Source organism: Mesocricetus auratus, unplaced genomic scaffold, assembly GCF_017639785.1.
Source record: "Mesocricetus auratus isolate SY011 unplaced genomic scaffold, BCM_Maur_2.0 Super-Scaffold_100003, whole genome shotgun sequence".
Taxonomy (NCBI): domain Eukaryota; kingdom Metazoa; phylum Chordata; class Mammalia; order Rodentia; family Cricetidae; genus Mesocricetus; species Mesocricetus auratus.
In genome coordinates, this window is record NW_024429188.1 from 53,095,102 (window position 1) to 53,167,190 (window position 72,089).

Below are 72,089 nucleotides of genomic sequence, written 5' to 3' on the forward strand. Positions count from 1 at the left end.
ATAGTTTGGTTGGGAATTGTGAAATGAGTTATTAATAAGTTAATAAGGCCAGACATTGGATTTGGATTTTAAATGGTGGAGTGACAAGATTGGTAATTATAATTGTGGAAGCAAAAACAATAATTGAAACATAAAAATAGAAGCCTAATCCTGAGCGTAAATATATACCATTGTTTACTCATTCATTCTGAGGTCTAGTTTCTATAGGCAATTTCACAAACACATAAGAATGATACAAAAGAAATAGCTGTGTGCTATTCAGCATAAAGTTAGGGCTTATTATGGATTTTCATAGTGATTTTTTACAGTACCATTATGTATGTATGACAATTACTCTCACATTAGAGTAGAAAAAACACAAAAGACAAGTTTGTACTTAAACTACAGTATATACTGTTAATCACATTGAAACCCACTTCTTTGTATACTAACTGAAAAAAATTAATGATAACTCAAAGGGAAAGTGTATACTTAAAATGACACACCTAAAGTGTTTTATTCTGGAATTTGGAGTTTTAAGGAGATGTCATTCACTGTACTTCTAGACATCACTTTATGATAACTGATTGAGTTTTATTGGAAATGTTCATTTGTTTTTGAAGGCAGAATTTCACTATGCAGATCTGGCTGGCCTAGAACTTGCAGGATCTACCAGTATAGACTAGGCTGGTCTTGAAATCACAGACATCAACCTGCTTCTGTCTCATGAGTGCTGGAATTAAAGGTGTAAACCACAATGCCTAATAAATGTTTATATTTTAAAAGTAATTTTATTTGATTCAAAAGTTATACAATTAGAATGTTATACTCGTGTTGCAATTTCTTTACAAAATCATAAAATTTCTTTCTTTTCTTTAATCTTTCTTTTTGAGACAGGATTTTTCTGTTTATCATCCTTGGTTGTACTTTTATGTAGACCAGTCTGGCCTCCAACTCACAGAGATCCGTCTGCCTTTGCCTCCTGAATGCTGGGATTAAAGGTGTGTGCCACCACCATACTCAGCTCCTAGAATTTCATTTAAAAATATATGTACAATGGGGGCTAGAGAGATGACTCAGGGGTTAAGAGCATGGACTGCTCTTACAGAGGACACCAATACCCACGTCTTGTAGCTCACAGCGTCTTGGAACATTGGCTCCAGGGGATCTTACACACTTATAAGGTCTCTTCAGGCGTCTGCACACTTGCACGCACAAATAAACGTCAAAAATAAAATCTTAAAAGTATAAAACAAAATATATGAACTAATAGTTTGTCATTTTAAATTTAAAATCTACTAAGTTAAAAAGTTTAAATGTCATTTTGCCACACTATTGAAAATGCTTATCTTAATATTTTATGTGGTAATAAATACTAGATATATGACAGGTATGTGACAGTATTCTTGGCCTCAGTTTTAGGAAGCATACACATCTGTGTAGAATAAATTTTTTCTTCACATTTTAATACTCAATTTATTTGAAAAATGTTTTTTTACATTGGTTGCATGGGATTAGATTGTTATTTGCATTTTATTTTTCCTTTTATTGAAAAGGAAATAGCTTTTATATATTCTTATTACAGGCCCCTCTCCCTCTACTTCTCCCAATTCCTCCCCTCCTATGTGGATCCACTCCATTTCTGTCTTTCATTAGAAAACAAACTGTGTTCTAAGGGCTAATAATAAAATAAAGTAAGATAAAACAAAAACTAACACAATGGAGTAGGACAAAACAAATGAACAGAATGAAAACAGCCAAAGAAATGGCACAAGAAACAGATTTAGAAGCAGAAACTCATTTGTTAGTATACTCAGGAATCCCATAAAAACACTAAAGTTGAAGCCATAACATATATGCAAAAGGACTTGCAGGGCAAAAAGACAGTTAAAAACTATAAATTAGTAAACAAATAAAAATAAAACAAGTTTAGAAATAAGAGGAAAAGTCTTTGACATGATATAATGGGACAAGGAACCTCCAAAGATGTCACCGAGTTTATTTTCTGTTGGTCATCTACTGCTGGGCATGCAGCCTGCCCTTAAAAGTAGTTTGTTCTCCCAGAGACTCCCTTGGGGGATATTAATCTGTCATTTGAAGGTGGTTGTTCAATTAGAGGTTGCTTCTGGGTTAGGGATAGTGGCATGTGTCCACTTTTCTTTTCAGCACTAGGATCCCATCTGATGAAGACCTGTGCAGGCCTAGTGCATGAAACATAATGCCTTGGTCTCTATGAGTTCCTAAGAGGCATAATCATATTGTTTAGAGGGCCTTGTTTTTGTTGTTATCTCCCTCCATTCTGGATCTTGCACTATTTCTGCCTCCTCCTCTGCAGGGTTGTCTGAGCTCTGAGGTGAGTTCATTGACAGAGATACCCCACTTAGGGCTGAGTGCTCTAAGGTCTGTCTCTGTCTCTGTCTCTGTCTCTGTCTGTCTGTCTGTCTGTCTGTCTGTCTGTCTGTCTGTCTGTCTGTCTGTCTCTCTCCTCTCTCTCTCCCTAATGTCTGGCTGTGGGTCTCCATATTTGTTTCCATCTGCTGCAGAAGGAAGCTTCTCTCAGGATGATTGAACACTGATCTGTGAGTACAAGAAAATGTCATTAAGAGTCATTCTACTGTGATGTAATTTTTACTTTTAGATCACTAGTATTACATATAATTAGCCATTCTGACGGGTATAAGATGAAATCTCAAAGCATTTTTGATTTGCATTTCCCTGGTTATTAATGTTGCTGAATATGTTTAAATTAATTTTTATTTAAATTAAAAACAATCTTATTTTCCATACCAATCCCAGTTCCCTCTCCCTCCCGTCCTACCACTTCCCCCACCATCTCCACATCCTCCCCACCATTCACTCCTCAGGGAGGATGAGGACTCCCATAGGGTATTATCAAAATTTGTCATATCATTTGGGGCAAGCCTGAGACCCTCCCTCCTCAGCATAAGAATAAATATTTAGAGTCTAGTTAGGGATTGTCTGGTTTACTAAAATAGTGGCTGTAGTTTCTGCTTCAAGATCCATGGCTTCACTAGCCCTGTGTAGCTGTCTAGGTTTCCAGTATCAGTCATGATTTCCCTTTTGTTGAATGGGTCTTAAGTCCATTTTGAGTCCGTTTGATTGGCAACAAGGTATGTGTGCCACTGTCGAACCCTTAGGTGATTGTGCCATGTTGGTGAAAAAATAGCAATTATTATTGGAAATTACATAAATAAAGAGACAAACCATTGTTTTAAAGTACAATGCTTAGGTGTGGGATGAAGAACTATAACGTTCAAAAGAGAAAAAGTGCACATTAAATTATATAAAACATGATTCTGAGGTTTGAAGTATCTATGAACTCTTGTTAATTGTCTATTATGCACTAAATTATAAAGAAAACTTCAGATCCAAAATGTAGTGATGATACATTTGATATTGTGTGACTAAAATTAGAATTATCAAGAACATTAATAGAGAATAAAAATGACATAGAATAATGAACATAAGTTAAAAATACTATGGTAAGTCATTTTTGTTACCATATTTCTATAATCCAGGCCACTCAGGAGGTTTTGACAAGGTATCACAGATTCTTGGCCAACCTAGGATATGTAGCGAGTTTGAGGCAATTGTAGGTAAGAAAATTCGAGACTCTGCCTCAAAAATAAACATGGAAAATAATGTTTTGTAATAGCTTAGTGGTAAAGTAGTTTTGGAATACATGCATGACTCTGGGTACAATTCAATCCCTGACTCTGAAAAGCAAAACAAAGAAACCAGACTCACAATAATATATCCAGTGCAAAAATATAAAATGTCTTTTTATTCTCAGTTTAATACATTTTTTGAGAATTTTTGTACAATGCATTTTAATCACATTCCCATCTCCTCCATTCCTCCCAGATACATTCTCCATTTCTTCCCCCCCCAACTTGTGTTCTCTTTCTTTTTTTAACCCATAAAATACAGTTTGTGAAGAGCATATCCTCCTTAGTTTGTGGCTTTCACTGCAGTGTGGTCAGTCTACTGAGGGTTACACCCTTAAAGAAAACTGACTCTTCTTCTCCCAGAAGCTAACAATTGTAATAGCTCCATGGCTACGGATGGGATTTCATACCAAACTCCAGTCTCCATGCTGAAATTTTGTTGCCCCTGAACTTCTGCAGGTTTTGTGTATTCTCTCACCACTGCTGCCACTTCATATTTACAACTGCCCTGTTTTACTTAGAAAACATTGTTTCCTTATAGACATACACTGCTGAAAATCTTATTAGTGTTGATGTTATATGGAAAAATTACCAAAATGAAACTGGGTCATGGTGGCATATGCCTTTCATCTTTAGTCCTAGCACTCAGAAGATAGAGACAGGGGATCTCTGTGAGCTTTTTTTTGCCCCACTGGCCTATAAAGTGAGTTACCGGTCTGCCTGATCTGTACAGAGAAATCCTGTCTCAAAAAACCATAAAACCCCCAAAAGCCCCCAAAAAGAATTACCAAAATGAATTTAAAAATTAAGTACATAAAATTATGAATATTTAGTGCACTTCTACCAAAGACAACTGGCTATACTTGATGTATTTTTTAAATGTCCAATGAGCCCATACTGTTACTTGTTTTCATAATTTACAAAACATTTTCTCGTGTTCTGCTTACTTGAACTTTATTTATTATTCTTCAGTTTCCTACACCTGACCACAGCCTTCCCTCCCTTCACTCCTCCCAGTCCACCCTCTACCTCAGATCCACTTACTCTGTTTCACTTCAGAAAGGAGCAGATCTCCCTAGGATATCAGCTGAACTCAGCATAACAAGATGCATTAAGACTATGCCCCAAGCCTCACATCAAGGCTGGGCGAAGCAACCCAGTAGTAGGAAAAGGGTTCCAAGATCAGGCAAAAGAGTCAGAGACACCTCCACTCCCACTGCTAGGAGTTCCAGAAACACCCCAAGGGAAGCATGTACACAGAGGAACTAGGGCAAACCATAGTGGCTCGGTGACAGCTGCTTCAGTCTCTGTGAGCACCTACGACACTTGCTTACTTGATTCTGTGGGCCATGTTCTCTAGGAGACCTTGACCCCTCTGCCTCCTATAATCCTTCCTCCCCCTCTTTCTAGGCGTTCCCTGAGCTCCACCTATTAATATTATTATTTTTTTGTGTTCCTAAAATACAGCAACTGGGGTATGTACTCTAAACTATCCTTTACTTCAATTGTGACCTTACTTTGAAGTGCTAAAATAAATGAGAGTTCTCTACAAAAAATATAATAAAAATTCCAGGTAAAATATTGGCAAATACAATTCAGTACATTAAAATCTGAGCATTATAATATTTAGGTAGAATTTAGTGCAAAGCTTATTTGAGTGTAATGTTAGCATACTGTTAGTTATATAAAATGACTCAATAAAATATCTGTTCCATTACAAATAAACCTAACAAATCAATTTGCTCTGCCTTTTCTTCCCCACAAGAAAATGAAATTGAGTTAAAATGCCTTCTAATCCGTAAGGAATGAACCAGTAAAGCTGTCTTAATTGACCTCTATTGAATAGTTATGGAGGTCAAAAGGACATGTAAGCCACTTGATTTTTTTAATTCCTCAATATATATTTTATTTAAATTAGAACCATGCATGCTTCACATGTCAATCCAAGCTCCCTCTCACACCCCTCCTCCCTTGTCCCTCCACCAGGCTCCCCTCCATCACCGCACCCAATCCCCATAACATTCCTCAGGGAGGGTGAGGCCCCCTTGGGTGGATCTCCAGAGTCTGTCATTTCATCCAGGGAAGGACCTAGGCCCTTCCCCATGTGTCCAGGCTGAGAGAGCATCCCTCTATGTGGAATGGCCTCCCAAAGTTCATTCGCACGCCATGGTAAACACTGATCTACTACCCAAGGCCCCAGAGATTTCTGAGGCCTCCTCACTGACACTACATTCCTGGAGTCTGGATCAATCCACTGTTGGCCTCTCAGCCATCAGTCTGGGGTTCAAGAGCTCCTGCTTGTCTGGTCAGCTGTCTTTGTGGGTTTCACCAGCATGGTCTTGACCGCTTTGCTCATCAATCCTCCATATCTGATACTGGGTTCCAGGAGTTCAGTTCAGTGTTTAGCTGTGGGTATCTGTCTCTGCTTTAATCAGTCACTGGATGAAGGTTCTAGGATGGCATATAAGGTAGTCATCAACCTTATCATCAAGGAGGGGCTATTAATGTAGTCTCTCTACTATTGCTTAGTTTGCCAGTTGGTGTCATCCTTGTAGATCTTGGAAATCTCACTAGTGTCAGCTCTTTCCTCAAACCTAAAATGACTCCATCTATTATGGTATCTCTCATCCTGCTCTCCTCTATTCTTATCTCGACTCAACCTTCCTGCTCCCCCATGTCTTCTTCTTCCCTCCGCTTACCCCTCTCTTTTTCCTGGTTCCTTCTCCCCTCCCCCCATGTTCCCAATGAGCTCAGGAGATCTAGCCTCATTCCACTTCTGTGGGGTATCATGCATATCTCTTGGGAACCTCCCTGTTTCCCAGACTCACAGGCACTGGGATTGTAGGCTGACACACCCCCTGATCCATATCTAAAATCTATATATGAGTGAGTACATACCATGTTTGTCGTTTTGTGACTGGGTTACCTCACTCAGGATGGTTTCTTCTAGTGACCTCCATTTGCTTGCACATTTCAAGATTCCATTGTTTTTTTTCCGCTGAGCAGTACTCCATTGTGTAAATGTACCACATTTTCTCTATCTGCTCTTCAGTTGTGTGACATCTAGGTTGCTTCCAGGATCTAGCTATTACATATAATGCTGCTATGAACATAGTGGAACAGACATCCTTGTTGTGTGATTGGGCATCTTTTGGGTATATGCCTAAGAGTGGAATTGATGGGTCTTGTGGTAGACTGAGTCCCATTTTCCTGAGGCATCTCCATACTGATTTCCAAAGAAGCCACTTGATTTTTAGTATTTGTTCAAAACAGAAAATTGCTCATAAGTTCAACTACATAGCTTCTAGAGTAACCTGACATTTAGATTTTTTCTAAGCACATGCTTGACCTATTAACAATAGAACACAATTTAGCAAGTATATGGTCTGTACTACTCATGCTTGACGAAGAAGAGATGTTTTCCATCTCTACAGACAGTGTGTGTTCAAAGACAAGAAAAATATGCATGCATAAACAGGTAAAATATAGATATTTTAAATAAAATGGGCCAAATTGCATTTTGGGGCATCTGGAAAAATTTTTAAATGAAGAATAACGATAAAGATATTCATAATACAATTAGTAGGGCACAAGGAAAGACAAGTTCTCATTTCACTGCTTTTTTTAAATTCAAGAACCATGAAGTATCTGAAAGAGAGGAATTTAGTCTTTGTTTTTCTTTGGAAAATCAAACTTACTTTAACCAAGAATTACTGAACTTCATTCTATGTAGTCTGAAAGCCACAGCAGTGAATCACCAGTTCCTGATACACAGTGTGGCAACATTTGGATTTGATATGTCTCTAAATATGCCATAGACACAGATTCCTTCCAACCACTGACTGAATCAGGATGTCCATGTACTCTTTGTGATGAATAACACATATACAAACTATAGCAGAGGCATGACATAATAGTGATAATTTCAAACATGATGTTATAGAGAAGAGGGAACAGCAAAGGGTGGGAAAAATCAGCTTTAGCTTTTACCATTCTGCTTTTGCCTGGTTTCAATCTCTTTCAGACACTGTTTCAATTCTCTAATCTGGTTGCACAGAAACTGCCATATTGGCTTCTCCTCTGCCGATAATCTCTGTCCTTTCAATTCTTTGTCTACTCTTTCAGATAATCAGAGAAATGAATTAGGGAAGTGTGGCTTTGGGGTAAAATAAACTGGTTTTTAAGACCTGCTCCTTCTACTTACTGGTTGTTTGATCATAGGTAAGTCATTTTTACCTCATTTAATGAAGATTTTCCAAGCCCCAATTTTCTTAAAAAAGAAAGACTGCCAATAGTTGTATGCTAATAGCATTGTGAATATTAAATAATGACAATAGACAGGCTCTATAAATTGCTATAGTAATAGTCTTAATTACTGATCATTCTGTAATGGAAGACACTTTTCCAAATTTTTAGAGCACTCAGAGAAATAAGACAATCTCTATATTTGAAATATTTCACTGAAATCTGGGCACATCTACTTTACATATACAATCTAACCCGATTTATGTCACATTACTACAGTGCTCTCTTTCAAGTATTTTTTGAATTAATAAACTCACATATGATGCGGTGTTTTTGCCTCATGGGAGCATTATAGAGTATCCATCAGAACATATGAACATTTAAAACAGAGTTCTAGAAGATTATATGGCAAACAGGAGGATGACTAATAGAAGGAATTTCAAGTGCCCCACCCTTGTGAAGTTCAGCTTTCTGTAGATCACATGTGGAAGTGGTTTTGTGTACTGACAATGTGTGGAAGACCAGTCTTGCTCATGCTTTACTGAAATGTAAAAATATGACTTGTTTTATTAAAAGTAATTTGGCAAAATGTTATTAAGAATTGAAAATATTCATACATTTTGAATTATCAGTGATATTTTGAGGACTCTTTTGTTGAGTTTTAAAATGCTGTGACAAAAGTGCATTTTGAGACCATTGAGATGGCTCAGTGGGTAAATACATTGACCACTAAGCATGATGACTTGAGTACAAGCCCCATCATTCACATGGGGCTTCTTTTCATGTTGTCCTCTGATCTGCACTATGGCTCATGTACATATACAATCGCACACAATATATAATAAAAGGTAAAAAGAAGAGTTCTCTTTGTCAGAAAATAATTGCAAAAAGAATAAATGGCCAAAGGTGGAGGAAGGGTGTTTAATAAATTGTACTATATCTACCTGTGTTTAATTACTTTTTCCTTGTTGTAATACAATATCATTGCCCAAAGCAACTTATAGAAGAAATTGTATTATAGCTTATGGTTCTAGAGACCTAGTATCCATATTGGTGGGGAAGTTATGGTGGCAGGTGACAAGAGAAGAAAACTTAGTGATCACAGGAAGCAGAAGGAACAGGAAAAAGGAGCAAAGCTATAAAACCCTCCACCTATTTTCATGTAAATAACCCCAATAAGCTCACTAATTCACAAAGCTAGATTTGATGGAATAGTTTCTTTGGCCTGTCATCAGTGTCCTAATGGGATGAATAGATGTTTGCTTTTGTCTTTCCAGGAAAAATTATGTAACAGATACAGATCTCAACAGAGGTACAAACCTTAGCATTGTAAATAAGGAAATATAATACTGTAGGAAAACATAGTTCATTCAAAAGTTGATAATTCTGTAATTCTTTAATAACTTAGTCCATTGAAGTTTGTGAAATGGCAAAAACAAATAATTTAAAAGACTAGCTTTAAAATGGATCTTTAAAAAGTGATTTGAAAAAGGATGCATCTGTCCAGCAATTGTAGGAAATAGATGCAGAGATCCATAGCCAAGCATTGGGCAGTGCTCTAGGAGTACTGCTGAAAAGAGGGAGGAAGGATTGTAGCAGCCAGGGAGGTCAAGGTTATCACAAGGAAACCCACAGAAACAACTAACTTGGGCTCGTAGAAGCTCACAGACTCTGGACTGGCAGTCAGGAAGCCTGCATGCGACAGTCATAGGCCCTCAACATATTTGTGACAGTTGTGTAACTTGGTCTATTTGTGGGACTCCTAGCAGTGGTGTCAGGACTTGTCTTAATGCTTGAGCTGGCTTTGGGGAAACTATTCCTCATACTGGGTTGCCTGGCCCAGCCTTAATACAAAGGGAGGAGGTTAGCCCTACCTCAACTTTATATACCAAACTTGGTTGATACCCTTGGAAGGACTGCCCATTTCTGAACAGAAATGGATGAGTAGTGGGGGGAGGGTCTGAGTGGAGGAGGGGGAATAGGAAGGGGAAACTGCAGTTAGGATGCAAAATTAAGGGGAAATTTTAATTAACAATAAAAAGGTTGCATCTGAGTGATTTGAGGAAGACACCAGATAGGAATTCCTTTTCTTTTCTCCACCCCCTCTCTGTATGTTTACTTGTTTCCATGCTTTATTTCTATCTCACTACTCATTGGTTTATGAGGGATAATTTTAAGTTGAACGTGAATAACTTTTGTTATTAGGAAGTAGTTATTTCCAAGTAGAGGAAAACAGTTTTAGTAGAGAAAGTAAGTTTCAAAAGAAAATGAGAAGTAATGCTAATAAAAGATTATACAGAAGAACATACTTGAAATTTCTTAATCACTTTTCTCTTTCTGACATTTAAAAGCTGTTTACCAGGAGTGTGCTGCTCGAAAGTCTAATCAGAGGAACTTATCAACAGAGTCTTTCAAGATGATCCTTTGTATCCTCTTCACACATGAGCAGATTGTAATTAGTAATTAGTTTCATTTTACCAATATCTGCATAATCTAACGTAATTTGTAAAGTGCCTTCATTTTTATGTTCTTGACAACTATTAAGAACTAAACCAATTTGCTTTTTTGTAGACATTTGACAGTGGTTAAATTAAATAACATCAGTAAAGTTGTATATCTGATGTAAAGTCTTTCCTCCTCCTCTTCCTCCATTTTTGCTAAATGTGAAAGCTTTTATTCACTTCCAAGTATTAGGCAAATCCTGAAGGATGCTGTATTTTATATGTTAAGATCTCCATATTCAAAAATAATAGAATGAGATTTTTCAGATTTATTTCTGTTGTCAGACACTGGATAATTTAACAATATCTTAAATATCCGAAAATTGGACAGCTAGGGAAACCAGTATCTATCTGCTTAGTCTATGAAGCTAGAATCTTGAAAAAGATAAAAAGATGAGTGTGTGTGTGGGGGGGGGGGGAACTGATGTTACAACTGTAGTTGAAACCTGAGAGCCTATTAAAAAAAAGCTTGTATATACATATATGAACTACACTAATTGGGCTCAGTGTGCTAAAAATATAATTATAACAGGAGGGGATGAAATTGGGATGGTGATATGAGTCCTGGGGACAATTGGAAAAGAGGGAGAGGTAAATACAATCAAGATATAATACATGAATGTGTGAAATTTTCAAAGGTTAAAAATTTAAAAGAACTCTGGATTGCCTCTTGTGTGAGTCTATGCACAATGGCTAAAGCACATAGACTCTAATGTCTATAAGCAAAGGTTGCAGCAGAAGCATTACACCTGTCATAAAAACTCCATCTTGAACATAATGGCAAACTTTGACTTTCTGTTTGTTGTATCATATAGTCTGGGGAGTTTTTTCCTGATAGTGCCTCTTACATTCAGGATTCATTTCCTTTATTCAGTTCACTAATCTGTATTCCAATGTCTTTGGAAACACCTTCACAGACAAAAACAGAAACATGAAATATTATTTTAGCTATGTAAAGATGTATTACATTTGTTTATGCTGCAGAATATTAATTTATCTGTGTAAAGCTGTGTTAAATTTTTATGCAGAATCTGTTTAATTATGTAAAGATGGATAATACTTGAACAGGAGAGTGATAGGTGGGGGTGGGTAGCAGAGAGAATAAGAAGGAGGAGAAATCTAAGCTTAAGATAGAAGAAGAATGAAAGAAGAAAACGAGGGAGGAAAAGGGAACATACCAACGGCCAGAAGCCAGGAAACCATTAGTCAGACATGGAGACAGCAGGAAAGTAAGATATACAGGAAGAAAGAAGAAAAGCAAGCAAGCAAGAAAGAAAGAAAGAAAGAAAGAAAGAAAGAGAGAAAGAAAGAGAGAAAGAAAGAAAGAAAGGTTAAAAAGTCCCAAGGAAAATGTAGAAAGAGACAAACAGATTAAAATGATAGTTAAGATAAGACCGAACATTCATAACTAATAAGAAGTCTTGATTTGAGATTTGGTTGATGGACCTGATAGAAAAAGCCTGTTACACATAAATGTGTTCTTAGCATTTTTTTCTAGTTGGTTCTTGATGTGGTCAAGTTGACATGGAAAATTGTCCATCATAATAGGAAAAGAAACAAACTGGCATCTTTAGAATGCTTCACTCTATCCACTTGATGGTTAAAATTCTTCTCTATTGAAATTCCTTTTTGGAGTTTTTAAATTTATTTTTATTTAAATTATAAACAAACTTGCTTCACATGTCAATCCCAGCTCCCTCGACCTCCCCTCCAACCCAACCCACACCAAACCCTTCCGCTCCCCAGGGAGGGTGAGGCCCTCCATAGGGGATCCCCAAAGTCTGTCATATGATCCAAGACAGGGTCTAGGCTCTCCCCCATGTGACGAGGCTAATAGAACATCTCTCCACGTGGAATGGACTCGCAAAGTTCATTTGTATGGCAGGGATAAACATTGATCAACTACCCAAGGCCCCATAGAGTGTCAAGGCCTCCTCACTGACACCCATATTCATGGGGTCTGGATCAGTCCCATCCTGGCCTCCCAGCCATCAGTCTGGGATCCATGAACTCCCTCTTGTTCAGGTCAGTGATTTCTGTGGGTTTCTTCAGCCATGCCCTGACTCCTTTACTCATCACTCCTATCTCTCTGCAACTGGGTTCCAGGAGTTCAGTTCAGTATCTAGCTGTGGGTGTCTGCCTCTGCTTCCATCAGCCACTGGATGAAGGCTCTCGGATGTCATATAAGGTAGTCATGAATCTCATTATCGGGGAAGGGCATTTAAGGTAACCTTTTCACTATTGCTTAAATTGCCAGTTGGTGTCATCTTTGTAGATCTCTGGAAATCTCCCTAGTGCCAGATGTCCCCTCACCTATAATGTCTCCCTCTATTATGGTGTCTCTTATCCTGCTTTCCTCTATTCTTCCCCCATATCAACCTTCCTGCTCTCCGATGTCCTCTTCTCCCCTCCTCTTCTCCCCTGTCTTTCTCTCAGCTTCCTGTACCCTCCCCCTATGCTCCCAATCTCTTCAGAATACCCTGTCCCCTTTTGCTGTCTTCAGGGTAAAATGCATGTCTCTCTTAAGGTCCTCCCTGTTTCCCAGATTTGCTGGCAGTGGGACTGTAGGCTGGCAATTCCCTGATTTATGTCTAAAATCTATATATGAGTGAGCACATACCATGATTGTCTTTTTGTGACTGGGTCATCTCACTCAGGGTGGTTTCTTCTATTGCCATCCATTTGATTGCAAATTTCAAGATCCCATTGTTTTTATTTCTGCTGAGTAGTACTCCACTGTGTAAATGTACCACATTTTCTCTATCAATTCTTCAGTTGAGGAGCATCTAGGTCGCTTCAAGGTTCTGCAATGCTGCTATAAACATTGTTAAAGAGATATCCTTGTTGTATGGATGTGCATCTTTTGGGTATATGCCTAAGAGCAGAATTGACGGGTCTTGTGGTAGACTGATTCCCATTTTCCTGAGGAATCTCCATACTGATATCCAAAGTGGCTGCATGAGTTGGCTCTCCCACCAGCAGTGGAGGAGTGTTCCTGCTGGAGTGTTCTCCTTTCTTCACATTCTCTCCAGCATAAACTGTCATTGGTGGTTTTGATTTTAGCCATTCTGACAGGAGTAAAATGGTATCTCAGAGTTGTTTTGATTTGAATTTCCTTGATGAATAGGGATATTGAGCACTTTCTTAAGTGCCTCTCAGCCATTTTAGACTCTTCTATTGAGAATTCTCTACTTAGTTCTGTACCCCACTTTTTAATTGGATTATTTGGTGTTTTGGAGACTAGCTTCTTGAGGTCTTTGTAAATTTTGGAGATTAGACCTCTGACAGATGTGGGGTTGGTGAAAATCTTTTCCCATTCTGTGGCCTGCAGTTTTGTCTTATTGACTGTTTTCTTTGCCTTACAGAAGCTTCTCAGTTTCATGAGGTCCCACTTATTAATTGTCGATATCAGTGTCTGTTATTGGTGTTATGTTCAGGAAGCAGTCTTCTGCACAAATTCGTTCAAATCCAGTGTGGCTGGATTTATGTTAAGGTCTTTGATCCATTTGGACTTAAGTTTTGTGCATGGCGATAGACATGGATCTAACTGCAGTCTTCTACATGCCAGTAGCCAGTTATGCCAGCACCATTTGTTGAAGATGTCTTCTTTTATCCATTATATAATTTCAGCTTATTTGTCAAAGATTAGGTGTTCATGGGTGTGTGGGTTAAAATCAGGACCTTCAATTCTATTCCACTGCTCAACCTGTCTTTTTTGTGCCAATACCAAGTTGTTCTCATTACTATATATCTGTAATATTGCTTGAAGTCAGGTATGGTGGTGCCCCCTGAAGTTCCATTATTGTACAGGATTATTTTGTGTATCCTCTATCTTTTGCTTTTTCATATAAATTTGAGATTGCTCTTTCAAGGTCTGTGAAGAACTATGCTTGGATTTTGATAGGGATTGCATTGAATCTGTATATTGATTTTAGAAATATTGCTATTTTTACTATCTTGATCCTACCTACCCAAGAGCATGGGAGATCTTTCCATTTTCTGGTATCTTCTTTAATTTCTTTGTTTAATGACTCAAAGTACTTGTCATACAGGTCTTTCACCTGTTTGGTTAGAATTACCTCATGATATTTTATATTGTTTATAATTATTGTAAAGGTTGATGTTTCTCTGATTTCTTTCTCAGCCCCTTTATTGCCTATATCTAGTAGGGCTACTGATTATTTTGCATTAATCTTGTATCCTGTCACTTTGCTGAAGGTGTTTATCAGCTGTAGGAGTTCCCTGGTAGAATTCTTCGGGTCACTTATGTAGGCTATCATATCATCTGCAAATAGTGGAAGTTTGACTTCTTCTTTTCCAACTTGTATCCCTGTCATCTCCTTTTGTTGTCTTATTGCTCTAGCAAGAACTTCAAGTACACTATTGAAGAGATCTGGAAAGAGTGAACAATTTGTTTTGTTCTTGATTTTAGAGGAATCACGTTGACTTTCTCTCTGTTTAGTTTGATGTTGGCTACATATTGCCTTTATTATGTTTAGGTATGTTCTTGTTATCCCTGATCTCTCCGAGACCTTTATCATGAAGGGGTGTTGAATTTTGTCAAAGGCCTTTTCAGCATTTAGTGAGATGATCATGTGGCTTTTCTTTTTCAGATTGTTTATATAGTGGATTGTGTTGATGGATTTTCATATGTTGAACCATCCCTGCATCCATGGGATGATTCCTACTTGATCATGGTGTATGATTTTTCTGGTGTGTTCTTGTATTTGATTTGCTAGTATTTTATTGAGTATTTTTGCATCAATGTTCATGAGGGAGATTGGTCTGTAGTTTTGTATCTTAGTTGTGTCTTGTGTGGTTTTGGTACCAAGGTAATTGTAGCCTCATAAAAAGAATTTTGCAATGATCTTTTTGCTTCTATTATGTGGAGCAATTTGAAGAGTATTGTCATTAGCTCTTCTTTGAATTTCTGGTAGATTTCTGCACAAAAATAATCTGGACTTGGCTTTTTTTAGGTTCAAAGATTTTTGATGACTGCTTCTATATCATTAGGGATCTATTTAAATTGCTTACCTGTTCTCAATTTAATATTTGTAAGTGATATCTATCAAGAAAATCATCCATTTCCTTTAAATTTTTGAAATTTGTGGAGTACAGGTTTTCAAAGTATGACCTGATGATTCTCTGGGTTTCGCCGGTGTCTGTTGTTATGTCCCCGTTTTCGTTCATGATTTTGTTACTTTGCATGTTCTCTCTCTGCCTTTTGGTTAGGTTAGATAAAGGTTTGTTTACTTTGCTGGTTTTCTCAAAGAACCAACTCTTTGTTTCATTGATTCTTTGCATTGTTTTCTTTGTTTCTACTTAATTGATTTCAGCTCTCAATTTGATTATTTCCTGGAATCTACTTCTCCTGGGTGAGTTTTCTTCTTTTTGTTCTAGAGCTTTCAGGTGCTGTGTTAATTCTCTTGTGTGGCTATTATCCAGTTTCTTCATGTGGGCACTTAGTGCTATGAACTTTCCTCTTAGAATTGCTTACACAGTGTCTCATAGATTTGGGTATGTTGTGCCTTCATTTTCATTGAATTCTAGGAAGTCTTTGATTTCTTTATTTCTTCCTTTACCCAGGAGTGATGCAATTGAGCATCGTTCAATTCCATGAGTTTGTAGGGTTTCTGCAATTTGTGCTGTTGTTCAATTTTAATTTTAAGCCATGGTGATTCAATAACATACACAGGTGTATTACACAAATGTTTTAAAAATTTCCATTAATGATCATACTGTAACTCTCTGTTTCAGGTTATGGATCTCAGTAGCCTACATGTGCATATGGGCAAAAATCAACCAGTCTCCACTAGGGAAGGACCCACTTCTTTTCAATATAGCTAAGGTTACTTTTAATCTTAAAAATACATTATTTTTATCATTTAAAAATCAACTAGTGGTATTAGGAACATAGTGGGTACTTCCTGGAAAATAGATTATCAAACACAGTTTATATAAGTCTAAGTAAAAATAAATGTATTTGTTGGGACAAAACAAATGAGGACAAGGAATTCAAATCTCTATCCCTCCACCACCCAGAAAAATCATTATGATTTACTTCTGTTACAGGAGTAGCCAATCACTTTTACAAATTGGAGTTAAGGTACACTTCATGAAACAGAACCCATACTTGACACTGACAAAGTGGCCAAAATTCTGAGACTAGATATGTCATGGCCATAAGGTAAAACCGAACTGTATTATTTTGATAAAAGAAGACAGCAATTTACAAGGAACTCAAGAATCAAGTATCCAAAATACCAAAGGAGCAAATTAAAAAGTGGAGTGCAGAACTAAATAGAAAATTCTCAATAGAGGAGTCTAAAATGGCTGAGAGACACTTAAGAAAGGCTCAACATCACTAGCCATCAGGGAAATGCAAATCAAAAAAACTCTGAGATATCATCTCACTTCTGTCAGAATGGCTAAAATCAAAAACACCAACGACTGTTTAAGCTGGTGAGGATATGGAGAAAGGGGAACACTCCTCCACTGCTGGTGGGAGTGCCAACTTGTTTAGCCACTTTGGATATCAGTATGGAGATTCTTCAGGAAAATTGGAATCAGTCTACCACAAGACCCATCAATTCTACTCTTAGGCATATGCCCAAAAGGGCACATTCATACAATAAGGACATCTGTTCAACTATGTTCACAGCAGAATTATTTGTAATAGCCAGAACCTTGAAACAACCTAGATGCCACTCAACTGTAGAATGGATAGAGAAAATGTGGCACATTTACTCATGGAGTACTATTCAGTGGGAAAAAATGCTATCTTGAAATTTGCAGGCAAATGGAGGGCACTAGAAGAAACCATCCTGAGTGAGGTAACCCAGTCACAAAAGGACAAACATGGTGTGTACTCACTCATGTATGGATTTTACACATGGACAAGGGGAGTACCAGCCTACAATCTCACTGCCAGAGAGTCAGGGAAACAGGAAAGACCCTAAGAGAGATATGCATGGTACCCCAGAGAAGGGGAATGAGGCAATATTTCCTGAGAAGATTGGGAGCATGGGAGGGAGATGAGAGGGAGTAAGGAAAAGGGAGGGGGAGAAGGGATGGGAGAGGAGGACTTCAGGGAGCAAGAAGATTGAGTTGGGGGAAGACTACAGGTGAGCAGGATGAGAGATACATAATAGACAGAGTCATTATAGGTTTGAGGAGAGTTCTGGCACTAGTGAAATTTCCAGAGATCTACAAAGATGACACCAACTGGCAAACTAAGCAATAGTGGAGAGACTAACTTAAATGCCCCTCCCTCATAATGAGTTTGAGGACTACCTTATATGCCATCCTAGAAACTTCATCCAGTGACTGATGGAAGCAGAGGCAGACACCCACAGCTAAACACTGAACTGAACTCCTGGAACCCAGTGACAGAGAGGGTGGAGTCATGAGCAAAGGGGTCAAGATCAGGCAGGTGAAACCCACAGGAACTGCTGATCTGAACAAGGGGGAGCTCTTGGACCCCATACTGATGGCTGGGAGACCAGCATGAAACTGATCCAGACCCCTTGAATGTGGGTGTCAATGAGGAGGCCTAGGTAATCTCTGGGGATTTGGGTAGTAGATCAGTATTTATCCCTGGCCTACAAATGGACTTTGGGTGCCCATCCTACAATGAGGTATGCTGTCTCAGCTTGGACTCTCCACCTAGGCCCTGCCCTTAACGAAATGACAGACTCTGGAAATCCCCCATGCAGGACCTCACCCTCCCTGGGGAGCTGAGTGGGGACTATGTGGGAGACTGGTGGAGCTGAGAGGTCAGGGGAGGAGAGGAGGGAGAGTGAGCTGGGATTGATGTGCAAAACAAGATTATTTCTTTTTTTCTTTTTTATTATTTATTTTTAAATTGAAATTTAAATTAGAAATTAGGTTGCTTCACAAGTCAGTTCCAGGTCCCTCTCCGTTTCCCTCCCCTCCTCCCACACCCACCAACCCCCCCAATATCCCCTTATTTCCCCAGAGAGGGTGAGGCCCTCCATGGGGGTGTCCATAATCTGTCATTTCATCTAGGGCAGGGTTAATTTAAGTAAAAAATTAAAAAAGAGCATAGCAATAAATGATTTTTGATGACATACTATGATAACCAGAGGTCAATTCCTCACTAGCCCTCACCAGAGTCTTCTTGCAGTAAAAGAGAACTAACACAGAGACACACAACTGGGCAACGTGCAGAGAGGGAGAGAATTTGAAGCACTCGGTCCCAAATGGGAGTCTTCATCAAAATCCTGTCCTCAAATCTCAGGAATCTATTCAGAAGAGGAGGCAGAGAGATTGTAAGAGCCAGAGGTGGTGGATGACTCCAAGGAAGCAGTCCTCCAGGCACAACAGATCTGAAGCACACAGGAATTCGCCTAGACTGTGGAAACATGCACAGATTCAAACCGGATGAAGTCCCGGCACAGAGAGGTGTTAATGGACACAAAGCCCCTCCCGTGTTTGAAATTGATGCCTGCTAACAAAACGACAATCACTTTTCTTTAGTGAAGTATCAGAACAAGCCGAATACTCACGATTCTACAGCCAACACGAGAGGAACTCCCTGTTTTGTTTTTGTGGACTTATTGTTTTATTTTGGCATTAAAAATTTTATTGGTATTTTGCCTGTTTAATTTTAATCTTTTGTGGTTTTTGTATTTGAATGAGGAAAGGGATAGAGAGAATACAGTTGGGTGGTTAGGTAGGCTCTGTCAGGAGTTGGGAGAGATCAAAATATATTGTAAAATAAACAAGAAAACAACATTCCCATGAAATAAATAGTGATGTAACCCTGGAAAGTCACATATTACTAATATAGGATGAAGAAGAAATATTTCATGTTGTTAAGCTGGTTGAAAAATTGATTTTTGGTAGGAATTGTAGACAGGTATGGAGAAATAGGGCATTCACATGATCTGTTCTGAGTACTAGGTAATGAAGCTGTATCTGCTACAGAAGCTATACCACTTGGCTAAGCTTAGAATAACCCTTTGCCATACTCTTATATCCATCCATCTCTGCATATGCAACATAAGAATATAAAGTGGTAATCACCACATCCCTGATGTTAACACTATAATTTATAGTCTCTCAAATAATGCAGTACTGTGATTGCTTCATTATTTTTCTAGACAATCCAATCTAATGCTTATTTATGGCTCTCACTGGAAGCAATGTGGAAGTTTTCTAACTACTAACTATATTGCAATTGCATATCCTGAAATAGAGAAATAACTACAGGGTTCATCAGGAACCCACTGAAAGGTGTACCTGGGATAACCCTTCATGGATCCTCTGACATATCTAAGACAATTCCTTTTCTATCTAAAAGACCATGCTAATTTGGGGGCTCTTACATAACCAATATCATTTCCTTTGTAGCAGGAAGCCATGGCATCAGTACTGTGAGACCACTACTCACATTGCATCTGTAATCAGTAAACAGACAGTGATTGGTACTGGCAATCAACCCATTTTCTCATTTTTCTACAGTCAATGGCCCCTGCCCAGGAATGGTGCAACCCACTTCGAGAATTGATCTACCCACTTCAGTGAATTTAAAGTAGAAAATTCTTCACAAGCATAACCAGGGATTTGCCTCCAAGGTGATTCTAGTTGTCATCAAGTTTATAATCAATATTAAACATCACGATACAAAGCTAGCTAGGTGCCCATCAATACTTCACTGGATAACAAAAACGTGGAATAGATAAACAACGGATTTTTTCATTAAATTCTGATAGTTACAGGTAAGTGAATAAAGATCATTATTTTAAGCACTGGAGCCCCGGATCAGAACGTTAAACATTGCATGTTTTCTTTCATATACAGAATCCTTAAAGGAAATTCACCATTTGGGAGAGGTAAGAGGACCAGTTGAGAGCAGTGGAGGGATGGAAGGCTAGGGAGCAAGCATGAGTGAAGTACACTCAAACCTGTGCATGAAAATGTCAGAATAAGACCTCTTAACTGAATAACAACTAAGAGATCTGGAAAAAGTGAAGAAATCAAATCTCAAAGATCCATAAATATAAACTAAAAATTATTCTTATATTGAAATAATATAAGAGAAATTGTTATGAAGGGACAGTTTCTCCTGATGGTTGTATGCCAATTGTCACAACAACTTCCTGCAATATTGGATTGTGAAGGTGATCATGGGGAAATTTTCATTGCACTTATTCTTTTATTTTTGCATGAATGTCTCTGTGTTCTCATATGCCATGGAGTATGTTTAGCAATGAGAGGACAACTTGCAGGAGTCAATTATGTGGGTCACAGAGACAGAACTCAGGCCTCCAAGCTAAGTGACTTTACTGGCTGAGCCATCTTACTGGTCTGAGTACTGTACAGAAGTTTTAAAAGTTTCAGTATTCAAACCTAGCATTGCATTTTATTTATTTTCCTTATTTTGTGTCTTACATTCACTAAACCAAGAATTATAGATGTATCCATTTGATATTGTACCAAATGGCTTGAAGTGTAAGCTTCAATTAATACTAAATTGTTTTTCTTTGTCACAAACAGGACTATATAAAGAATAAAGTACATCTCCCTTCTGTGTACAGTGTCTTGAGTTGTTGTTCAACTTTATATGTAATATGCTTTCTTCTTCCTGTCTTAGTCCTTTGATCTTGACTCATTTATGAAATTCCTGGAGATGACAAAGGTTTCTTGAAATCTTGCACTTCATTTTTTCGTGTCCATCTACAGAGAAGTTTACAATACTATTTAATATTAACACCTGATCATTAAGAGTCAGCAGAACTCTCACTGGTCCATTAATAATAAGTGGCTCTGATAGTTTCCAGGCTCAGCACAGACTAACATTCTTATTAGGAATTAGGGTTTGGCCCTCAAAGTAGAAACATTCCTACCAAAACCAAATCCTGACTAACAGTCATTCTAAACATCAGAATTGTCAAGATTTTGAAAACCAGGATCTTGGAGAGGTCCACAAAACTGCTGACATCTGTTTGGAGATTAAATGTGTGGAAACAGATCAAACCAAGTTAAGCCCTGTCATAAGAACCCGAAATTATCATTTCCCTTTTCAGCTTCCCTCTGGAGAAAATACTGAATAAATTTTTCTGAAAGACAAATAACATAAACACATATCTTTTGCTCGCTTGTTTGAAGAATCTGCTGGAGGATTATAAACAACAGAATAAGCTACATGAATTTACTCCCCTTCTCTCGTTAACTTTGGTCAACCTATGCTCCCCTTAGATCCCTGGAACAGCAGCCAGGTACAAACTTGAGTGTAGAAATGGAAATATCATTGTTTCTTTGTGGTCCATTTGCAGCCACTATATTCTCCTTAGGAAATAATAAAAGAAGTTTTTCATGGGCAGCATGAAGTCACTGGGGTACAGAACATGACTCTTGTCATGGTCACAGAGAAACAACATTGACATACCAGGGAGAGTTAGAAGAGCTTAAAGAATTTTGAGATATTTTAGCAAACCAAAATTGAACTCCTCAAAATGCAAAAAATACTAATTTTGTTTCAGCTTCCTGAGTATTAGTTTTCTCTGTCCTCTTTTCTGAGTGTGCTCATTTACTGTTTTCATATTCAAGATTTATCTTTCATTTATGCTAAAGTATGTGTTATTTATGAATTCATCAGTTATTGGGTTCTTATTTTAACAAGACATTGGGGTATATGCTAGGGATACAGACATGAACTGTGTATTTTTTCTACCTAAGGAGCCCACAGATCACAACCTAAACTTTTGCTACTCTAAGGCAAAGGCACTGACTTTTCTAAAATCAAAATCAGTTTTCAGTTGAGGATGTAGAACACCAGACGGGTATTTTGGGTAGTGTTAGGAAGTATTTGGAGGACACTAAGATCACTACCCCAAACACAGCTATTATTAAAATTAGAAACATGCTGTGTTAATGAATTATCCAGATCAGTGAGGCCATAAAACTTTAAAGTAGATGGGTTGTAATATATTAAACTCTACATTCCTTAAGTCGGGGGACATATTTTATTCATCTCTGAATATCCATTATTTTCCAGACTATATAGGTTCAGTAAACAGTGACTCCTGAGGTAGATAAATAGAAGATGGACTAACTCTACAGATCGTAGCATAACAAACCTGTCTCAAAAATAAAAGTGTTTAAGGATTTTGAAAGAGCACTTGATGTGGCTCTGTCGCACAATGGGTAGCACATTGGATTTCTAGTGACAAAAGAGTATCTGGAGACAACTTCACGTGGTGGATTATTTTCAGATGTATTGCATTTGTTTATGCTGTAGAACATTTGTTTAATGTGCAAAGAAAGATATGTGCATTCTTTTATGTTGCATTTGTTTAACTCTGTGAAGCTGTTTCTTTGCCTGTCTAAAACACCTGATAGTCTAATAAATAGCTGAATGTCCAAACAGCAAGGAAGAAGAAAGGACAGGAGGGGCTGACAGGCAGAGAGAATAAATAGGAGGAGAAGTCTGGGGGAAAGGTTGATGTACTAAAGAAAGGAGGAGAGGAGGACTCCAGGGTCCAGTCACACAGCTACATAATAAGCCACGGAGTAAGAAGTAAAGAAAGGTATAAAAAAATAGGAGACATATAGCTAGATGGAATAATTTAAGAAAAGCTGGCTAGAAGCAAGCCAATCTAAGGCCTGGCATTTATAAGAAATAATAAGCCTCAATGAGTTGAGAGTATTTATTTGGGAGCTGGGTGGTGGGCCCCCAAAGGAGAATAAAACCCCTACAACCTCTCAAGAGTGCTTCCTTTCTCTTTTGTTATTCTTGTTGGAGCCCAAAAAATTACAATATACCCCTCTCCAACATGCAATGAAGTAGTCTTTCAACAAAAAAGCAAAAGAGGCACTGCTTCAAGTATGTAACCAGAGACTAGACATGCTAAAGTGAGATTTTTCATAGAGCTGTTATATAGCAATAGTCAATATATGAATATTACTCTGTAGAATTTTGTTAATGACAATGTAACATATGAAAGTTAAATTGAAAAGAAACTGTTCTTCCTATGAGAGAGGCAGAATTATTTAGTAAATAGAGGTCCTTGATATAGTTTGAAATTCTTCTTAAGGTATTTATTGTTATGCTACCTTGGACAATTTATTGAGTAAAGTTTTTATGCTACAGATTAGGTGAAGAGTAATAATTATCTAAAGTTACTCTAATGTTTACATTCCATAATATATGTTTATGAAATTCTATTCTAAATTAAAATATTTTGAGATTTTCATACATGAGTATTGTATTTACTTCCAAGTTTATCTCTTCCTCCTCCAAGTTCTCCTATGCCATACCCCCCACTCACACTTAAATTTATTACCTCTTCATATATATATACATATATATGTGTGTGTGTGCGTGTGTGTGTGTGTACAAATTAAGCCCATTTAACATGTTTTGTGTATGCCTACAGAATTAACCCACATGGGACTAGATAACCAAATAATGGTCTCATTCCTGAAGACGACTGTTTCTTCCTCTCTCAGCAGCCATTGATTTCCTACAGCTCCTTATTTAGGAGTGGGACCTTATATAAAATTATTATCTTGTGTTTCTTCAAAAACTGAAATTTTAGTCTTTCAATTTAGCAGCTGCTTAAAAGTCTCTAACACATAATAGGTGTTCTGTAAAAGTATGCAATTAATCAGCATATTGCATGCATTAGTAGAAACAAATTCCTTTTAGGTAGTTTTCCAAGAAACAAAGACAACACAGACTGCAGCTTTTGATTTTAATATGACTTACAACCCAGGTAATATTAAATAAAACATTCTGAAATAAATTTATAAAATCCTAAATTAATTGCTTCATAGACATATATGAAAACTTTAGCATCTAATGCAAATCACATTGTAGTTTTCAAAATAAAATTAAAAGTATGTAAATATAAAGGCTTGTCCCTGAGCTAATTATTGTGCCAGTTTAAAAAAACAACTGGTGTTTCAACTAATCTGAAACTACTTTATCTAGATGTACTAACCCCCCTCCCTTCCCAATTTGCTTTGGAAAAACTTAGTTTACTGATACAATTGAGTGTGATCCTATCGTGAAAGAAATAAATTCAGTATTAATTCATGTCTAAGTGACTGGGGTTCAAACTCCTTCAGCTACCCCAATTGACTAGAGATTCTCAGAAACAGTAGAGACCTGACTGGGAGGTGGGCCACAGGAGAGTGCTACAGAGTTCAGAAGCACAGTGACCAAGGCTCTCATTGTCCCAAATGGGGGGACAGGTCCCACATGGCTCTGCCCAGTAGCCTGTCCTTTCCTGGTCCTCTGTGGTCATTGCCTCTGGTAGTGGGATGAAGATACATGGTCGCTCTTAGGTGAGTCTGTAGTCTTAATCTATGCATTCAGAGAAATATTTTTGTATGCTTTGTGTAATTTATAACAAGGCATTTTCTTTTCAACTTTGTTAACTGAGTGCTCTTCCCCTTCTCCAGGCATATTCAAAGCATGTGTTCACACTGTGTGTAAACATTCATGGGGACTTTTCCTCATGTGTTGTTGACTGTTCAAACATAACAGGTATTATGAAAATTAAACGTTAACTGACTGAAAAAAAACAATTACAAGTGTCTTGAAGCACACTGTAAACTATAAGGAGAATTCAGACAAGGCTCCCATAATTCATTTTCAAAGAAATGCTTGGCAGGGATTGAAGCAGATCAACTTGTTCTGGTTTGACTAAAAAAGTAAGGAAATCCAGGCCCATTTTTCTAGTCTATTATTTTCATAAATGTAATATAATGTCATGGATTTTGGATTTCTTTGTATCATGGTTCTTATTAGTTACTGATACCAAGAAGTAACCAATGTTGTTTAACAGAGAATTGAAAGCTTCCTCAGTTTCTTACAAATTACTTTTCAATCAGAGAAATTTGTGAACATAGGGCTGAGTAGGCTTGTATAAATGTGTACAGTGGTATAATTCATGTGAATCAGAAGAAAAATGACAGGATCTCTTACTAGCTCAGGACTTTCCTATTCAGATAGACTGGCTGATCTGAGATTCAAAGGGATCTTCTTGCCTTTGTCTCCCTGGAACTGGGATTACAAATCTATGCCACTGTGGCAGGGTTTTATCTCAGTTGTGAGGCCTCAACTGAGATCCTCATGTTTGTAAGGCAAGGAAGTATTTTTCAGATTAGGTTCTTTTCCTAGGCTCCATGGATTATCTTTAGGCTATTGAATAAATCATCTTTGAAATAGTTTTTGTTCTTTGTCTAACCTCAGATGTAGTGAATTTTCTTACTGATGATGTTCATTAAAATAAGAACAATAGCAACCATGTATCGAAAACATTCTTGAGACCAGAGACTATGATTTTTTGTTATTATTGCACCATTGAACAGAGTGCTTATGAATGGGTACTTGTTTAATAAATACTTGTTGAATAGATTAGTGGTGTCTTGGAGCCCTTTCCCTATGGCGGGGTGCCATACTCATCCTTAGTGCATTGGAGAGGACCTGGGACTTACCTCAACCTGTTGTACCAGACTATGTTGACTCCTCATGGGAGCCCTTACCTGTGAGGAGGAGTGGGCTAGAGGTGGACTAGGAGGAAGGTGAGGAAGGGTGGGAGTAGTTGAGGGTGTGGGAGGGAGAACAGTGATTGATATGTAAAATGAAAGCAAAAAAATAAAAAAAGCAGAGGACAACTCATGTTGGAGAGGGTGTGTAGTGGAGTAACACTTCTCCACTGCTGGTGGGAGTGTAACTTGCACAGACACTTTGAAAATCAATGTGGCACTTTCTCAGAAAATTGGGAACCAATCTACCTCAAGATTCAGTGATGCCACTCTTGGGCATATACCCAAAGAATACATAATCGTATCATAAGGACACTTGTCATACTGCCTTTGCTACTGTGGCTCTGTAGTATATGTTGAAATCAAGTGAAAGGATACATCCAATATTATTCTTTTGGCTGAAGGTTTCTGTGGGTATTCAGAGACATGTGTACCTTTATTTAAGTTTAAGGATTACTTTATTCAATTTCTGTGGGAAATGTCTTTGTCATTTTGATGGGTACTGTATTGAATGTGTCAACTACTTTCAGTAATACAGCCGTTTTCACAATGTTAAAATACAGATGGTATTTATATTTTGTAATGTCTTCTTCAATGTCTTTTTTCAGATTCCAAGTCATGTTACAGAGATATGACAATAAAACATCATGGTACTGGTATACAATCATACACATTGTCTAATGGAATAGAATAAGACACACATATAATTCAACACTCCTACAGCTGCCTTATTTTTGACAGAGGCCAACAATACATACTGGAGAAAAGACAGCATCTGTTAAACATATGTTAGTGGTCAAACTGGGTATTTACATGCAGAAGAATGAAATTCAACCTTCATTTTTCACCCCCTCAAAACTCAACTCTAAATGAATCAAAGATCCCAATCTAAGATCTGATATACTGAATTTTATAGAGGAGAAAGTAGAGAACACTTACATTCATTAGAACAGGAAAGTACTTTCTGACCAGGACTGTGATATCACAGTTATTAAGCTTAGCAATTAAAAAACAGGGCCTTGGGAAACTAAAAAAATTCTGTAAAGAAAAGGACATCATCATTCAAGTGAAGAGGCAATCCTACAGAATGAGGAAAATATTCATCAGCTATACATTTGGCAGAAGTTTAATTACTAGAATATTCAAAGAACTCAAAAAGCTAAACATATAAAAAATTTCTGAGTGAGGTCACCCAAACACCAAAAGACAAACACCACATTTTTCCTTCTTGTTTGTGAAAGTTAGCTTTTAATCTTCAGATATGTGTGTTTAATTTGGAATACCCATAGAGGTTAAGGAAATTACTAAAAGGCAATAATGTAGGATAAAAAGAAACAGAGAGCTCTAAAAAATGGAACCCATATGTCTGAGACACATTTAAAAAATGCTCAACATCTTTCATCATTAGTGAACTGCATATTAAAACTACTTTTAGATTTCATCTTACCCCATCTAGAGGGGCTAAGATTTAAAAAACGATAACAAATACTGTCATGTGTCTGGGTAAAGAGGAACATTAATTTCCTACTTGTGGGAGTAAAAACTGTCACAGTCACTATGAAAATCAGTATAGAGGTTCCTCACTCAAAAAGCTAAAAATCGACCTGTTACCCAATCTAGCTATACAACTCTTGTAAATACACCCAAAGGACTCTGTGTATTTTACTGTAGAGATGCCTGTGAATACAATATTCTATTCATGATAGTTAGGAAATGGAAGCAGCCTAAATTTCCCTCAGCTGATGAATGAATCATGACCATATGGTATATTTATGCAATGGAATGCTACTCGGTTGCTAAGAAAAAAATTATAAAGATCTCAGGTAATTGCATGAAACAGGGAACAATTATTCTGAATAAGGTAATCTAGACCACAAAAGACAAATGCAACATTTTTTTTCTTTGTGGAAGTTAGTGACTTAAAGGGTTAAGAGGAATAATGGAACAAGAATAGAGAAATAATTAAATATGTGTTGAAGAGAGGAGAGCAGAATAGAGGAAGGAATACTGGGAGGCATAAATAATACTAATGACCTTTTGAAAAAGTCATGTGAAAGAGTATTACTGTAGAATCTTCCTAAAAATATATATACACACATATAAATGCAATCATGCTACAATAGGGTAACAATGTCCTCACTATATTCTACAAGCTAAAAAATGAAAAGCCCAATGTTAGAAATAGGAACCTCCTTTGGAATATTGGCCACTGAGGTTCCATAGACTTCAAAACACTACAGACTATTGCCAGTGCTATTGGCTAACCTTTAGAACTTGATAGTAAGAGCCTATTAATCAAGACACTACATACCTGAATAATAGAATAAGAAGAATTCAAGCTTCTATTGACCTGGAAGCTGGAAAACTTTTGTAGTGTTGGTACGTGCTATGAAGGGTACCAAAGGAAAAAAGTAACCATCTACCTACACAGCTGTGAACTTGAAGAGCTACAATAATGATTGGCCTGACAAGACATGCCTACTGCTACCATAGTGCCATAAACATAATGGGAATAACCAAACAGGTTCTGGTTGTATTTAAGACGTATTTTACAGCATAAAGCCAATATCTTGCAAGTGTATTGTAGCCAGAAAACTATGACTAGACATATTACAAACCTTAGGGGAAAACCCCTAGTATTATTCCACTTAATAAACGCAATACTAAACAGACTCTTAATGATTTATTGTTATATCATTTAGTCTTCATTAGAGGCAGTTCTCTTTGCAGTACATGGCAGAAACCCAGAGACCCACAACGGGTCAAAGTGAATAGAATAAGAGACTGTGGAATGTTCAGCCTTAAATGGAACATCTCTATCATATCCTTTCCTCCAAAGGCTCACGGAGCATTGTTGAAGAGGGGACAGGACGGCTGTAATGCCCAGAGATAATAGATGGCTAAAGGGCAATAGTATTTTGTGGACAATTAGGGCAGATCTACATGTGAACATAAACTGTGACAGCACACACAAGACTTATGCAAATTTAAGTCCTATAAATTCCCAGTACAGAGAGGGATAGTGGGCATGAAGTCTCTTCCTTAGCTGAGGCGCTATTATAGTTACCAAGAAAGGGTGAGACAATTGTCTTTAAGAGTGTATATCCTAGCTAGGTGTGGTGGCACACACCTTTGATGTCAGCACTAGAAAGGCAGAATCATAATATATAAGTTCAAGGCCAGCTTGATCTACATAGTGAGTTCAAAGCCATATAATGTGATCCCGTCTCCAAAAAAAGTGTATCTCTTGGTAAATAGACTATGCACCAATGGAGGACCACACATTTAAGAATATATGAAGAGCACAAATTGGACTTTGTGGATTTCTGGAGAAACCCACAGAAACAGCTGACCTGAACAAGGGGGAGATCACTGACCCCAGACTGATATCTGGGAAACCAGCATAGGACTGTTCCAGACCAGCTGAACAAAGATGTTAGTTTGGATGTCTGGTTAATCTATGGGGCCTCTGGTAGTGGACCAGTATTTATCCCTAGTACACGAATGAACTTTGGGAGCCCACTTCACATAGAGGGATACTCTCTCAGCATAGACACATGGGGGAGGGTCTAGGCCCTGCTCCAAATGATATGACAGACTTTGGAGACCCCCCATGGAAGGCCTCACCCTCCCTGAGGGACAAAAGGTAGATGGGATAGGAGGTTGGTGGGGGGCAAGGGAGGAGGGGAAGGAGAGAGAAATGGGATTGACATGTAAAACATGCTTGTTTCTAATTTAAATAAAAATTAAACAAATAAAAATAGTAAACAAAGTTGAGTAGATATGGAAGAGAATCAGTCTGGAGTTGAGGGAGGGTGAATATAATCAAAATACATTGATTTTGCAAAGAGCTAATACAATTTTTTCATTGTTGATATTTCATATTTTCACAGTTCAGCCTACTCTGAGTTGTTTTATGTATTTTTAAGATACCATTAATGGAATTATTTTCCTAATTTCCTCCTTGGATCTCAGATTTTCTATAGGCAGATATACATACACATATATGTACATATAGAGATACATAGATGTAGATATGTTACGTGCAAGTGGAACAAAGACCAGGAGAAAAAAATGAATAGTAGATTGGGGGGAAGATGGTGGTAAAGATATGGCTAATATACATGACATGCTTATATGAAAATACATTTATGAAATCTATCAGTAGGTGTAATTAATATAGTCTAATAACATTTATATAGACTATTCATAAGTTTGAAGGACATTTAGGTTGTTTTCATTTGCTATCTGGCTGCAGCAATCCCACCAATAAGGGTGTCCCTTCTTCTTGCATAATGAAATTCTACTTAGCTGTAAAGAAAATTGCAATCATAAAGTTTGTAGGTAAATGAATTAAAAAAGGAACAATTTTACTGATTGAGGTAACCGGGCTCAAAAGACATCACATGGCCTCTCATATTTATGGATCCTAGCTCCAATTTTTTAAGTGTGAATATATTACTTTGAGTAACCTCACAAAGCAGGAAAGTATAAAAGCACCATGATGGAGTGGGGAGAGGACTTCTAGAGAGGATGGAATAGGTGCTATGAAGTAATAACTAGAAAAAATGGAAAAACCTTAAATGGGAAGAAGTGATGGATAATACAGTGGTAGAGGGAAGAGGAAAAGATAGATAATAATAAGAACTCAAGAAGCTAGTTTCCAAAACACCAAATAATCCTATTAAAAAGTGGGGTACAGAACTAAGTAGAGAATTCTCAATAGAGGAGTCTAAAATGACTGATAGACATTTAAGAAATTGCTCAACATCCTTAGCTATTAGGGAAATGCAAATCAAAACAACTCTGAGATACCATCTTACTCCTGTCAGATTGGCTAAAATAAAAAACACCAATGACAGTTTATGCTGGAGAGGATGTGGAGAAAGAGGAACACTCCTCCACTGCTGGTGGGAGTACCAACTCGTAGAGGCACTTTGGAAATCAGTATGAGGATTCCTCAGAAAAATGGGAATCAGTCTACCACAAGATCCAACAATTCCACTCTTAGGCATATACCCAAAAGATGCACATTCATACAACTAGGAAGTCTGTTCTACTATGTTCATAGCATCATTATTTGTAATAGCCAGAACCTGGAAGCAGTCTAGATGCCCCTCAACTGAAGAGTGGATAGAGAAAATGTGGTACATTTACACAATGGAGTACTACTCAGCAGAAAAAACAAAATGGAATCTTGAAATTTGCAGGCAAATGGATGACACTAGATTAAATCATCCTGAGTAAGGTAACACATTCACAAAAAGACAAATATGGTATCTACTCACTCATATATAGATTTTAGCCATGAAACAGGGGAGTGCCAGTCTACAATCCCAATGCCAGAGAGTCTGGGAAACAGGGAGGATCCTAAGAGAGATATACATGGTACCCCAGAGAAGGGGAATGGGACAGAATCTCCTGAGTGTATTGGAAGTATGGGTGGAGGGAATAGGGTGCTGGGAAAAAGAGAGGGGCAGAAGATGAAGGGAGAGGAGTGGAGGACATGGGGGAGCAGGAAGGTTGAGTTAAGGGAAGAATAGAGAGCAGAATGAGAAATACCATAATAGAGGGAGTCATTATAGGTTTGAGGAGAGATCTGAAACTAGGGAGATTTCCAGAGATCTACAAGAATGACACCAACTGGCAAACTATGTAATATTGGAGAGACGACCTTAAATGCCCTCCCTGGATAATGAGATTGACTACAACCTTGTATGCCATCATTGAGTCTTCATTCAGTGGCTGATGGAAGTAGAGGCAGACACCCACAGTTAAACACTGAACCTAATTCCTGGAACTCAGTTGCAGAGAGGGAGGAGTGATGAGCAAAGGGGTCAAGACCGGGCCGGTGAAACCAACAAGAACTGCTGACCTGAACAAGGGGGAGCTCATGGACCCCAGACTGACACCTGAGAAACCAGCATGGGACTGATCCAGACCCTCTAAATTTGGGTGTCAGTGAGGATGCCTTGGAAATATATGGGGCCTTGAATAGTGGATCAGTATTTATCCCTGGCATACAAATGGACTTTGGGAGCCCATTCCACATCAAGGGATACTCTCTCAGCCTGGACACATGGGGGAGGGACTAGGCCCTGCCCTGGATGATATGACAGACTATAAAGATTCCCCCATGGAGTTCCTCACCCATCTTGGGAAGAGGAGTGAGCACTGGTTGGGGGTTGGAAGGACTGGGGCGCCTAGGGTGTTAGAGGGCAGTGGAAGAGGGGAGGGTGAGGGAGCTGGAATTGACATGTGAAGCAAGCTTGTTTCTAATTTAAATAAAAAATAGCCATGTATAATAGTCTAATTTGCTTTGGGTGATGAAGAGATATAGAGCAGGCACACATTCATTGCTCTCTGTTTGCTGATTATGAATAAAATATAATCAGTTGCTTCTGACTTCTCTTCCTTGCCATAAAGCATTGCGCAATAAACTGTGAGCAAGGATAAAACAAAAGAAAGCCTTCTACCCTTAAGTAGCTTTTGTTGGGGCATTTTATCACAGCAATGGGAAAGAATCTACAACACCCATGTACTAATTATGGCTTTGCTAGGATTGCTTTTCCTGGTAATTTCTTCTTTTCTTTGTTTTCTTGAGGCTACACACCTCATAGTAATATCATGCTCATTTGTTTTTTTCCTGCTACAATATAAGAAGATAAAAAGCTACTATATGCAAAAAGAAAAGGTTCAGAATAAAAGAAGTTTCCAATTACCCATAAGCATTTTAGATACCGAAACTGTAAAATAGTAATATTAAGATCACTGGGGAGGACTTCCACTATCAAAGTTTTCCTTTTGATTCACTTAATGTTTTTTGATGAAAGTCTGTACACGACTACCAGTCAACCCTCTCAGTGGGGCCAAGACTTAGATTATGAAATCCTCCAAGTTTATATTTGAGATCCTTATTCCATTCTGAGACATTATGATTGTTTTAGACTTTTCCCAGTCATGCTTAAAGGTACTCTAACAATGTCTTTATAATATGATTTTAAGAACTTAATAAACTAAAGTTAGTATTATTAAAGATAAGTGTATGAAGATGCAATTCTTAACCCCGAAGAAGATCACAAATCACACATTTATTCATAATTTGGGATGACCTTACTGAGCACAGTCTTTTTGTGATCTCAAATCATTCCATTTGGGTGACCCAATAAAACTCGCAAAGATGATCATATTATTGCCATTCTTTAACTTCTAAAACAGACAACATGGCAAAACATAGCTACAATATAATTTGGAAATATTGACCTCGTATTGTCAGCCTGAAAATCATATGTGACTAAGACATATACATGCATACACATAGAAAAAAGAAAAAAAGGAAGGAGAAAGATGATGATAGAATAAGATGGGCGTGTGCAAAGCAGGAAGCTCAGAGCATTCTTGACACATTCTCTGTCAAAGTTCCATAGCAAAGACACATGACCTTTTATGTCTTTAGATGGAAACATTAGCCATTGTAGTCATGGGATGTAATGATATCTAGAAGCATAGTATCTTCTATAGTTGTAGCAGACTGTGGAGTATCTAGCTACCTAGTAGTCTTCCGAGTACCGGAAATGGATTTCCCTAAGAAGTAGATGCCAGAAGATTGCTGCAGAAAGAAGCTATGGTAAGGAATAAAATACAATGGAAAGAGAGTGGGGAATCAATATTTAAGTTGATACTTACTGCTGTCTGTAAAAAAATGATTAAGACGTTAATTACATAGCAATTGGTGAATAAAATTCTATCAGTTAAGATGGATTTTTGCATAGCACACACTTTAAATGTTCAGAATAGACTGAGGAAACTATGGTAATACGTGGCAAATTAAAGTCAGATACGCTGTTCCTGATTGAAGAAGTGTACAAATCATGGAAACTCTGAATTTATCAAAGCCAAAATTTGAATTTACTTTGCCCACAATATTCTCTGAGGCGAATGCTTCCCCAAACAACTGAGTTATGCCGACGAACAGTTCTACCTCCCATTAGAGGTAAACGATTTTGTTTTTTTTCCTGTTTTGCTGAATAAACTACGTTACTTCCTCTTCTAGCTGTACAAGCCTGCAGTTCACTACAGGATATCTGGGTAGAAAGGGTAAGGTTCTTGGCTTTCTCTTCATACATTCAAAAATAGAACTAAAAAGCCTCTGTGAATTGAAAACGACTGTGAATTTCTGCTGCTTCCACTGAAAACTTAATTCTGACTGCTAATATCTTACCTTTGGGGGGATATATTGTTATGAAGAATGGAGACTTCAGTGAGGTAATATCTATTTATAAGTTTAAGTGGTTAAAATGTTCGCTGAAACTGCTGCATGCTTTCTGAGAGGAAATGTGGCTGTCTAGATAGAAAGCTCCTTTCTCTACAATTTAACATGCCACTGACAAAAACCAGGGGTCCAGACTTGTGTTAAACATTGCTCCTAACAATTCTATGTTAAAATTGAGATTGTGGTTCATTAAATGCATTTTTGTTAGTGTGAGCCAAGGGGAGAAAATAAACTTACAATTTTAAACTCATGCTTTGTGTCAACCAAATTAAAGCAGAATTCAAATAGTAAATGCATCTAAGTGCCTTAATCTTTTCATAAGATGAGACTTGACATGTTTTCTCGGATTGGGACATTTTCCATGCATGCATTTTCCGGTGGGATGTGATGGCTTCAAATAGCACAAAAGGATTTTCATCAAGCCCTAGAAACTAGCACAGCTGTCGAGTCTCAATGGGGCTGATTCTCAGCTTACGGTGAGCATTTCTTTGGATGTATTTTTAATTTGAGAACATGGGAAGCATTTTCAGAAGGCGTTCCAAACATTTTGCTGTCTTTTTTAGGAGGAATTCCTTCTGTGGTTTTTTTTTTAAGCGTGTTCTTTTTAAAGTCTGCTAATTTCACACTTGGAATTTGATTCATCCATATGTAAAAGAATTTACAGTATGTAAAATTACATATGACTCTAGATAAGACTGTAAGCTGTAGTAAAATATGAGTAAAACCTGTTTATTAGGAAAATATAAATGAATCCTATTTACACCAACACCTTCCTTCTCCTGAAGGGAACAAATCATTGTATTTTGTTTATATTTAATTTCCCAAGAATGAAGTGTTTATAACAGTAAATTTCCTCTTCTCAGAAAAAAATCCCTATATTAATTATTTTTTCTGTAAAAATTTAGGATAAATGCTCTATTATGCTACTAGTTTTTTTCCAGTAACAAAATGAAACTAACAGCTGTAGACTACATGAGCATGACTCACAGGATGGCACTATGTGTAGATTATGGTTGCCAAGTGGCACCATACTGTCTGCTATTGAGAGAGCTCTGCCTAATCTCTCTAACCACAAGTATGGGTGTGGCTTTTTTCCTATAGCAAAGTTGTTCCAAAATGATTGATTCTCCAGCCAGTATATGAAATCCAGGCAGGCTAAGCAGCTGCACTGCTCTGGGAACCTCCAGAAGGGCTGAAATCAGCAGAACTCCCTGGACAGACCCTCCTTAGAAACAGTTCTGGTGGGGTTATGACAAAAGATATCCTCAGTAGACTTAAAACATTCTGGGTGGACTTTTTCCTACCAGTCAGTTTCCCCTTCACCCCACCCCACCCAGGAAGTTTAATAGGAAGAAAGATCGGTTATTCAGCCAACTTCTGAGACTAGATGAGGGAAGAAGGAAATTAATCATCTCTGTGTCCCTAGCAGCAGAGTTTAACATGAAGTTGGAGCTTAGTAGGGACTAGACACTTGCTGAATTGTGGAGCCCTAGGGGAAGGGAGAGGTTTCTGTTGGCTGACTCTGTGCTGATGTGTTAATTTTTGCAGCTGTGAATGTGTGTGTCCTAGAAGGCTGAGAAAGAAATTATTCACTAGGGCATGAGACATTTTCCACTTGGTCAAACTTATTGCTCAAGATTGGAAAAATAATACTTGTCTGAAAGTTCTAGTGGTATAAAATTATAATATACCATTATAATTAAACTTACAAATTGGCAACTGCCTAGGTACATGATTCTGAAGCTGGGAACGAAAACGAAACAACACTCTGACTGGATGATTCTTTTTGTCCAGCAAGTGTTTCTGTCTGCCTCTAACCAGAAATGTTACTATGAATAATCTAATCCAGGGCTTATTTATGGTCTCTCCAAGTTCTCCTTTCTTGAAACACAAGTGATTCTAATGATTGTGAAAGATTAAGCTGGTGAAAAATCAGCTAATAAGTTTTTAGGCTAGATCTTTAGGTCAACTGGTAGATTTTCACAAACCAGGAAGGCCAACACTTGGGAATGTACTAAGTAACTGAAAGGGGTAAGGGAGTCAAAAGGAGAGAGATTTTAGTGTAGTGTAACGAGAAGTTTCTTGACTTTGTGCATCCTGCCTACTTGTTAGCTAAGAGTGTAGTTAAGATCCAGAACTATGAAAGTGAACACTGCCAATCCTGAAATAAAAATTTCTTTTCTGTGTTTGGAAATTTAAATTTTGCATCTTCATCTTTATTACAGATATCTGGAATACTTAACTTTGATAATTTCCTTATCTTTTCAATAATCTATTTTCCTCAAAACCTTTTCTTTAATCAGCAAATAGTAGTGTATGTTTATGAGCTAAAGTATGATATTTTGATCACAGACTTATCTTTCTGTGGTAAAATGTTAAAGATGTGTTCTTCTAGAAATTTCGTTACACACATTTTTATTTACTATGATTGTCACGCAATGAAGTTCATTATCATAACATTCCTTTTTGTTTAACTATATAACTTTCTTTTTGTATTTCAAGACAGAGTTTCTCTATGTAGCCCAGAATGTCTTGGAACTTGTTCTGTAGAGTAGGCTGGCCTTGAACTCTGAGGTCTGCCTGCCTCTGTATTCTAAGTGCTGGATCAAAGGTGTGCATAGCCATGCCTGGCTAACTTTGCATATTTTAATTCCCATTTTCTTTTTCTCTATCCTTCCCCTCCCAGTCTCTGGAAGCCGTTTTTCTATTTTCTGTTTCTATGAAATCAAGTTTTAAATTTCGCATATAAGTGAGTTTATATTGCATTTTTAACATGGTGTACTTCACTTAGCATATTGTTTTTCAATTATATCCATTTGTTGCATGTAATATGCTTTTCAATGTTATACAATATTTCCTTGTGTATATATGCCACATTTTATTTGTTCATCTATTTATATACTTCCTGCTTTCTTATCCTGACTATTTGTGAATAGTCATGAATTAGCATAACACTGTCGATATCTTTTTACAACATACTGATCTCAGTTATCTGAGTATATATATTCAAGACAGCAGTTTTTTGAGGAAACTGAGTTCTGTTCTTTTAGTTTTTGGGTTTTTTGTTGTTTGTTTTTGGAGACAGGGTTTCTCTGTGGCTTTGGAAGCTGTCCTGGAATTAGCTCTTGTAGACTAGGCTGGTCTCGAACTCACAGAGATCCACATGCCTCTGCCTCCTGAGTGCTGGGATTAAAGGCGTGCACCATCACTGTCTGGCTGAATTCTGTTTTCAAAAGTGACTGTACTGATTTACATTTCCTCCCAGAGGTCTGCATGTGCTCCTTTTCTGGATGGCTTATGTGTTTGAAATTTGGACTGAAGGGATGCTGAGGCATTTCTGTGGGCAGGTCAGAGAACCCAGGGTTGGGCTTGACTTAAGATAAAACATCCAGAACTTCCCACAGAAGAGCTGGGTCTAATGGAATACTCACTTCAATGGCTTTCAAATTACCAGATGGTTTTCCTGAGAAACTTCTGAAGTTTGTGAAATTGAGCTTTACCAGCTAGAGAGTGATATTTACAAAAAACCAAAACAAATCACAAAACCATTCCTTAATTTAGTATCACACACATTTCAATGAATAGCATGGGTGGAGATGCAAAGATTTCCTCCAAATGCATTGTATAGGAAATATCTGAGATAAACCCTCTTTTATTAGTTTCCAGCCAGATTAGCCTTAAGGGATTCAGCAAGAAATTTTTTTTAAAACATTTTTATTTGGAAATATATTTTTACTTTACAAGAAATTGAAAAAAATAGTACAGATTCCTTGTGTACACTTCAACAAACTTTCCCCAATGATAAGATCTTAAGAAACTATAGTATATTATCAAAAGCAGGAAGTTGAAAGTGATATAATACAGTGAACTAGACTGCAAAACTCATTTATATTTCATTAGTTTTGGCAAGCATTCATGTATGTGTATTTTATCACATACATACATTTGTTCAAACAACATCACAATCAGTTTGGAAATCTTTCATCATCACTTAAGTTCTTGTGCTATACCATTACAGCAGAACCAACCCTAGTCTATAGCATTTGATAATTTTTTTCATGTTTTCCACATACATGTTTTGTTTTGAGTACACTATACACATAGAATGCAATAATATAAAATCTTTACAGATGGGCCATTTTAAATTAGCTAGTTTATTTGAAACCTATATGTTTTGTTCCTTATATCACTAGTTGATTCATTTTTATTGTTAGACATGATTCCAGGATGGACATATAACAAGCCTTGTTTATTTATTTACCTATTAACCTACTAGAGTATTTGAGTTGTTTCCATTATGTTTTGGGGTCAGATTATTACAGCTAAATAGCAGTGAGCAATTATTTACAAGTTTCTTATGGATATGGTTTTATTTTTCTTTGGCAGCTACCTAGTGTAGAATTTCTAGGCTTTATAGTATGCATATTGTTAGTTCTGCTAAAATCTGTCAAACATCCTAAGAGAATTGATGTATGAGAAATCTACTTGCTTTGACTCTGTTAGCATTTCCTGTTGCAAATATTTTTGTTTTATACATCCTATGAAGTATAATATTGTAACTCATTGTTTTAAGTTTTATTTCCCTAATGGTGGCAGTAATATCTCTCCTCTCCCTGCCCTCTTGTGTGTATGAATGTAAGTGTGTTTCACAGCTCCATTTTGGAAAAATGCATATTTCATCTTCTTCTTTTTCCATTTTCTAGTTACACTGTTTGCTCACTGCTTGTTTTAAGAGTTTTCTTTAATATATACATCAAATAAAATCTCTTAGATTTAAAGCAGTTTTTTCAAACATGTGCCTTGCCTTTGTATTTTCTTTACTTACTGTTTCACAGAACAGTTTTCAATTTTTATGAGGCCAAATTTAGTTATTTCATTTTGTTCCTTCTTACAGCATCATTTTGTGTCTGTCATATCTTAGAACAATTTACTAACAGATTTTGAAGGCTTCTAACCCTCATACTTTATACCATTATATTTTATAGGTTGAAGTATGGTACATTTTGAGTTAAAATTAACATCGTTTTTTTAACAATAGAGTATCTTTATTCTCCTATGGATATATAGTTTTTAAAATATTGTTGATTGAAGTGCTATATTTTCTTCATTAAATTTTTACTTCTGTAAACATTAGGGACTTGTGTATTTTATGTTGGCCTATTCTTTTCACTTTAGTTTACTTAATTCAGTTTTTTAGTATTCCAACAGTATCATGCTGTCTGATTACAGTGGAAATCACAACTAGGTAAAGTGGAGCAAGCTTATAACCACAGCTGCTTGGCAGGTTGGGGCAAAAAGTTATAAGTTCAAAGTCTGCCCAGATGACAGAGCAAGTTCAAGGCCAGCCTGATTTACTTAGTGAAAATCTGTCCCAAACAAAAAAGTAAGGGAAGCCACAAAATCACTGTTCTCACTTTTGTCTTTCATAATTATCCTAGTTGTTTTAGTTTCTTTGCCTTGTGATACAACTCTTCAAATAAACAACTCCATAACCTACAAAAGTATCTGCTGGGGTTTTGGAATACCATTAAATTATGCATAAATCTGGGGGGGAGTGTGTATCTGGCATAGTTTGATTCTCTGTTGTGATAAAAACACTAATCAAAACAACTCGGGGAGAAAAGGGTTAATTTCATCTTAGAACTCTCAGACCACAATCCTGAACTAAAGGAAGTCAGGGCAGGGACTCAGGTCAAAAATCTGGAGGCAGAAACTGAAGCAGAGGCTGCGGGGGTGGGGTGGGGGGGGAAGCTGCTTACTGCCTTGCACTCCATGGCTTGCTCAGCTTGCTTTGGTATACAACCCAGAACCGCCTGCGCAAGGGAGACTCTACAAGCATCAGGCTGGACCTCCTCTCACCAATCAATAAAATGCCCCACAGACTTGCCTACAAGCCAATGTGATGGAGATATTTTCTCAGCTGAGATTACTTCTTCCCAGATGACTGTAGTTTGTGTCAAGTTTAAAAAAACTAACAAGAACACATCTAAATGTTTGAATATAATTTTTAATGTTTTTAAAAATTTCATACATGTGTACACTTTATTAAATCTCCCCTCTGTCCGTTCCCCTTCTCCATTCTAAACTCTCTCACATTCAAAACCTCTTCTTCTATAACTGCTATTGTTATATATGCAATGTATGTAATATGTATATTTTATACTACATATGGTACATATATTTCATTTTCATAATACATAGTGAGATAAACACATGCCGTATTGTTTGTAAATACAAGTGTTTAGGGATATCCACTACAGTCTTTATAATCTCCCAATCAATGAACACATTATATTTTTAACACATATCTGGAATTTTACAACATTTTATAGATTTCAATACATAGTTCCTTTATATGTTTTGTTAGGTTTATACCCAAATATGCATGTTTTTTAAGCTGTTATAAATGTATCATTGTTATATATATATATATAAGTTTTTGTGCATTCATTCATTTTTCATACATGATTTTCATTGTTTTAAAATAGATAACATGTATTTTTGGACTTTCTATTTGACCTTTATTTCTTCTTCTCTTTGTCTTATTAAGCTGGTTAGAAGATTTTGAATGATAACACTATTTGTTACTGATTTTGTTGAGATGGTTTTTGGATATTTCCAGTATTTGAGAGGTTTTAAAAGAAATACAAGATTGTGTTTAGTACATTTCATCATCACTTTGTGTGTTCCTGTGATTTTCCTTAACATATTAATAAAATTCATCACAATGTTTCCTATTAAAACATCAAATTAGCCTTTTACTCATACAGTACATTTTATCTTATCCTTTTGTATGGTATTTTTATATGTCACTGTTTTTTTCCCATCCTGGCATCATATTTTATTCAGCCAGTTTTTATTTATGGACTTGCGATTTATTTTTGTTTTTACTCCTATGAGTGATCTTCACATTAACATTAACGTACGAATTTTATCATTACCAAAGTTTTAACTTCTCTCAGTTGTAGTACATCGAGTACAGAATGCTTGGGCCATATGGTAGTTCTATTTTAAAATCTCGAGGCACTTCCAATCTGTTTACAAAGTAGGACTATATTTGATGATCTAATCTGAAAAGCATAAATACTCTAACTGCTATTCGTGTTCTCTAATAGTTTTTATTTCTGACTTAATTTGAATCATTCTAATGGGTATTGCCAGCTCAAGGCTTTGGCTTGTGTTTCTTAATGAAGAGGGACATGTTTCATATGCACACATAACCATTTTACAATTATATTTACATTATCTAGACTATTCTAGCCAGATATTTGTTCCTCAGACCTGCTCAACACAGTGCACGTCCTGAATCACTTATCTTCCATCCAAACCATCAGCTGTGGCACATGAATCAATATATTATCACGCCTCCTTGGACTTCAGCTGTTGAGCAAAATTGATAACCACGGTCACTTCTAAATATTCTTCCCACTGATAGGATTAATTTTTCTGTAATCTTCAGGGAAGTCTCAGGAAGGTGCTATAATGTTGCAGTTGTCCAATTTTGTTTGCATTTCCATATGATACAGAACCTTTTTCGAATCATACTAGAATTTGCTTATTTGGTCAACAGGCATTCTTAACGCATAGTGTTAATGACTATGGATTTTGATTTACAAATTTAATGCTTGAAAGGTCCAGGATATCTAGTTTAAGATGACCAGTAAAAATGGAATGTTGAGTGTCTACAAAGGCCTACTAACAACTCCAAATGTATATCTCAAATAATAGCATTCACCTGAAAAGTTTCACAGTTTCCCCCCCCCCTCCAAATTATAATAGTCGGTACTGTGATTCACCTGTAAGGGGTCTCAAAGAAGATCCTTCTATATAGTGTTGTCATTTGTCAACACCAGAAATATTATTTCTGCTGCACTGCAACCTTGACTTGCTGCATAGGCTATGACCTGAATACCAATACATTTGTTTTATTAGTTTATTTAGAGTGTTAAAAAACACCATAAGCTGAAGTCATGAACTAGAAACTATGAAGTACAATATCAAGGTACCACGGCATCTACTGCTGACTCCCTTTTATTCTAGGACATACTTGGCAGATTCTTCATACGTCCTTACTTGTTGGAGGGAGCAAGACAAGTCTCTGAGAACAGTTTTGCAAAATCAACTAGTTTATTCATAAGGAGTTCACTTAACCACTTTCCCCAAAATCCTACTCTTTAGTGTCATCATTTTGGTGAGTAGGTTCTACCATGCAGACTTTAGGGACCACAAATATTCAGAAAACAGCAAAGCCTGAATAGTTCACCAAAATGTGGACATACTGCCTTCCAAACAGCACTTTATGCACCACCTTTATAGGGCTATCTCAACATATTCTATACAAGTAGAAATTTCACAGATCTAGAAAACTTGTGATTTATACATAGTGTCTTACTTGTTGACACCTATTAAGACTAGAATGGATGTTCCTGGTTTAGAAGGATGAGAACTTATGACAGTGAGTCTTGAAGAGAATCAGAGGCAACTATCACACAGGATGCTGTTGCAAATTCCTAAGCAAAAGGACAGTAAAATCTCTAGGTAGAGTTCAGAGGCTTGTTTTGACTAGAGAGAACACAGAGCAATTCAGATGTTTAGTATATTCAACTTCATTTGGATTTTCTGATACATTTTCATTCCAGATTTTATTATCTTTGTGTTTCCAGTCAATGCTCCTCTTTAAGAATAGTACTTATGCAATTTAAAACTCAATGTGTGTTATGGTTCAGTCAATTAAAAGATGACATTGTTTTGGTTGAAATAAATTGACCCTATGACTACAGATGGTAAGTTTTCTTTAATAGAAAATAAAAATGCTTGTAGGTTATCAACCAGAAACTCCAGCTTCAAATTTGAAATCTTGTGCTTGTCATGTCTGCATAACTGACATAAAATTATGGCAGAGGTTTCAGGTTCATCCTGTTTTTAGTAACCTGTGGGTACAAGTGAGGAATCAGTGGTTTTGAGCATAAATAGTTTCCAAGTAGTTGTTATACACAGCTTTGTCTAAGGTAGGGCTCCATCCTTGGGAGGAGCCAAGACAAGTAGAAATAATGAAGACAAGAAGGGAATATTGACTCCCATGAAGATGGAAGTTATTGCCCCCTTCCTTTCTGCTTACTTCCCCCAAATAAGCTAAACAACCTACCACCTAGTTTGGAAGCAATAAATGAAAAATGTTCAAGATTTTTTGCCAGCAAAGAAACATCAATCAAAACTACATGGCCATTCTGTTTTGAAACTCTCAGAATAACTACCATCAAGTAAAAAAAAAATGGTATCATGTGTATAGTGGTTTGAAGGAGAACTTTGTTCCCACAGGCTCAGATATTTGTAGAGTTGGTCCCCAGTTGGTGACGCTGTTTGAGAAAGTTATAGAATCTTTAGGATGACTGTGTTTGAGAAAATATGTCTTTAGGGTGGGATTTGTTATTTATAGATTTAATGCGCTTTCAGTCACTCTTTGGTTCGTGTTGGGGGTTGAAGACATGATCTTTCAGCTTCGTGCTCCAACTGCCCACCGTTATATCTTCTCTTGCTATTATGAACTCCCACTGAGAATTGTAAGCTAAAGTAATCTTGTTCTTCCATGACTTGTTCTTGGTCATGGTATTTTCTCTCATGCTGTATTGGTTCAGAGAAAGGAACTCTTATGTACTAGTTATTAAAATGTGACTTGGTAAATTAATCTAGCCATTATGAAAATCAGTATGGAAGGTCTTCAAAAACCTAAAAACAGAACTATAATGTAATCTAGAGAAATACCACTTAGGTATGTATCTGAGGAATAAAAGATACTCGAATATCTATATTTATTTCACCACTATTCACAAGAAGCTAGATATGGAATCATCCAAGATGTCCAACAGACAAATAGGTAAAGGAAGTGTTACATATATATATATATATATACATATTATATATATGGGATACTAGTCAAGCACAAAGAAGAAAATTACTTCATCAGAAAAAAATGGAAAAAATTGGAGGGAATTCTTTTAGACAAAATAAGCCATACTAAGGAACACAACAATCACATCTCTTCTGATGAACAAAATATTTATCATTATATATAAAAGTATTATATGCATACACATGAAAGTATATATGTGTATGTATATCTGAAGGAATAAACGGAATTATTTTGATGTGAGAATGACCAGTGGCAAAGAGAAAAGAGGAGAGAGGGAAGAGAGAAGGGGATAATAAGCAAATAAACTATGTACATTTATGAAAATATCAATAAAAATACTCTTTTGCATAATTACTTACTATGTTCTAAAAGAGATAACTGCAGCTTATTTTTTACAGTTCTATCTACAATGGAAAAGAAATGGAATCATCTTAAGAGCACATAAGTGTGTGTGTGCACTTGTGTGTGTGAGAGACAGAGACAGAGAAATAAAGAGACAGAGATTGAAAAACTGAGACCATAGATTCATTGAGCTAATATATATGAAAGAATCAAGACAATCACAGCTATCAAGTTCATGTTTTTCTATCCAGCTATCCAGTTGCTCCATGGTCACTAACTTATTATTATTCTTTCTTCCTAATGTTTTATTGGCACTCTTCTAGAAAATCCCTTCACCACATATGTAAAAGTTCTATTTCTAAACTTTAAAATATATTTCATTAATCTATATGTCTATCATTATACTCCAGTCACCTTGCTTGGATTACTGCATTTTAAAATGAGTTTTGAAATGTGGAAGTGTGAATCTTCTAGCTTTTTCATCTTTTTTTACAGATTATTTTTATTTAGAAACAATCTTATTTTACATATCAGTCCCAGTTCCCTCTCACTCCCATCCTCCCATGCCTCCCACCAACTTCCCCCTCCATCTTAACCCCCCATCCACTCCCCAGGAAGAGTGAGGCCTTCCATGGAGGATCATCGAAGTCTGTCATATCTAGGCTGAGAGTGAAGTCCTTCATGGGACATGGACTCCCAAAGTCCATTCATGCACTAGGGATAAATACTAGTTCTACCACAAGAGGCCCCATAGATTGCCCAGGCCTCCTAAATGTTATCCATATTCAGGGGGCCTAGTTTTGTCCTATGGTGGTTTCCCAGCTGTCTGGTTGGGGTCCATGAGCTCCCACTTGCTCTCGTCAGCTGTTTCTATGGGTTTCCCCAGCATGATCTTGACCCCTTTGCACATCACTCCTCCCTCTCTACAACTGGATTTCAGGCGTTTGACTGAGTGCTTAGCTGTGAAACTTTGCTTCTGCTTCCATCAGCTACTGCATGAAGGCTTTATGATTGCATTTAAAGTAGTCACCAATTTCATTATCGGGGAAGGACATTTAAGGTAGTCTCTCCACTATTGCTTAGATTCTTAGTTGAGGGTCATCCTTGTAGATCTCTGGACATTTCCCTAGTGCCAGATTTCTCTTTAAACCTGTAATGGCTCCCTCTATTCAGGTATCTCTTTTCTTCCTCTCCTCTATTCTTTCCCTGACTCAGTCTTCTAGATCCCTCTAGATTTTTCATCTTATCAAGCATAAGCTCTTTGTATTGTTTGGATAAATGCAGCTATGATTTTGGATAAAGGCAGCAATGTTTTTTATAGACATTGCAATTGATTTATACAAAAATTAGGCTCCATTGCTGTTTTAGCAATATTAACTCTTCAGTGTTATTTCTTCTTTAAAAGATTTAATGGTCATAGTGAAGCCACCGGAGCTTACACTTTTCATTGCTATATGGTTATTGATCATTAATTTTGTTTCTTTTCTCCCTAAGTCCATTTATTTCTTAAAAGGAAATATTAAATATATATTTTGACTGGTTTGTGTAAATATGTAAATTCAGCCATATAAACTTTGGCATACTGTTGTTAATATTATTTTATTATAACCCTTAATTCTATTATGTCAGTGATAATGTATTCTCTTCAACTTTGTTATTATTAAGCTGTGTTTTTCTCCTAATTTTTTTGCTATTCAAGTTAAAGGTTTGCAAGTTTTGTTATGCCTTCAAGGAACCAATTTTGATTTTGTTGTTTTTTTCTATTTTTATTTCTTTTTGCTTAATCATGCTTTATTTTATTTCTTTTATATTGCTTTATATTGACTTAGTGATTTTTTCCATTGATGCTTTCATAATGTAGAAGGTCAGGCCACAGATTTCAAAATGTTGTCAGTGATAATATTTCCTTTAATGGAAAACTTTCCCTCAAAGGACAATAAAAAATAGTTTTCTTGTGGTATTTTGATGCATCTTTTACTTAAGAGTTTGTTTGTAAATTTGTTTATAATTGTTAAATTCCAAAACTTTCTTCTCTTAATTCATCTCTCCTCTTGCTATTTTTCCCAACCAGACCATAAATCATTGAGCTCAAGCAAACATTTTGTCTTAGCTCACCCATCAGTTAAGGCATATATCATGACCAGAAAATTAGTGGATTTGTTTCAACATTTTGGTGCTGAGGATGATTGTTCTTTGTAGGCAACATGTAGTTGAATATAGTTATTTATCTTAATCCATTTTACCAATGTATACCTACCTCCCAATATGTCTAATTTGCATATATTTAATTTTAAAAAGGTTAGGTGTTAATAGGCTTTTGAATATTCATTTTCTCAATGTTTTATGGTATTGTGACATTTGTGCTATATAAACACTATATAAACATTTCCTTTGGAATTTATTTAATTTTGTTTTTTTAAGAACTAATTTATTTCATAATAATTTTTCACATAGCATCCTTCAATTCTCCTTAACAAGCACAGTTTTAATTGCCACAATTGCTATTTAAAAGAAAATGTTTGCAAAAATGTATTACCTATACTTAATAGAAATAGAATTAAAGCACTTTCCTCCCTCCCTTTCCTCCACTTATGCCTTCCAAGGTATCATCTCTCCAACCCCTCCTGTGCCCACCACTACTTTTAAATTGATACCATCTTTTTCTTTGGTTATTTATATATACATGTATAGACATTTATTTATGTATATGTACATATGTATTTATGTATATACACATATATATATATATATATTCAACCTCCTAAGTCTGTTTTTGTTGTCTCTTCTGTGTATGGTTTTAGGGAAGACCACTCTGTATTGAACAACCAACAAAGAGACTTATCCCTAGGAGAGATTATTTCTCTTCCCAGAAGTCATTAGTCATCTAAAGATCTTTGTTTAGGAGTAGACCATTACAAAATGTCCCCCCTCCACATTAATTTGTCCATTGTATTGCCGTTGTTCTAGTTTTGTTTATCCAAGCATTTCTAAGAGAGACTATTTGACAGTGGACTTTCTGGTATTCTAGTTCATGCAATATTTTTACTGTCTCCTATGACTGTCTCTGAGAATAGATTCAGGAACTATGACATAGATGTATCCTTAGGACTGAATATTCTAGCGAAATCTTATCTGAAAGCCTTTCTGTAGACTATCCTCTACGGTTCCAGAAGATGTTTTATAAATGTTGCAAATTGCACACAGGTGTACATTAATCTTAAGGTTGAAATCACAACTTCTACATTATATTCTACAAATATAACTTCTACATCATAGCTAAGTTTCAAATCAACATTTCAAAATAACATGAAAATGGGAATGAACTCAAATATCAAATTTTCCTTTGTGAGTGATATAAAAATGTATTCTCTAGAGAGGGTTTAAAGAGATATAATCTTAATAGAATGTCATTCATACAATATATAGAATATCAAAACTTTGTGGATATTATTTTCTATATTTTTGTCTAGAAATTCTACATTGGAAGACATGGAGGTATACCTATTAGAGACATTCAAGTATATATTTTCTATAATTTGGTGAATAAAAGTAATGTGGTATTATGCTATTTCTGTATTTACTCAACACAGTAAGTAAGGAACAATGTTTAAACTAGTATGAAAATAACCAGGATCAGGTACTGAGACACACAACAGTGATAACACCAATTACTTTTGTATCCCTTTTGTAAATGATAATAAATACATCATTTTTAGGGACCATGAATGAAAAAAAGCTTCAATGATAAGTAAGAATGGGAGGTTTGGATACACATGTGTCCAAGGACAGAGAACTCTTCCCAAAATAGTCACTCCAAAAAAGTGGCCTTCACTTAACTTCTACCCTTGATATTCAATCACTGTAATTTATATAACTTTTAGAAGTGGATGAGAATACTGAGAGTTCAACAATGGTACTAACCAGACTGTGGTGACACACACCTAAATTTAGTCCTAGCACTGGGGCAGAGTTCAAGACCAGACTGGTCTACAGGAACCAGTTCCAGGACAGCCTCCAAAGCCACAGAGAAACCCTGACTCAGAAACCAAAACAAAAACAAAAAAAACCCCACACCTGGTACTGTAGACTTAATTATTAGACAGTCACCAAATGTGTAGAAACTCCAGTTCTCAATATCCTCACCAAATGGTACTAGAACTGTAAAACCAGCCTGTTCAGGAGCACTTAGAGGTTCATGGGTGGATCCCAAAGAGCACCAAGTAGTCAGTAAACAGATAATGGAAGGCTTTAACTGTCACTTACATTATCTGAAGTACCTAAAATTCTATAAATCCAGTAACGCCTTTATTTGTAGAAAAGGAAAAATGAACCTCTGTTACCTAGGAACTATATGTCACAAGGTAACATAAAAATATAATTTCTCAGCAGTAGTTGCTGTTTTGATAAATGTAAGGCACACAAATTAAAATACTATGTAACTTTTCATGAAACATGTTTAATAACTGTCTAAGAATATTTTTAAAAACATGTATTTACTCATATTAGGTTTGAAAATTACATTTACCTTTTTTTGAACACTCACGTGTTCTGAAGTTTGTTATTCCTGTTATTGACAGACAACTGATGACTTTGAAGTGCACCATAAATATATCTGAGACTGGGTCATTTTGAGTGATTTTCTTAATTGTTTACACTTGAATTGCAAGTAATTCTTTACCTTGAAGAACTCCACTACAGATCATTGTCAGATTACTTTTAAAGAGCTTCATTGGAAGCAAAGAGACTACATAGAAGCTAAGCAAGAGATGGAGATGATGGCTACCTTAGGGCTGAGTGAAACAGGATTAAAGTCCAAGAAAACAGAAATATTATGATTTGGTGATTATGTATGAAGCTACTTGGTAAACATATTCAAGGTCCGTGTGTTATGTGGATTGGGTATATGTCAGAGTGATCATATAACATCATGTAAACACACACTTTTAAGGGACAAGGAACCATGTTTCAAAAGTAGTAAGATAATACGCTTGTTAATGAGGTTAGAACACAAAGTCAGTTCCCCCAAAAATATAAAATTACATACCTGCTTCTAGTGATCAAATATTGCATTACCATGAGAATAAAATGATACAAGGTACATAAAGTACATTAGAAATTCTAAGTAAATTTAATTGTCAGGAAATATTGTGTCGATGAAGTTGTAAATTGGCAGATACATCAAAAATCCAAAGAAAATTTAGATCAACAAGGGCTTAAGAAGTCAGAAGTTTCCTGAGCTTCAAGAAACTTAAGCTGGGCTTTGAAATGTATTTTTATTTTGTCTTCTCTCATGACTCAGAAGAATTTCACAAAACAAATGAGAATAAAGGCAGCATGCATGGTGACATTACTATACACCAGATGCAAACATTGTGAAAATTAGCTTCCTTCTTTGAACATATAAACAATGGTACACATTGTATAATATACGACATCTTAGATAAGATAAATCAAGAAAAACAACTCATAAGCCCAGATACTTGCTTTCAAACTCAGGTCTGTCTGAAAATAGACTGTAGCTCTACTACTATAGTATATTGACTGTCAGGAAGAAAAATAAACAAAGCCAGAAAACTAAATTTAAGTTACACTTGCACCAGATAAAAAAGAATTTGATATAGGTGGTTTGGGGACAAAGTTTATGAGTTTTTCCAAATACTGGGGGAGGGGGTGGTCAGAAATAGATTTTACTGTTAGAACAAAAATCAGCCACAAATGAGAAAAGTGTTTTTTACCAGTTATATTCTGAAGCCAAAGAAAGTCTTTTTAAGATCACCATAGCCTTTGACTTTTATTGAACCTCCTGTTTTGAAATTTCTGACACTGGAGGAGGACTAGGAAGTTAAAGACAACGTAATTTGTTTTCCTATAATGCATGTTTTGTCTTAGCGTGGTTTGAATTTTGGGAAACATTGTTTATACAAGTGCTTAAGCCACTGCATGGCGGTGACTCTGAACATTAAAAATAACTTTTGCATGAACTTGTTGTATAAGATCTTTCAGAAATAAGTTTATTAAGCTTTTCTCAAAGATGCATTGGGTAATAAATAGCTAATTCAGAAAACTGACATTGAAGATTTAGTTTTTTATTATTATTTTAATTTAAATAGCTTGTTTTACATGTCAATCACAGTTCCCTCTAATTCCCCTTCTCCCGCACTCCTCCACCATCCCCCCCTCCAGCCTCCCACCCTATGAGCATTTCCTTCCACATAGAGTCTGTCATTTCACTCTGGGCAGGATCCAGGCACTCCCCTAAGAGTCCAGGCTGAGAGATCATCTTTCTTTGTGTTATGGACACACAATGTCTGTTTGGATGCCAGGGATGAACACTGATCCACTGCCCAAGGCCCCATGGGTTGCCCAGGCCTCCTCACTGACTCTCACATTCGGGGGTCTGGATCAGTCCCATGTTGGCCTCCCAGCTGTCAGTCCGGGGTCCAAGAGCTCTCCCCTGTTCAGATGAGCTTTCTCTGCTGGTTTTGCCAGCCCATTCTTTGCCAATTTACTCGCTGCTCCTTTCTCTCTCTGTCACTGGGTTCCTTGGGTTCAGTCAGTGTTTAACTGTGGGTGTTTGCCTCTGCTTCTATCAGTCACTGGATGAAGGCTCCAGGATGGTTATTACACATCAAGTTCTTATCAGGAATGGGCATTCGAGGTGGTCTCTCCACTATTGCTTAGCTTGCCAATTGGTGTCATCCCTTTAGATCACTAGAGGTCACACTGATGCCTGATCTGTCTTTTAACCTGATTCCCTCTTCCCCCTATTTTATCCCTCACTCAACCTTCCTGTTCCCCCATGACCTACTCTCTCTTCCTTTTCTCCCCCTCTCTTATTCCCAGCTCCCACTTCCCCCTACCCCTTGCCGTGTTCCCCATCTGTTCAGAAGATCTTGCCTCATTCCTCTTCTCTTGGGTACCATGCATATCTCTTGGTTCTTTCCTGTTTCCCAGACTCTCTGTCAGTGGAAGTGCAGACTGGCACTATCCTGATCCATGTCTAAAATCCATATATGAGTGAGTCCATACCATGTTTGTCTTTTTGTGACTGGGTTATCTCACTCAGGATGGTTTCTTCCAGTGCCATCCATTTACCTGCGAATTTCAAGATTCCATTGTTTTTTTTCTGCTGAGTAATACTCCATTGTGTAAATGTAACACAAATGAGAATTCTCATAGAGGAGGCTAAAATGGCCAAGAGACATTTAAGAAAGTGCTCAACATCCTTAGCCATCAGGGAAATGCAAATCAAAACAACTTTGAAATACCATCTTACTCCTGTCAGAATGGTTAAAATCAAAAACACTGAAGACAATTTATGCTGGAGAGGATGTGGAGAGAGGGGAACACTCCTCCACTGCTGGTGGGAGTGCCAACTCATACATCCACTTTGGAAATCATTAAGGAGATTCCTCAGGAAAATGGGAATCAATCTACCACAAGACCCAGCAATTCCACTCTTAAGCATATATCCAAAAGAGGCAAATTCATACAACAAGGGCACACTGTGTTCATATCAGCATTATTTGTAATAGCCAGAACCTGGAAGATTTAGTTTTTAAGCAGAGAACCTGACTGTGTTTTTAAACCCTAGACATGTTGTAGCATTTTAATTATTTTTCATTTTTTAAAATCATTTTATGTGTATGAGTGTTTTGACTGAATGTATGTCTGTGCACTACGTGTGTGTCTGGTGCCTGAGGATACAATGACCCCTTCATGTGTGTACTGGGAATGGAACCCAAATTCTTTGCAACAATAAATGCTCTTAAACACTAAGCAAAATCTCCCTTAAATGTTTACTTTATATTAGCATTTCTTTCCAGAATGTGGAGAAGGAAGTAATAATTGAGTATAGATCAACATGCTAGATTATACTACAAATTGTTGGAAATTAGACCACTAAATTGTCAAAAAAATTCTTCATACCCAATGTAAAAATTAAAAAAGAAAAGGAGTGAGTTAAACGAGTCACAATATTTGTGAGGGAAGCATACTTTTTTTCCTTAGATAAAACAATTCTTGCTTGTATTGGAAGTGTGTTAGGGCAGTGATTTTCAAACAATGATCACATGGGATAATTATTAGAAATGCTTATTATTGGTCCCCATCCCAGATCTACTAAATGAAAAACTCTGGGTAGGACTTCACTCTAGATCATTCTGAGGCATGTTTAACTTTGAGAACCATGTGTTAAGGTATTTGGATTTGTGGTTACAAGCCTATTAAAAGTGGAACATTCAAGATTCCTTTTCATTAAGATGTTAAGATAACTATCATAATTTTCTAACTACAGCTGATCCTTTAGCTGGGTGGTAAGGAATGAGTCATACATTCTGGAGATCTACTGTGCACCATCACAAAATAACAAATAATACTTAGAATACTGGAGAATTCCCAGTAGGAAATTTTAAATGTTCTCATAAAAATTATAACTATATGAGGTGAATGATATGTTATTCATCTTGATTTACTATTTAACAATGTATACAGCTGTGTTCAACATATGCTTGCACAATTTGTCACATGTCATTTGATTTAGTCATAGTTAGCTACATCATACTTATTCAGATAGACAGGATTTGATATATCTGGAACAATAACATATGTGTCACTGTGATGTTACAGAAAATAACATGGACTTTGAAATTTCATATGGGAAGCCTTCTTGAATAATTTGAAATATATATTTAATATTTATCGATTCAACTTAAAATTAAAGGAACAAGTTGTTCAAATATATAAAGATGAGTGTGCAACGATGTTTACCATACCTTTTAATGTTTTTGTTTCACAAAAGATTTTACATAGTCTCAGGCACACCTTGACATATCTGTGTAAAGAATAATGAAGGTTAACTCCTGAAGCTTCTCACTGAACCTCCCACTGTTGGGATTGTAGGCAGATACCACCATTATGAACTTTACAATTGTTACTACTAGTAAAATGGTAATCTAGTACAATGCCCATTAATTTAATACATTATACTAGGTAATTATAATTAAAATGTAAATATCCATTAAATTTATCATTTAAACGTCATTGATATGGAATTTACTCTATCTGTGATTAATTGATCGAAACTACATTTATAGAAGTGTATGTATATACAAGTTAAATTCGATTAAATGGCTGTCTATGAATGCATTTATAAATCTATATACATAGAAAATGACCTGGAAAGTTGTGAATGAAAATGTTATGTCTGGAAACTCTTGTGTATATAAATGTCTGTATATAACCGGACTGTTTCCAGAGTCTCAGACTCAGTATTCAATATTAATAAAACTTGTTTTGTCTTTACTTATCTCTGTTTTCTAATGGAACTCATTTCCTTATGTGTAGAAATAATGAAAGATTAAGGACAACATAATTAAGTTTTTCTAAGGAGGCTTCTTACACAAACTTATCCCCAGGGACTAGAATTATTCCTTTAAACAGTATACTTGCTCTGGAAAAACTGGAAGGAAGCAATCCCTCTTTTTGTAACAGTTCACTGTCAAGGTCAGTGGCCTAAAACCTGGCATTGGTTCATTTCTGAACATTTGTGTTACTGTATAATTACAAAAATGTGTTTTCCATCTTCAAAGTTCCTGGAAAAGTTGATATTGTTCTGTGGTGAGATTCAAGAGGCCCCAGTTCAGTCATTACCACTAACTTTTGTGTGTGAATTCGTAACTTTTAGGTTTCCCTTTTCTGGCATGTTTTCCTCTTTTGAAAAGTAACTGATTCTTATCTAGATGGCCTTTAACAGCTCTGTAATTTAGGAATCTATAACACATCTAGAAGCCAAGCAATTTTTAGAAAATGTTTATGAAGTGTGGATGCTTATAACAATAATAAACCAAGTCTTCTAAAATACTGTTGAAAAGATTGTTTCTGAAGTTTATGGGATGCCTATTGTTCCCCTTTAACTTTTCTATTAATGAGGTTTCAAATTTCTTTCAAGTGTCAATGCATTTAACATTGGTATACTTATGACACCTGGTGGTCAAGTCAAACATCACAGCTAAATCCTAATCCCCAGACACTCCTTCACTCCCACTCATTTCCCTTCCTTTTTGTGTCTCTCAGATTCACTTGTCTCTCATAAAATTATTCACCCAACAAACAGTCAACAGATCCTTCAAATAGTCAAGACACTTTTCTATACTTTTATTTTGGAGGAAAAGATGTAATAAGAGGATGGGCATTTGGCATATAGGAGATTTCTTCCTATTTCCCACAGCAGAACCACCTGGAAAGGAAAGTGACCTCATCTTTCCATAAAATATTATGTGATGCACAGAAAGAGAATAGTCAGAATTATGATATTGTGAAGCCAGAAAAATTCCTTTTGTAATTTGTGGATGGCAAAAAGGGCTTCATGGAGGAAGTGAGTCTTGCCTTTTGGAAACCTCAGTTTGTTCATTTGATAAAGCAGCCATTATGTCTTGTTTCATAGCATTGATGTCAGAGATTTCTGGAGTGTACACACAGCATTTACTATAGAATCTGGCCAAGACAGTGATTTAGTAATTGTTATATGTTTTTGTAATTAAACTAAAGCATTAATTGTCTGATTGTATTTGAATACTCTACCTGGTTTGTGCTTGAAAGTATTTTTAAAATTTAGTCTGAGTATTAAAAAACACAGTATCAATTATTTCAGTTAGCTCAAGCAAATTATAAAAAGATGATAGTGTTGTCTCTATTTACACTTTAATGGACCACTTGTCTGATTCAGCAGCATATTTAACTCAGACAAATAAATTTGAGTAGCTTTTGCCTGAATGACCTGGTTGTTTGACTGCTTTGAACTTTCAGCTAAGTAAATACAGTTTATCTAAGAGTTACATGTACTCACTGCAAAGACATCAAATAAGTTTTGACTTCATCTCAGTAAATACAGTGTATACTAGAGTTACATGTACTCATTGCAGAGACATCAATTAGGTTTTGAAATTGTATGGACTTTGTCTAAAATGATCACATCTTTCCATTTTAATTGACTGTGTCTAGGGTAGCTTGAATTCTTTTAGGTCTTAATAATAAAAAACCAAGAGTTAGTGCAGAAGATCATAGAAGCCAAGTTGCCAGCCACTAGAGCGTTTTTACTTCTACCCATGCTCAGAACAAAGCAGAGATCCTCCCCTCAGACTGCATCCTCAGACTGCTCAGACTGCACTGAGCTCCTATCTCCTCCTGCCTTATATTCCTCTCTCCGCCTAACCCGATCACTCCTGTGTCCACCTCCCTAGGGCTGGGATTGAAGGTACGGGATCCCAAGTGCTGGGATCACCTTTGTGTGAGCTCTGTTTGTCTTTTAGACAGATTCAATCTTGTGTAGCCCAGGGTAGCCTTGAAGTAACAGAGATCTGTCTGCTTCTGGCTAGCTTTGAACTCTGATCATCAGGCAAGCTTTATTTGTTAGACCATAACAAAATATCACTACAGTCTAGGTTTGTAAACATGGTCCTAGATCCTATATCACTTTGCAAACTAATTCAAAGGGCGTAGCAACATATGCATTTTACTTCTCCACTTGAGTACTTGTTGCTATTAAAGCTGTCTCATTTTTCCTTTGACTTTATAAAATGCCTAGCAAACTAGCTGCCTTTTCAAGTATTAAAAATACAAGGCATTAAAATGTTATTTGTTCCTTTGTATTTGAAATCAGATATATAAAATATATTTCTTAAAAATCATCAAACACTTATTAGTTAAATATTGGTTTCAGGCATAAAATAAGCTGAACTATAATGATTTTTGAACAAAAGCAATAAAATTATAACATAAAACAAAACCAAGAACAGGGACTGTGTCATATTAGAAATGAATAAGGAAGATTTGAGAGAAGACATGATTATTATCTTCAGATATTTCCTGAACTTTTATGTCTAACAGAGAGCAGACTATTTTGTCTTTGACAAGAATAACTAAGTTGAAACAACATGGAAACAGATTTTAAGTTACTAAATTTCCAAAATTTTTGACCACTGAAAATACAGCCATTTACATGAAAAAAATTTCACTGAATTTCAGAACTAAAGGGAAGCATTTTTGAGAGGATATCCTCTAGGGCTTCATGCATTCTGGAAATTGATTTAAGTGGTGTAAAGATAGTTTCAATATATTTGAGTGTCTGAAGTTGCCATGGTGTTGTTAATGAACACAGAGATTCTGTTAACAAGATGTTAGCAAACAAATCTTGTTTTCAGTCATATTTGGAAGAAGGGAACTCTGTTTTTTCTTAAGACCTTATCTTTCCTAAAGCCTGGTGACCTGTCAGCCCTTTCTTAGGCCTCAGTGTATGTGCCATTAACAAGAGTTCATAATTCACATTAACAACCGTCTAATGTTTTATAAGGTAGCTATTGAAAATAGGTTAAGATTTCATTATCTCAGGGTTGATGGCAATAACTTGGCTAAATCTCAAACACTGAGCAGAAACAGGTACACAAATGAAACATGGAACTTCACAAGGGTGATTGGACATTTGTCTGGGGGCTGATGGGTCATGAGATCTTGGTTGCAGATTACCTATGACACTTGGATGATTATCTGTCAGAGTAAAAACCTGAATGAAGTTATTGTCCAAATAATGAGCTTTTACATTCTTGAAAACATCTTCCTTGCTACTATTTATCTCTTGGTAAGTAGTTGCACTATTTTAATTTGATGCAGATGAGAGCTTTCAAATTTATGAAATCACATTTCAACACCTCTAGTAGGAATACAACTAATATGCATATTCACATGTCCTGGCTTCCCTCTGACTAGATCTTTGTTCTATTTTCCACAGAAACCGCCATGCAAAGGCTTTTCCTAAGGAAGGAACATAAATGCACAAGATGGGAAGTAACAGCACAAACAGTATGAGAATAAAGTGCACTGATCAACAAATGCTGTTTCAGTACTCCTTCTTGGCAACCACCTTTATCTTTGGGCAGGAGCCATAACTCTATAGTTCACCTTGATGAACATACTGAAATATTCAAGATGGGCAGCAACAGTACCAGTACTGCTGAGAGTTATTGCAATGCTACACATCTGACATTTCAGTACTCTCTGTATGCAACCACCTATATCTTCATATTCATCCCTGGTCTCCTGGCTAACAGTGCAGCCCTGTGGGTTCTGTGTCGCTTCATCAGCAAGAAGAATAAGGCCATCATTTTCATGATCAACCTCTCAGTGGCAGATCTCGCTCATGTCCTGTCCTTACCTCTCCGGATTTACTACTATATCAACCGTCACTGGCCATTCCAGAAAGCCCTTTGCCTGCTCTGCTTTTATCTGAAATATCTCAACATGTATGCCAGTATTTTTTTCTTGACATGCATCAGCCTTCAGAGGTGCCTCTTTCTCCTCAAGCCATTCAGTGCCAGAAACTGGAAGCGTAGGTATGATGTGGCCATCAGTGCTGCCATCTGGGTCATTGTGGGAACTGCCTGTTTGCCACTTCCCATCCTGAGAAGTGCTGGGTTAGCCAACAACAAGGACTCCTGCTTTGCTGATTTAGGGCTTCATGACATTAGTATGGCTTCCTCCATTGGCATGGTAACTGCTGCTGAACTTGGAGGGTTTGTATTACCTGTTGTAATTATTATGTATTGCACATGGAAAACAAGAAAATCTTTACAGGAATTCCAAGATACACCTCAGAATATTAAAGAAAGGAAAAAGGCTTTGAGGATGGTCCTAATGTGTGCAGTGGTATTCATAGTGTGCTTCACTCCTTACCATCTCAATTTCCCATTCTTTATGATGGTGAAGCAACATGTCTTCTCAAATTGTTCGTTTATTAAGAGCACTCTGTGTTTCCACATCATTTCCTTGTGTCTTGCAAATTTGAATTGTTGTCTTGATCCAGTTGTTTATTATTTTATGACTTCAGAATTTCGTGATCAAATTTCAGAACATGGCAGTTTGGTCATCCAGTCATGTGTGCGATGTAAGGACAGTACTTTGGAAATTCATCAGAGGAAAGAGAATCTTCAGACTATCTCTCTTGAATGTTTGGATGTTCCAACACAATGTGATGAAATAATTATCTAGAATAACCTTTATACTCTGTCAGATCAGCCATGCCATTTCAAAGTGGATACTGAGTGTAATGAAGAAACATGGCCACTTCACTCAAAATAATCTGTTTACAGGAGTTCTCTATGCCAAGATAATCTGTGGACCTTCTGAGAAAAAAACTTTCTTCACACAAAGTGATAATCAACAGAAAGAGTTCCACACCTGTTCCTCAGCAATGAGACCAATGTTCTCATCTTTTCCTGAAAAAAACAAAATATAATAATAACTAGTGGACATGTATAAGTTATCTTATCATTGAGAAATCTGCATCAGAATATGACCCTAATTTTATTTTGAAAGCATACACTACTTGTGCCAATTGTATTACAGAAAGATGACTTTTCGTATTAATATAAATTATGAAAATTAAAAACATTATAACTACATATATATATGATTTTCTTTTTCTCACCTTGAAAGAAAAAGATTGATTCAGATGAGCCTTTCAAAATTACCATGGAAACCACAATGCAAACACCGTAAATAGAACTGTGCTCTGCATATTTAACAAACTTGAGGTTAAAGATTTAAATTGAAATCTCTCTGCCTAATGTCTGTCAGTTTGTGATGTGATGTAATGACTCATTTTTGTTTACTGGCACTACTTGGGAAATATTCTCATCTATCTGTTTACTAAAATCAATGGCGTCATTTCCCGGCTAGGTTGATTGTTTCACATGTCACTTCAGATACAACTTCATTTGATATATTTAAATCAGCAGATTAAAGAAGAATCACACAATACATACAGTTTTCATTTTGCTAAGGTTTAGTTGAACCTAAGATTTTACAAGCAAAATACACCAATGAACTGAACTGAATCCTATCATTAATGCAGAACAAGCATTGTCATTAAAAAAATCCCTGTTGTTGCATCATTACTAACATAAATGTTTCCCACTGGAAATTTTGAAACTAACCATTTCTAAATATTGGAGATCATTAAAATGAAATTTTATAAAGCAATGGTTAGTTTATTTCTGTTTTTGTCTTGTCTATTTTTGAATGGCCTTTAATTTTTATTATATTTTTGGATTAGTATATACGGGAATGTATTTCATTGTGATATTTTCATATGCACACATCACTCTACTTTCTTATCTACTCCCCACAGTCTTTTTTGACTGCCCTCCAATTCTTGTTTGTGCCCTTTCTTCCTCCTTACATTCTCCTTTCTTAATTCTTGATAGAAATATTCTGTTACCTGTTGTATTTGATTACCTCCCTTATCATACTTTGCGTGTGTCCCTTTATAACTTTCCTCTACATCTCTACTTTCATGTTTCATGTGTGTGCATATATATTATTATATATGATAAAAATTGATATTTGTCTGGTTTATTTTGCTTAACAAACAGATCTTCAGTTTCATTTGTTTCCCCAAAATGCTGTAATTGAATTCTTTATAGTTAAATAAAGTTCCATCATTTATAATACTACATTTTATTGATCCATTCATTTATTGATGGACACCTAGACTGGTTCTATATCTTTGCTATTGTGAACAGTTCAACAATAAACATGCATGTGGAAACATCTCTGTGATATGATTTCTTACAACCCATCATATATATATATATACATATATGTATATATATATATATATATATATATACCTAGAAATAGAACAGATAGTTGGATCTTGTTTTTAAATAGAATTAGCTAATCTGTTTTTATTGGTGAGTTAAGGACATTTACATTTAACATTGTTGTTAACAGAGGCCTGTTACTTCCTTTAATTTAGTTGCATGTGATTTGGGTTGCTTAGATTTTTATTATTTTTCCTTACTGGAACTAGAGGTTTTCTGTGTTGGGCATGATAGATGCTTTCCTCACTCTCCTTGGTCATTTATTACTCTCATAAAATGTATCATTTGCTATACTCTCATAAAAGACTGTTGTTCTTTTCTGTGTATAAGATTGTGTGTGTGTGTGTGATACATGATACATGTCTTTGAATGTGTGCACATTTTGTGCAGATAGAAGCCAGAGCTTTGACCTTGGATGTCTTTCTTGATCTCTCTCCATCTTACTTTTTGAGTTAATCACTTGGTTAGACTAGGTATCCAATAAGAAGAAGCTACCTGTCTGTGCCTCACCAGCGTTGGAGTTGCAGATGCTTGCTGTTGTGCCTGGATTTTATATTGGTGCTGAAGTTAGGAACGTGGGGCCTCGTGTTTATGTAGCTGGCTCATAATGAATCTCCCCATCTCCACCAATCTGTAGTATTTTAAGTATTTCCTCCAGTGCTGGTTTGGTGGCTATGAACTGATAGGTTGGCTGGATATAGAAATCTTTGTTGGCATTTACTTACTTTGGGGCCTTAAAACATATCATTCCGTGGTTTCATGGCTTTAAGACTACTGGTGAGCGATCTGATGTTATTTGGATGTGCTTACATTTTGGGCAGGTTGCATTTTCCTCTTACAGCCTTTAACATTATATTTTTACAGTTCACTTATAATGTCCTTTGATGCTGTTCTTCTCCAGTGATGCTTCTTTAGGGTTCTAAAGGCCTATTGTGTTTGGATGTCTATAAAGATTATACAGATTTGAGAAATTTTCTCTTGTAATTTTGTTGACTAGAATTTTAAGCCTTTAGTTTTCACTGCAGCTTCGTCTAATCCCATGGGTTCTTATGTTTGATATCTTGAGAATAATCCAGAGTTTTTGTATGTTGTAGTCATGCTCATTTATTTCTTTCCATTACTAATATTTTAATGTAGTAATTCCTTGTCCTTGTTTTCTATCTGATAGTCTGTAATTTGCTTGGTTCCTGGTTTGTGGTACTTTATATTGTGTTTTAAGAGTTATTGAAACCGGGCAGTGGTGGTGCATGCCTTTAATCCCAGCACTCGGGAGGCAGAGGCAGGCGGATCTCTGTGAGTTCAAGGCTGGGCTGGACCGACAGCCTCAAAAACAATACAGAGAAACCCTGTCTCGTAAAAACAAAAAAAAGAGTTATTGAAATCTTTATTTCTAACAATTATATTTGTCTTCAAATTATGAATTTTCTTGGTGAACTTCTCTCCCATGTTTATGACTTTCCCTTCCTGTTTTGAGTTTCATACATGTTGTTGACTTTCTTATGCATGTTGCTAGCTTTCCTGTCTGGGCCCTGGGTTAATTTCCCTGTCTTGTTCATATACTTGTTTGTATTCTTTCAGGTTGTTGGTCCTTTTTGCTAATAACTTTCTGAGACCTAATTTCATATTTTACACATGCCACTATTTTTTATTTTATTAGTTGAGGGGTTATAATCATTTGGAGAAGGCATGTTGCATTGTTTTTTCATTGTTATTGTTTGTTTCTGTGTTGCAATTTGTACATAATTTGATTTGGATGGTTTTGTCTTATTTGGAGATCTTCTTAGTAGCCTGCTCTTGAGTCCTCAATCAGCAGTAGTACTCAGTGATATTAAACAAACTTCTATAGCAGCACAAAACCTAACTATACAAGATGTAGAAATTTATTTACAAAATTAATGAAAACATATTAACATATCACCAATTACCATAAATCAGTAAATAACAAAACTAATATAGAGTGTGATTTCAAATTAAAATGTAGAGTAATTATGAACCCTTTTCCTTCTACTAGGTTTCCTTGTCCAGCCCTGATATGAGGGTATGTGCCTAGTCTTATTGTATCTTGTTGTGCTGTGCTTGGTTGATATGCTTGGAAGTCTTTTGTTGTTGTTTTGCATTTTTTATATTTTCTTTTATTTATTTAGGTTAGAAACAATCTTGTTTCACATGTCAATCCCAGCTCCCTCTCCTCTTCCCCTGTCCTCGCCACCAGGTCCCCCTTTCCCTCACACAATCTCCACTCCGATCCCCAAGGAGGATGAGGCCCTCCATGGTGGATCTCCAGAAACTGTCATTTCATCCAGGGCAGGGCCTAGGCCCTCCCCCAAAAGTCCCGGCTGAGAGAGCCTCCCATATTTTGGAATGGGCACTCAAAGTCTATTTGTATGACAGGGGTAAATACTACCCAAGGTCCCTAAGATTACGTAGGCCTCCTCACTGACACCCACATTCAGGGGGTCTGAGTCATTCCCATGCTTTCCACACAGCCATCAATCTAGAGTCCAAGAGCTCCCCCTTGTTCAGGCCAACTGTTTCTGTGGGTTAAACCAGCCCACTATTAACTCCTTTGCCTATCAGTTCTCTCTTTCTGACACTGGGTTCTAGTTCAGTTCAGTGTTTGTCTGTTGGTATCTGCCTCTGCTTTCATCAGTCGCTGGATGAAGTTTCTGATTCCTAGACTCTCTGGCAGTGGGATTGTATGCTGGCACTCCCCTGATTCATGTGGAAGTCTTTTTTAAAAAGGGAAACAGATGATGGGTGCATCTAGGGAAGAGCAGAGGTGTGGGAGAGCACTGGAAGGGGGTGGGAAAACTGTAGTCAGGATATAATGTACAAGAGAAGAACAAAAAAGAAAAATCTGTTTTCAGCGTCACCCAGGATCATTATTATAAAAACAGGTATTGTATTATGATTCATTGCTTCTCTCATGTGTATTGAACCTGTTTGTTTCTGAAATAAATGTACTTAGAAATTGCTGTTCTTTTTTATTATATTAGTAGTGCTTGTATCTCTAGATTCTCAAACTATTATCTTTAACAATTTACTCCTGTTATTAAGCCCATTCCTATCCCCGGCTTAATTTCTTATAACCGTCTTTGGCTTTGAAAGCACAATTATCAAGTTATCTAGAACAATTTTTTTAAAAGTAGAAAAGTACTGCTTACTTTTATTGTGTTTGAATAGTTTGCATATTGAAATGGGAAAATCTCCTATGGAAAAAGTAGATAAAATTTTGTTTATGGACTTTACATTATCTATTTTTGCAATTCAAGATTATTTTGTTTCCTTCCTGGCTCTATCAGCTATGTTTAGATAGGTAAAGTGGCCAAACACATGAGGTCTGAATACCAGAGGCATGATTAATAGTTTTAGACAGCTAGAATGTGTTTGAATATAAATTCTGTCTTTTTATTTCTTGTTCGAAAACACAGGTGAGAAATAATTTTTAAAATTTATTAGAACTGTGGATGTAGCTAACTGACAGTACTTTGAACTGGATCCTAGTACCATTTCTGCCCCTTCTTAACTATATAACCTATAGCAAGATATTTTTAATCAAACTGATGCTCTATTCTCAGCTGTACTGTGGTAATAACATTTGATCTTTGAACTTTATGAAACTCCAGTAAGAAATATAAATAAGAAAGCTTTTCGTACTATAATGGCTGTTCAAACATAAGGAGACAGGGAAGGCACAGTATTCACAATTTCAAAAGGTTAGTGAGATGGCTCAGCAGATAATAATGTTTTTTTTCCAAGCCTGATCATATGAATTGGATCTCTGTAACCTATGCTACAGCTGAAGGAAAGAATCAATTCCTGACCTTCCATATTTTTAAAAGGAGTGTAATCAATGTAAGGAAACAGAATACGCTCCTACTCCAGTCATCTTTCCCAGTACTCTCCCCAGCCTTGCCCCACCTGATCTCTTCTGATTCTGTTCCACCTGCCCTAGTCCAGCTCGAAATCTATTCTATTTCCTATTTGAAAGGAAATTAGTTCTCTGTTAGATATGGAGTTGGTGAAGATTTTTTCCCACTCCATTGGCTGCCATTTTGTCATATTGATGGTGTCTTTTGCCTTACAGAAGCTTTTCAGTTTCATGAGGTCCCATTTATTAATTGTTGATCTTAGTGTCTTTGTGATTTGTGTTCTCTTAAGGAAGTAGTCTTCTGTGCCAATGCATTCAGGCTATTTTCCACTTTCTCTTCTATCAGATTCAGCGTGTGTGGTTTTATGTTGAAGTATTTGATCCATTTGGACTTGACTTTTGTACATGCTGATAATAGAGATGGATTTATTTGCATTCTTCTATATGCCAACATACACTTAGACCAGCACCATTTGTTGAAGATACTTTCTTTTTTCCATTACATATTTATGGTTTCTTTATCAAAATTTAGGTGTGCAAATTTACAACTGGGTCTTTGGTTCAATTTCATTGATCACCTGTCTATTTATGCCATGCTGCTTTTATTCCTATAGCTCTGCAGTACAGCTTGAAATCGGGGACAGAGATATCCCCCAATTCTTTTATGATACAAGATTGTTTTAGCTATCCTGAGTTTTTTTGTTCTTCCATATGAAGTTGAGTATTGTTCTTTCTAGGTCTGTAAAGAATTGTGTTGATAGAGGTAGCCATTATGGGGTTAACAAGAAACATAGCACTAAGGAAATTCCCAAGAATCCATAGGATGACTCCAAGTAAGAATCTAAGCAATAGCCGGGCGGTGGTGGCGCAGGCCTTTAATCCCAGCACTCGGGAGGCAGAGGCAGGTGGATCTCTATGAGTTCGAGGCCGGGCTGGACCAATAGCCGGCAAAAAAAAAACAGAGAAAGCCTGTCTCGTAAAAACAAAATAAAAAAAAAGAATCTAAGCAATAGTGGAGAGAGGGTACCTTAAATGTCCTTCCCCTATAATGAGATCGATGACTACTACCTTAATTGCCATCATAGAGCCTTTATCCAGTAGCTAATGAAAGCAGATGCAGAGATCCACACTATGCATTAAACTGAACTCCTGGAGCCCAGTTGTAGACAGGGAGGAGTGATAATATGAGCAAAGGAGTCAAGACCATGCTGGGAAAACCCATAGAAAAAGAAGTCCTGAGCAAGTGGGAGCTCACTGACTCCATACTGACTGCTGGGGAACCTGCACAAGACCGAATTAGGCCCCCTGAATGTGGGGGACTCATGCAGTTTATGGGCCCACTGGTAGTGGAGCCAGTATTTATCCCCAGTGAATGAACTGGCCATTTGGAGTCCATTCCCTGTGGAGGGTTATCTTGCTCAGCCTAAATACAGGGAATAGGGCCTTGGTCCTGTCGCAAATGATGTGACAGACTTAGATGATTTCCCCCATGGGAAGCCTCACCCTCTCTTAGATGCAGATTGGGGGTTGGTTGGGGAGAAAGTGAGGGGAGTGAAAGGATGAGAGGAAGAAGGAACTGGGATTAGTACATAAAGTCAGATTTTTAAAAAAGAATTGTGTTGGAATTTTGAATCTGTAGATTGCTTTTGATAAATTGGCCACATTTACAGTGTTGATCCCACTTATCCATGAACATAGGAGAGTTTTTTATTTTCTGATACCTTCTTCAATTTCTTTCTGCAATGACTTGAAGTTATTGTCTTATGTAGGTCTTTCACTTGCTTGGCTAGAGTTATCCCAAGATATTTTATATTGTTTGTGACAACTGTGAAGGGTGTTGTTTCCCTTATTTCATTCTCAGGCCATTTGTGTTTTGTATATAGGAGAACTAATGATTTTTTGAGTTAATCTTGTATCCAGCCATTTCACTGGAGGTGTTTATCAGCTGTAGGAGTTCTTTGGTAGAATTCTGGGCTCACTTATGTATACTATCATGTCATCTGTGAATACTGATACTTTTACTTCTTCCCATTTGTTTCTCCTTCATCTCTTTTAGTCGTCTTATTGCTAAAACTTCAAGTACCATATTGAATAGAAATAGAGAGAGTGGACAACAATGCCCTGTTCCTGATTTTAGTACAATTGCTTTGAGTTTCTGTCCATTTAATTTGATCTTGGGTATTGGTTTGCCATAAATTGTCTTTATGTTTCATGTTTTGATTATTATGTGGCAAGGGGACTTTTTTTTTTTGGTCCAGTCTATTTGGTGTTCAGAAAGTTTCTTGTACTTTCATAGGCATCTCCTTCTTCAGGTTGGGAAACTTTTCTTCTATGATTTTGTTGAGTATGTTTTCTGGACCTTTGAGCTGGGCTTCTTGGCCATCTTCTATACCTATTATTCTTTTTTAATTTTTATTTTTAAATTTAAATTTAAATTAGAAACAAGCTTTCTTCACATGTCAATCCCAGGTCTTTCTCCCTTTTCCTCCCCTCCTCCCATGCCCTCCCACCAACCCCCCCAATGCCCCCCTCATTTCCCCAGGGAGGGTGAGGCCCTACATGGGGGTGTCCATAGTCTGTCTTTCATCCAGGGCAGGGCCTAGACCCTTCCCCCCCCCCAAGAGTCCAGGCTGAGAGTGCATCTCTCATTGTTGGATGGGCACCCAAAGTCCATTTGTATGCCAGGGATAAATACTGATCTACTACCCAAGCCCCAATAGATTGTCTAGGCCTCCTCACTGACACCCACATTCAGGATGTCTTGATCAGTCCCATGCTGGATTCCCAGCCATCAGTCTGGGATTCAAGATATACCTGTTATTCTTAGGTTTGGTCATTTCATGGTGTCCCAAATTTCCTGGATATTTTGTGTTAAGGATTGTTGGATTTAAGATTTTCTTTGGTTGATGAATCTATTTTCTTCAGTTTATCTTCAGCGTCTGAGATTCTGTATTCCATCTCTTGTATTCTGTTAGTTATGCTTGAATGTGTCTGTAGATCCTAATCATTTACTCAGCTTTTCTATTTCCAGCATTCTCTCAGTTTGTGTTTTCTTTATTGTCTCTATTTCAGTTTTCAGGTCTTGAACGGTTTGAATTGTTTCTTTCATCTGTTTGATTGCTTTTTCTTGGGCTTTCCTTGCTTTCTTTAAGAGATTTGTTGATTTCTTCCAGTGGGAATAGGTGGAATCTTTCCCTCTCCTGGTGGGTGTGGGTTCAAGTCTCCCCCCCCCTCTCTCTCTCTCTCTGAGGCTGGAGAGGCAAGCCCAGAATGGTGGCCTATGAGACTGCCTGCTTTGTTCTCCCTCCAGGTTCCTCTGCAGGGTTCAGTGGCAGTAAACATCTGGCAGCTGCAGGTCAGGGGACTCGAAGGGGGGAGGTGGTCTAGAAGAGGCCCTGGAACTCACCTCTCTACCAGAGGGTAGAGGGGCAAGCCGGCCATAAATTGCCTTTATTATGTTTAAATATGTTCCTTGTATCTCTGATTTCTCCAACACTTTTATCATGAAGTGGTATTGGATTTGTATTCAAAGTCTTTTCTCACCATCTAATGAGATCATCATGTGACTTTTGTCTTTTAGTTTGTTTATATAATACATTACATTGGCAGAGTTTCATATATTGAACCATTTCAGCATCTCTAGGATGAGGTCTACTTGATCATGGTGGATGATCTCTTTGATGTCTTCTTGGATTTGGTTTGTAAGTATGTTATTGAGTGTTTTTGCATTAATATTCATGAGGGAAATTTGTTTGTAGTTCTCTTTCTTTGCTGACTATTTGTGTGGTCTGGGTATCACCATGGCTAGAGCCTCATAAAATGAATTGTGTAATGTACCTTTGGTATTTATTTTGTGAAATAATTTGAGGAGTATTGTTATTAACTCTTTTCTGAAAGTCTGGTAGAATTCTGCACTAAAGTCATCTGTTCCTGGGTTTTGGGGGTTTGCGAGCCTTTTAATGACTGCTTCTATTTCTTTAATAGTTATAGGTCTATTTAAATTATCTGATCTTGATTTAATTTTGGTATATTTTACCTATCAAGAAAATTGTCAATTTCTTTTAGATTTTATTTTCTTTTGTTTTGGGGTAAAATGTTCTCTAAAGATCTGTTAGGTTCATTTGTTTCATAACATCTGTTAACTCCATTATTTTTCTGTTTAGTTTTTGTTTGTTCATTGATGAGAATGGGTTATTGAAGTCTCCCACAATTGATGTAAGAGATTCAATATGTGACTTAAGCTTTAGTAATGTTTCTTTTACAAATGTGGCTGCCCTTTAATTTGGGGCATAGATGTTTATTATTGAGAGGATACTTGGTGAATTTTTCCTTTGGTGAGTATGAAAATGTCCCTCCATATCTCTTTTGATTAATTTTTATTTTAAGTCTATTTTATTAGATATTAGCTTGCTTCTTGGGTGTATTTTCTTGGAAAATCTTTTTCCAACTCTTTACTCTGAGGTAATGTCTGTCTTTTATGCTGAGGTATGTTTCTCATATGCAGTAGAAGGATGGATCATGGCTTTGCATCCATTCAGTTAGTCTGTATCTTTTTATTGTGGAATTGAGTCTATTGATATTGAAAGATATGTATTTTATTGTTGTTGTTATTGGTAGTACTAGTAGAAGTTGCAGTAGTAGCAGTGTGTTTCTATTCTTTTTGTTTTGTTGGTGTGAGATTATTTGTTTCCTCTGTTTTCATGGGCATAGTTAGCCTCCTTGGGTTTGAGTTTTCCTTCTTGGACCTTTTCCAGGGATAGATTTGTAGATAGACATTGTTTAGATTTGCCATTGAATATTGTGTTTTCTTCATCTGTGGTGATTGAAAGTTTTGCTGAATATAGTACTCTGGGTTGGCGTCTGTCGTCTCTTAGAGTCTGCAAGGCATCTGTCCAATCATTTCTGGCTTTTAGAGTCTCCATTGAGAAGTCAGGTGTAATTCTAATAGGTCTGCCTTTTAATATTCTTTCTTTGTTCAGTGTTATGTCATTATGTGGAGAGGGGACTTTCTTTTCTGGTGCAATCTATTTGGTGTTCTGTAAACTTCTTGTGCCTTTATAGGCATGTCCTTTTTAAGGTTAGGGTCTTAGGGTTTTTATTGCTGTGAAGAGACACCATGACCATGACAACTCTTATAAAGGAAGCATTTAATTGGGTGGCTTACATTTTCAGAGGTTTAGTTCATTATCTTCATGGTGTGACATGGTGGTATGCAGGCAGACATGGTTCTGGAGAAGGAGCTGAAAGTTGACCTCCAGGCAACAGAAAGTAGTCTGAGACACTGAGTATGGCTTTAGTATATATGAGACCTACCTCAAAAGCGGCCTCTGCAGTGATACACTTCCTCCATCCATACTATACCTACTCCAACAAAGTTACACCTACTAATAGAGCCCCTTCCAATGAGCCTATGGAGGCAATTATATTTAATCTATTATAGTAAAGAAACTTTTATTCTATTATGTGACACAGATTTCCTGGATGTTCTGTGTCAGGAACTTGTTAGATTTAACATTTTCTTTGATCAATATATAAATTTCTTCTATAGTATCTTCTACACCCGAGACTCTTTCTTCCATCGCTTGTGTTCTGTTGGTAATGCTTGTATCTGTAGTTCCTTTTCACTTACCTAGATTTTCCATCTCCAGGATTCCCTCAGTTTATGTTTTTTTCACTGCTTCTATTTCCATTTTCAGGTCTTGAACAGTTTTATTCATTTCCTTTAACTGTTTGTTTTTTCTTGGCTTTCTTTAAGGGATTTATTAATTTCACCCAATTGTTTGTGTTTTCCTGAATTTCTTTAAGTGATTTTTAAAATTTCCTCTTTAAGAACCTCTTTCATCATCATAAAGTTGGTTTTAAGTACATTTTCTTGTGATTCAGCTGTGTTGGAATATTCAAGGTTTGCTATAGTATGATAGCTGGCTCTTGTGGGGACACTGCTGTGGACGTTGTTGATTGTGTTCTTTTTTTGTGTTTTCACAAGTGTTTGTTGAATTAAATATCAGTTAGTACAACCTTGTACCTAAGTGAGAGAGGTTTTGAAAAACTGTTTTCAAAGAGACATGAAGTTTAATAAAACTCAGGTGTACACAGACTGTTTATTCTTCACAATGCAAAGTTGCTCTGTGGCACCAAAATATAATGTGGAAGCATTGGTACTTTGTCTCTTCTGGTACTAAAGAATGGTCAGTTATTCATCATGAGTACTAGCCACACCCCTTCATTACTCCTTCCTCTTGCTGCTAACACTTGAGAGTATTGATTGTGTTCTTATGCTCCCTCTATGCATTTGGTTTGTGGTCATTATAGAGTTACATGCTGATTTCAGAGTTTGTCTTTGCTGTATGAGTGTTTTTTCCTTTGGTTTATCGTTCCTTTCTGGTCTTCTGGCTTGAGTGGAATGAGGTTCTGGTGATCAGTGAGTCCTCTGCCCCAGTAGGGTGCCTCATCTAGGGTTTTGACAACTTGCTTGATGATTGCCTCTGGGGTTCCGGAGTTCTGGGAACTGGTGTGTCCAGGGGGCTTCTGCCAGAGTTGTTCTGTCAGGATAAGGTGACTAGTGTGCGGGGGAGGGAGGACTGTTGGGGGGAAGCTGGTTGGGCTCTGAGGAAGTGTTGTTGGTCTGAGGATGGAGTTTTACTTGGGATTTTGGGTGCTTGTGTGACCTCTGGTATAGCAGCAGGCCACTGAGGGAGTGGTGGGCCAGTTGTGGGTGACTAGGGGAAGGGGCTGTTGGGGAAACATAAACATGCTCTGGGGAAGTGTTAGAAGTCTGAGTGTGGGGTCTTACCTAGGGTTGTGGGTGCCTGCATGGCCTCTTGTAGAGAGAGCAGGGGGATATCTGCTTCTATTTACTTTTTAAAATATTACAAAATAAAATATAATACAATAATGCAAAGTTCTCCAAGAGAAGGCACAAAAATCAGAGACCCACTCATTCACAAATTCAGGAGTTCAACCAAAAATTTTAAACTGCACACTATAATGTATACACAGAAGCCCTGGTGCAGACAAGTGTAGGTCCTGTAAATGATGCTTCAAGCAAAAGTACTAACTGACCATTTATGTATTTCATTGACCAATATACTGAACAACAGTTTAGATTTTTCATGTTAAACTTTTTGAGCTCCTCATATATCCCAGATGTGGTAGTTTGATTAAGAATGGTCCCCATAAGCTCATTTACTTGAATGTTTGATTTCCAGCTGACCGATGGTTTATTAAAGATTAAGAGGTATGGCCTTGCTGGAGGAGGTGTGTTACTTTGGAGGTGGGCTTTGAGCTTTCAAAAGTCCATATCAGGCCCTTCATTATTTTACCTTAAATTTGTTTTTATTTTTGAGAATTTCATACATGACTACTGTATAATTTCTACTTCTCTCCCCTCCAACTCCTCCTTTGTATCGCCTATTCTCAAATTCACGACCACCTTTTTAATTATTGTTACACATTTATGCTATATGTATAGATTATTGTGTAACATGGGTATGTGGGTATGCACATTCACTAACACACACCACACACAGACTGCTGATGAGTCCATTTAGTATGGCTCTCATGTATGGTATGTGTATTTAGACATGACCACTTGGGATTAGATAAATCTATCAGGAGACTTGTGCCTGGAGAAGATGGATTATCTTGCTCTTAGCAGCCATTGATTGCCTGTAACCCTTCATTTAAGGGTGGAGCCTTGTAAGATTTCCCCCAACCATATTGTCATGTCAGCTATTGCTGTCATTATGTAGGTTTTTTTTAGGGACCATATTGTTGAGGCTTCATGTATATAAAGAATAGAAGAAACTATCTCGCAGCAGATGTCCTGGTCATTGACTCTTCTGTCCCGGTTCTCCACAGTACTCCTAATCTTTAGATGTAGAAGTTGTGTTGTAGATGTGTTAATTGGGGGTGGGTACCACACAGTCAGCTGTTTTCTGCGTTTTGACCAGTTTACCAGACCCTCTAAAAGATTGTTAGGCTTGTAGTAGGGGCAGTGTATAAGATGAGGAGTTTGGGGCAGGCCCAATTTTACTCTTTCTCTGCTTCTATCTTGCCAATAAGATGTAAGCTGCGAGCTAACTGTTCAGCTCCATGTCTGC

General features: G+C 36.8%; 1 protein-coding gene across 4 annotated transcripts; it reads left to right on the forward strand.

The window, feature by feature from the left end:
- The first annotated feature begins 33,394 nt into the window (after positions 1 to 33,394).
- On the forward strand, positions 33,395 to 60,063 carry LOC101824846 (putative P2Y purinoceptor 10). Of its 4 annotated transcripts, none has more exons than XM_021222930.2 (2): positions 33,395 to 33,563; positions 57,245 to 60,063. In XM_021222930.2, the coding sequence occupies exon 2, from the start codon at positions 57,442 to 57,444 to the stop codon at positions 58,498 to 58,500; it is 1,059 nt and encodes a 352-aa protein (XP_021078589.1). In that variant the 5' UTR covers positions 33,395 to 33,563; positions 57,245 to 57,441; the 3' UTR covers positions 58,501 to 60,063. The 4 variants fall into 4 exon arrangements, with proteins under 4 accessions (XP_021078589.1, XP_021078588.1, XP_012980584.1 ...); XM_021222929.2 differs by lacking the exon at positions 33,395 to 33,563 and adding an exon at positions 33,861 to 33,929; XM_013125130.3 differs by lacking the exon at positions 33,395 to 33,563 and adding an exon at positions 33,929 to 34,033.
- The last annotated feature ends 12,026 nt before the right edge of the window (positions 60,064 to 72,089 follow it).

What these genes read in the sequence shown, in the direction of transcription:
- LOC101824846 (XM_021222930.2), top strand. Translation starts at nt 57,442, where the DNA reads ATGGGCAGCAACAGTACCAGTACTGCTGAGAGTTATTGCAATGCTACA.